Raw genomic sequence first — 68,632 nt, forward strand, 5'->3', positions numbered from 1 at the left:
GGATGAAGGGGAGATGCACAGAGGGAGAGGAAGAGGAGATCACGGGAAGACAGATTTGTATAAACCTCCTCTGTCCCTTCGGGAGGTGATGGCAACAGCCATGATCATGGCACTGGCCAGGACTGAGTGACCCAAGCCCTCAGCCCTTATTCACTTAACCCAGCGGCCCTGTGGTCTGGTCATTGTGACCCTTTCACAGAGGAGGAAACTGAGGCCCAGAGAGGTTCAGAAGCCTCCCTATGGTCACACTGCAACCTTGTGAGATGGGAGCTAGGCCCTCGAGGATGAGGACGCTGAGATTCAGAAAGGGGAGGCTCCTTCCCAGGGGCTCACAGCCTGAAAGGCAAAGCCAAGTCCATTCGGGTGCACCTGCCGTCTCCTGGCACCTGCCGTCTCCTGGGCCCATTAGGGCCACTTCTCCGCATCTCTGAGACAGGCTGGAGCTTGGTTCTCCTCCCCAGAGACGAACACGTTCTGGTGCCTAGTGTTTCCTCCCAGAGAGGTGGGTCTCAACCAGGATCCATGCTGCCCCTCCCAGGGGACCGTCTGGGTTGTCACGACATCTAGTGCGTGGAGTCCTGGGATGCTGCTTAACACCCTTCAACACACAGGGCCGCCGCCACCATAAAGAATCACCCAGCCCCAGATGTCAGCGATGCCAAGACTGAGAAAGCCTGTTCTAGAGGAATAGGATGGACCTACAAGCACATGTGTGTGTTACACATTTGCATGACGTACTTTGCTTCCTTTCACTCACAGAACACCACACCGTCTGTATCGTTAACCTCACTCTTTACCAGCTGCCTGTCAATGCATACAATGTATCAAACCAGTCCTTTGTTGAGCATTTAGGTAGTTTGTCCTCTGAGCACTGCAGACAATGCTACATTCAGCCGTTGGGCACGAATGAGAATACACCTGCAGGAGAAAATTCTGGATATGGACTTTCAAGGTTAAGGGTGAGGTACATAGTTTCCAGGGATGATGCCAACGTGACCTTCACAGAAAGGGAACCGATTTCACTCTTGTCGACAACTGCTGTCGCCAACCTGGTGTGTTTCTGGGTCCTTTGAACTTTGCCTATCCGGTGTATGAAAAAATAGTATCTGTGGCCATCAGAATCTTTATTTCACTTGTTAGGTATGAAATGAAGCATCTTCCACACTCCTGAGCCTTCTCTCATCATCTTCAGGGGGCTTCGGGCCTCGACTGCGAAACCCCAATAGTGTTAGGACAGCAGGGGTCCTGGCCGGAAAGAGACAGCCACCTCCAGTGGGATTCCTAAACGGACTTTGTGGTAAAGGTACCATTCACAGAGGTGTGAGCGGGGTTAGGGATACAGGGATGGTAAGGCTCCCAGGCACCAGGAACAAAAGGAAAAGATTCCGTCCAGATTCTGCTGTGTCCTTGAGGAACTAGGGAGAGAAACGGTGTCTTATTGAGAACCGGAGCCGCGGCCAAGGGGCCACCTGATAGGCCCCAACGTAGGGCAGCGGGCAAGGACCAGAGCATTCTCCAGCCACCCTTCAGTGTTCTGCCTGTGCCTCCCTTTGGCCAGACCCCCCTTGAGGTCAAAGGGCAAGTAAGTTTGCAGGGTATGAGAGTTCCAGGTGCTCCACATCCTTGCCAGCACTTGCTACTATCAATCCTTTTAGCCATTCTAGTGAGTGGTCTTGATTTCATTTCCCTGATGACTAATGGTGTTGGGTATTTTTTTTCAGGTGCTTATTAGAAATCCTCTTTCTGTGAAGTATTTGTCCAAGTCTTTTGCCCATTTAAAAATTGAGTCGTCTCTTTTGTTGTTGATTTGTGGGAGCTCTTTACATTGATATAGTCTGGCTATAAGTTCGTTATCAGATACACATATGGCAGATGTCTTCAGCTGTGTCTACAGCTTTGAGGAATTCCTTTACTTTTTTACTTCTCTGCTTTTACTTCTCCATGTCTGTTTCCTCATCTGTGAAACAGAGGTAAAGATAAGACACACCCACAGGGACATCGTAAGGCTTCAAGGAGAATGTAAAACTGTGCTTAGAAAGGTGCCTGCGTGTAGGAAGCGCTCATATTGTCATCAGGCCTGGGATGGGTCATTCCAGGAAGAGAGAACCCTGTCCTCAACCTAAGCCTCGTCATAGGGAAGCAATAAGTGACCTGTTGCCAGGATCCCCATGGATTTTGTACAGGGGTGTGTTGGTACAATGGCTCTCAGACAAAAAGTACTGATTTGTAGTGTTTGCCAGTTGCCACCGTGTAAATACTTCCATCATGTCCAATTTCAGGCTAACAGTGGTTTAACATCCATTTTAAAAATTCCTGAAAACTTAACCACCAGTTCTCACAAATCCGTGTGAACAAGCAGCGGCACACCACCAGCTCTTACGCCACCTGGCTGTGTTACCGTAGGTGGGTCCCTTTCCCTCTCTGGATCTTCGTTCTCTCCATCTATCCAAATAGGGCTAGCAACTCATCCAACCCATGCGTACAGTACATATTTTTTGAGTACCTACGAGGTGTCAGTCACTGGGCTAAGCTCTGGAGATAAGCCTTGAACAAAAGCAGACAAAAACAAACAAACAAAAGACCTGTCCTAGATGCTCAACATTGCTAATCACCAGAGAAATGAACATCAAAACCACCCTGAGCTATCACCTCACGCCTGTCAGGATGGCTGTCAGCAAAAAGCACAAATAACAAATGCTGGAGAGGATGTGGAGAAAAGAGAACTCTTCTCCACTGTTGGGGGGAATGTAAATGGGTGCAGCCACTATGGAAAACAGTATGGAGGTTCCTTAAAAAAATAAAATAGTACAACCATATGATCCAGCAATTCTACTCCTGGGCATATATGCAAAGAAAATGAAAAACACTAATTTGAAAAGACACATGCACCCCAGTGTTCATAGCAGCACTATTTACAATAGCCAAGACATGGTAGCAACCTAAGTGTCCATCAACAGATGAATGGATAAATATTCATATATGTATATATACGAATACTACTCAGCTGAAAGAAAACAGAATGAAATTTTGCCTTTTGCAACAACATGGATGAACCCGGAGGGTATTATGCTTAGTAAAATAAGTCAGACAGGCAAATACTGTATGTTATCACTTATATGTGGAATCTAAAAAATAAAACAAACGGATGAATATAACAAAACAGAAACAGACTGACAGATGTGGAGAACAAACTAGTGGTTACCAGTGGGGAGAGGGAAGGGGGGAGGGGCAAGATGGGGTGGAGGATTAAGAGGTACAAACTACTACGTATAAAAGAAATAAACTGGGGCTTCCCTGGTGGCACAGTGGTTGAGAGTCCGCCTACCGATGCAGGGGACGCGGGTTCGTGCCCTGGTCCGGGAGGATCCCACATGCCGCGGAGCGGCTGGGCCCGTGAGCCATGGCCGCTGAGCTTGCGCGTCCGGAGTCTGTGCTCTGCAACGGGAGAGGCCGCGGCAGTGAGAGGCCCGGGTACCGCAAAAAAAAAAAAAAAAAGAAATAAACTATAGGATTTTATTGTATAGCACAGGGAATATAACCAATATTTTATAACTTTAAATGGAGTATAATCTATAAAAATTTTGAATCACTATATTGTACACCTGAAACTCATATAATATTGCAAATCAACTATACCTCAATTAAACAAACAAACAAAAGCACAAAACCCTGCCTTAGCAAAGCTTACATTCTGGAAGCGGGAGATGGAGGGGAAGGGAAGCGACTGGAAACAAACAAGTGAGCACGTGAAATAAGGGAACGGTAAAGGCTATGGAGAAAACAAAACCGATGCCACAGAGAGCTGTTGCATTGGGAGTGGGGGTTACTTTGGATAGCATGATCAACAAAGGCTTATTTTTTAAGATTTTTTTTAATTCAATTTATTTATTTATTTTTGGCTGTGTCAGGTCTTAGTTGCGCCATGCCGTCTCTTCACTGTCATGCGTGGGCTTCTCTCTGGTTGTGGTGGTGGATTTTCTCTTCTCTGGTTGTGGCACGTGGGCTCCAGGGCATGTGTGCAGTGCAGTTGTGGCTCAAAGGCTCTCTAGTTGAGGTGCGTGAGCTCAGTAGCTGTGGCATGCGGGCTTGCCCCGAGGCATGTGGGATCTTAGTTCCCTGACCAGGGATCGAACCCACGTCCCCTGCATTGTAAGGCAGATTCTTTACCACTGGACCACCAGGGAAGTCCCAACAAAGGCTTCTGAAAGGTGAGACCTGAATGATAAGAGTCTTGTGCCAATCTGGTGAGAAGAGCATCCGGCAGAGGTAACAGCAAGTGCAAAGGCCCTGAGGTTGGAACAAGTTGGGCTTGTTCAAGGAGCCGAATGAAGGCCACAGCAGCTGGAGCTGAGTGAGTGAGGCAGTGCAGTAGCATCAGCTGGTCTATGAGTTCAGTGCTTGTGGATCTGAAGGTGGAGGCCTAAAGACCAGGGCATTGGCTGCTGCCTTCAGAGCAGTCATCCAGGGGAGACATGACAGCTCAGGGAAGGGTGGAGTGGGAAGAAGAGGACAGAGTAGAGATCTGTTTTGAAGGTGGAGGCCGAGCTAGCTTCTCTTGCAGACAGATTGGATTTGGGGGTTGGGGGGAGGAATAGAGGATGGATGTGCTGTTGCAGTTAAACAGCCCCTAGGGGGTGACTTCAAAAACTTCTGCCTCCAAGTGCCCCAGACATGGAGTAGGCTCAGGGATTGTTCTCTTGCCTCAGAGATGGGGGCACAGGGGACAGGGATGCCTCACCTGGTGGGCCAGGAGGGAGGACTATACCCGGTAAATGGATGCATAGTGGGACCAGGAGGAAGAGCTAACTTCAGGTTGTTAGGGCACTGGGCTGAGCTAGCACCCTCCCCAGAATCTCCATTATTCTTCTCAATAACCTTGAGAAATAGAGATGATTCCATCTTGCAGGGAAGACACTGAGATTCTGGGGAAAGAGGTGACTTGTCCAAGGTCTCGCCCGCAGCCAAGTGACTGAAAGAATGAGCAGTGGGGATTCTCCGTACCTGAACCCTGGATTACCATCTCCCAAGGTCAGGTCCCCCCCCCCCCCCCCCCCCGTCTCTCCCCATTCCCCTGTTATCCTGGGGATGAGGGTTGGGATGGATGGAAGAAGGAAATTTCACCCCAAAGTCAGTGTTATTCATGAAAGTAGATGGAGAAGCGGAACTATGTCCCACAGGAAGAGGGGGCTGGGAGTTCTGATTCCTGGGTCTGGGGGAGGTGGGGACTTGGGGAGCAGACTCCTGGGCCTGAGGGGGCTGGGGGCCGGACTCCTGGGGTTGGGGGGCCGGAATTTCTGGGTCTGAGGGAGGATGAGATTGGGACCTGAAGCAGGAGGGAGGTGGGCTCCAGGAAAAGTGTGCCAGACCCGGGGTTCTAGGGATCCGAGGTGGGAAGCCCTGTGGATCGAGGGGGCGGGAGGGGGTAGGGGCCGGGCCGCAGTAACAAAGGCCTCTCCCTCCAAAGAGCAACCCTCCTCGGCCCCGCCTCCCTGGCCCCCCGCCTCCCCTGATTGGTCGGCCTTCCTGCCCGTCAGCACCGCCCCCTCCCCGGGTCTGCAGCAGCTCCGGCCGCCTCGTCGCGCCCCCCCAGCCCCCTCCCCCCGCCCCCGCCGCCCCCCGGGCCGGTGCAGCCGCAGGCGGGGTCCCCCTCCCCCTCCCCCTCTCCCCCCAGGCCTCGCGCGCCCCGGACCGGCCCCCCCTTTCCCCTCCCCCTTCGCGCCGCTGCTGCCGCGATGCCCCCCCCTGCGCCCGGGGCCCGGCTCCGGCTTCTCGCCGCCGCCGCCCTGGCCGGCCTGGCCGTCATCAGTCGAGGTACCGCAGCGCCGGGGGCGGGGGGCTCGGCCGGGACTCCAGGGTCCCGGGCGGGGATTGGGGGCGGGGGAGGGCGCAACCCCGAGCAGGGAAGAGGAGGCCCCCGGACGCGGAGGTCTGGGCCCGGGGGCGGGGGCTGCATCCTCTGGCTGGGAAAGGGGTCCTCGGACGTCTGGATCCATGCCCGGGGGCGGGGGTCCGCGTCCTGGGGCCCGAGCCTGGGCCTAGGGGCGGAGGTCTGCTTCTCCGGGCCGGCGAGAGGGTCTCGGACACCTGGTCCCGGCCTGGGGGCGGGAGTCTGCGGCTCGGGATCGGGGAGGGAGATCAGAAGCTAAGTAAGGGTCCCCGGGCAGAATGTCTGAACTGAGTTGGTGGGGGTGGGAGGAGGGTAGGAAGGGGGATGCCCCGTCGGGGGTCTTCATCTCTGCGTGGAGAGGGTCCCGCAGGGGGTCCCTGCCTGAGGGCTGGGGTAGGCGTTTCTGCGGAAAGGTTGGGGGGATGGTGTCTTCCCAGGGTCAGTAAGAGGAGGGGGCAGGGGTGTCTATAGACCTCCGTCCCAGGGTCGGGAAAAGAAGGGGGTGGGGTCTGGTCTCCCAGCTGGGAAGCGGCTGAAATCCCCCAGCTGGGTGGTCTAGGTTGGGAGAAGGTATTAGTAGTTGGACGGTTGCCGTTCTGCGGGGGGCAATGGAGCTGGAGATCCAAGAAGTTGGGGTGCTGGGCTGGGGACTCAGATGTGAAAAGCTCTGGCTGAATATTTGGGTTCGGGGCAGGACGGAGCCTAAGAGACCGGCGGATTGAGGAGGGAGGGAAGGGAAGGGTTAACACGGGGTCAAAGGGTTAAACTCAGCCCTCCCAGTGCGGGAGGGGGACTGGGGCTGGTCTTTCGTAGAGCAGGAAGGGGAGAATGGAAAGTGGGGAGGGGGGTGCTGGGGAGTGAACTTGGCAGTCTCTGTTTAGAGGACATGTAGCTGGATCTCGTGTCTCCCCAGCGGGCTGGCAACCTGGGGATGGTCCAGGAGATGCCCCCTGAGGAGAGGAGGGGAGAGCAAGGGGGCAGGGGGCAGGGGGCAGGGGGCAGGGGGCAGGGGGCAGGGTTAATTCTGTGCTTCCAGAGCATTCCCCCGGCCCTGCCCCAAGCCAGGATCACAGAGTCAGGGACACACAATCGGGAACACCCTAGAACCCCCAACAGTCTCAGCGAGACAGCGACAGCGGCTCTCAGCCACCCGCCCACACACACCGAGCTCGCACAGCCACAGAGACACCCATCCCCCTGGTCTGACCCGGAGCCGCACCTGCAGACACCCAGGGTCACACAAACCCGGCCCTGCACACACAGGACACAGAATGCTGAGCCCGAGGGTCACTCCCTCCCTGGTGCAGACCGTCCGAGTGCCCCTCCCACTTGACCCGTCTGAATCCCTGCCTGTCTGTGTCTCTGTCTGTCACTTTAGGTCTCTCTCACGTCTCGGCCATTTCCGGAGGCTCCCTGGCTCTGGGTGACATTCCGTTTGTCTCTGTCTCTGGGTCCCCTTCTCTCCATCCCTGCTGGGCTCAGCACAATTTCACATGTGTCCCTCCCCGCCTCTGGAACTGCGTCTCCATGTCACAGCACGTGTGTCTCTCTGCCTCTTTCTGGCCCCTGAGATGTACCTTGGTCCTCATTCATTTCTGGGAGCTCACGTCTCATCTCGCCCACTCATTTTCCTCCTTGTCCTTTCACTGTCTCTGGCTGTCTCCCGTTAGCCCTCTCTCTGTCTCTCTTCCTTCACTCTCAAGTAACTTCCCATTTCCTTCTACTTCTACTCTTCAGAACCCTAGAAATCACTGCTGTTCACAGGTGCTGGGCTGGGATCTTAGTGGAGCCAGGAGGTGGTCTGTGACCTAGGTCAAGTCCAGTCCCATCTCTGAGCCTTTTGTCCCCCATCAGAGAACTGCGAGCAAGGGGGACAGGGCGGGGTGGGGGATGAGCTGAGACGGGATTAGGGAGGCAGAGAGAGAGCCCCCCTCACCCACCACCCTCTGACCGTTGGGGCTGAGCAAAAGCCCGTGGAAGATACACCAGACTGCATCTCCTCCTCTCTTTTATTCATTGGATGCTTTCCAGATTACGGGAGGAAAGCATCCACTACAAATCTGCATAAGAGCAAACCCCACTGTGTCCCGCTCCCCTACCCTCCCCAAACCCACTCTCGAGAGGGAGCCGGCGTCCCCAGCCTTCTCCCACCTACAGCGTCAGACACGCAGTTCAGCATCCGTAAGGGATTGGTTCGTTTGTTGATGTTTTTCCCCAGATAGAAACAAAATAAAGCCATTTCTCTGCAAAACTGGCTTTTTTTCCCCACTTAACTCTACCTCCCCAACATCTGTAGATATTATTCTATCGTTCCTTTTTTTTTTTCCCCCTAAATTCTTTATGCCAGCACACACACATACATCCACTTACAAAAGCAGATGCTGCAGGAGATGTGGGGTCAATTCTTCTGCCATATTACACGGAGTGGGGACAGGGTGAACCTGGGCGTGGGTGACCCCCCAGAACCCCCCGGTTTGTCTGGACTGGGGGCGCCGCCTCATCGGCTCATTTAACAGGTATTTACTGAGCACACAGTCGCTGTTCTAAGCGCTGGGAATCTATAAACACAGCAGTGAAGTCCCTGCCCTCGCAGAGCTTACATCCTAGTGGGATGGAGAGAGATCCACAAACTAAAAAAAAACCTCAGAAGTAAACAGCTAATTTCAGAATGTGACGATTCACGTAGAGAAAATAAGAGTGACTCGGCAGGGCTTCCCTGGTGGCGCAGTGGTTGAGAGTCCACCTGCCGATGCAAGGGACGCGGGTTCGTGCCCCCGTCCGGGAAGATCCCACATGCCGCGGAGCGGCTGTGCCCGTAAGCCATGGCCGCTGAGCCTGCGCGTCCGGAGCCTGTGCTCCGCAACGGGAGAGGCCACAGCACTGAGAGGCCTGCGTACCGAGAAAAAAAAAAAAAAAAGAATGACTCGGCAGACAAGTTGGCCTTGTGACCTCAGGTGGTGTCTGAGCAGCTGAGGGGAGTTCAGACTGAAAGGACGGGAGAAACCAGCCTTGGAAAGATCCCGAGGGAACGGCAGAGGCAAAGGCCCTGTGGTGAGAACCAGCGGAAAGGAACAGGCAGCATGTGGAAGGTTCCCGGGCTCTTGGCTCTGCAACCAGACTGCAGGCATGAGTGATAAGAAGGACTTGGGAGATCAGCAAAGAGGAAGAGGGCTCTGGGGGCTCCTCAGTGGCCGTTAGACCAGGCCCAGCCCCTTCTCACGGCTCTTCCCTGCCAAAGCCACACGGACCCGCACTCACGTGGCCCCCACCCCTCCCTCCAGCCGGGCTTCTGCCACCAGCTCCCCAGACGCCCGCCACAAGTTCACACACACTCCTGGGTCTCGGGTTCCCCATCTGTGAGTTCTGGGATGCTGGAATCTAAGCATCCCCTGCATTGGAGGGTCCCATTTCCACCTAAGTTCCTTTGAGGGGCGGCAGGTGGTTCTTATCTCCAACTCAAGGTCACTCAGCTTGTTAGAAATCCACTTCTCTTTTTTTTTTTTTTTTCCTGTTGTTTTTTTTTTTGTTGTTTGGCTGCGTTGGGTCTTTGTTGCTGCACGCAGGCTTTCTCTAGTTGCGGCGAGCGGGGGCTAATCTTCAACAAGCTTCTCTTGTTGCGGAGCACGGGCTCTAGGCATAGAGGCTTCAGCAGTTGCAGCCCGCGGGCTCAGTATTTGTGGCTCGAGGGCTCTAGAGTGCAGGCTCAGTAGTTGTGGCTCATGGGCTTTGTTGCTCCGCGACACGTGGGATCTTCCCGGACCAGGGCTCAAAGCCGTGTCCCCTGCATTGGCAGGCAGATTCTTAACCACTGCACCACCAGGGAAGTCCCAGAAATCCCCTTCTCTCAAGAGAAGGGAATTCACCCACTGCAACCTTCATCCCTTGGTTTATCAAACGGGTATGAGAGCCACTGGTCTGGACTGGCAGAGACCCGTGTGGTCCGTCCCATCACCACTGGATCTCCCGCCAGGCTGGCACCTGCCCCATAAGCATCCCATCACCCAACACACATAGAGCTGTTTGCAAGCACTTAACTAGCAGGCACTGTATTGAGCCCGTTGCTTGGGTGACCTCCTTTCATCCTCTCCCCCACAACCCAATGAGGGAGGCACGACGATCGTCCCCACTTACAGGTGGGGAAACTGAGTCTCAGGGAGGGGAAGTAACTTGTGCAACCCAGTGGCACAGCTGGAATTTCAACCCTGGCAGCCCGGCTCCCCGGTCCGTTCTTTTAGCAGCCTGGTCATGCTGGCGTGGTCGTGGCAGAGCAGATGCTGACAGCGCGTCTGTACATGCGTCGCCGACTCGGGTGGGTGCTGGGCATAGAGCAACCTACAGGCCAGACCTGCTCTGCCCCCCTCCCTCCACTCCCGGGGGACCGACACCGAACCGGGGGATAACAATAGATGTTTCTTTAAAAAGAAGGTGCTGTTAGGAACAGCTAGCATTTCTTGGGCCCTTTTTGCTTGCTAAGTGCTGAGCTAAACATTTTGCTTGCACGTTCTCATGGAATCCCTGACAAAAAACCCTCCGAGGGACGCACTACTGTTTTTCTCCTTTCTACAGGTGGGGAAACTGAGGCTCAGACTGGCCGGGGGTCACCCAGCCAAGAAACGGGGGGACAGACATTTGATCTATCAGCCCAGACTCCTTACGGCTTTCTTAGTGAGTCTCTAGAGACCATCCATCCCCTCTACAAACAGTTCCCTGCTCGGAGCTAAGCCCAGCTCTGGGGGACACAACCAAGATTCAGGCCCTCAGGGGACTCCCGGCCAGGTAGGGAAGACACCCCTGGACACTGTCCCAGCTGAGTCAGAGGGTACGCAGTAGAGAGAGTGGAGACTCTCTGCCTTGAACAGTCAGGGAGGTCCTTCTGGAGGAGGAGGCATTTGAGTTGAGGTTTTGAAGAATGTGTAAGAGTCCAAGAGGTGGCAAAGCATGTTGTAGGAATCCATTTACATTCACTCATTCAACAAATATTTCCCAAGGCTTTCCAGGCCAGGCCCTGTGCTGGAAGATGTTGGGGATACAGACCTGAGTCAGACCCAGGCTCTGCCCTCAAGAAACTTATAGCTGGGACTTCCCTGGCGGTCCAGGGGTTAGGACTCCGCACTTCCACTGCAGGGGGCACGTGTTCAATCCCTGGTCAGGGAACAAAGATCCCACATGCCACGTGGTATGCTCAAAAAAAAAAAAAAGAAACTTATAGTCTGCTGGGGGAGACAGATACAGTCACCACAGCTCTAAGGGAGGTAGTCCAGGCATTGTGGGAACACAGACTAGGGCTGGAGGGAGTAGGGAGTCAGAGTTTCCCAAGCAGAATTCCTGCAGAGGGGACCTCATGTGCACTAGCTTGTTTATTCTTATATTAAACACCTCTTGAGGCCTCCTGTGGACGAGGCCCTGAGCTGGGTGATGCTGGAGGTGGGGAGACCCAGGCCCTGCCCTAAGAGGCTCCCGTCTGGTGAGGAAAGCAGACCTGAAAACAGTGCAGGGTGACTGGGACTGAGACAGAGGGAGGGGCTGGGCGCAGTGACAGGGTGGTGGAATGGCTAACCTGACCCCCACCCCCACTTACCAAAGCCCAGAGAGGGGAAGGGACTTACCCAAGGTCACACAGCATGGAGGGTCCTCCTGAGCCTGGAGTCTGGGAACTGCATGAGACAGACATGCAGACCCACAACATCCAAAGTTATAGACACACAGACGAGGAATCGAAGAGGTAACTTCATCACTCATCTCCCAGGACTGCCCGCAGCCAGGGCCCAGCTGGGCATGCTGGGGAAACAGATGGTCTGAGCCAGGCCCTGCCCTGGAGAGGCAGCTGGGGGAGGCAGAGACCTCTGATCCACGGAGCCGTGGGAGCAGAGCGGGCGCTCGCATGGGCTCGGATGGGCCATCTCTCCTAGGAGAGGCCCCCATGTACTAGGTCCCTGGAGAAGGAGAAGCGTTTTGATGGGAAACAGTGGGAAGGAGGGAGAGGGGAGAAAAAGTGGGAAATGCAGAGCTGGGCTACACTAGGGGAGAGGAAGCAGGAGAGTGACGCCGGGGCCCCGGACTCCAGGAGGCCATGCCGAGTGTTGGAAAGATCCCTCTGGCAAGGAGTGTGCGTCTGTCTGTCTTTCTGTCTGCTGTACCTATGATCAAGATCCTGCCCACCTCTGTGAGGTCCACTCCCCACCCCAGGGCTTTAGCCTGAGCTCAGGAGCCCCGGGTTCTTCCCTGAAGTGGGGCACCTTAGACAGCTTCCTCTGCAACCCCCAGACTGGGGTTGTCCTCCTTGAACCCTGGACAGTGGCTGTCACAGGGCTGGGGGGAGGGGGACAGGTGGGGTGATTTCGCCCCCTGGGAGGTATCTGGCAATGTAATTTTGGTCGGGGCAGGGGAGCTACTGGCATCTAGGGGGTCGAGGCCAGGGGAGCTGCGGAACATCCTACACTGCACAGGACGGCCCCACAAGGAAGAATCACCCAGCCCCCAGTGTCAACGGTGCCGAGATGGAGACACCTTGGTCTAGGATGTGTGTGACCAGGGGTATGACAAACCCTGTGGGGGCGGCGGGTGTGCGGATAGGGCCGTGTGTGATCTGATCAGAGGTGACAGCGCGAGTGCATGCGCCCGATTCTTGGCCCAGGGCAGCCCCTTTGTATTTGAGAGGCTACAACTGTGTCGCTGTTTCACTGCACAGGCCGTATCCTCATGCACGACTTTCCAGGGTAGGGCGTGGGCATGAGCACAGCCCTCCGGCTGGTAGTGTCACTGTGACCAATTCAGCCAGTGTGTGTGTGTGTGTGTGTGTGTGTGTGTGTGTGTGTGTGTGTGAGAGAGAGAGAGAGACAGCCCTCCAGGTAGGGCTGTAACCGTGTGTAGACTTTGCACCTGTGTGTGAGGGCCCGCTGGTGCCAGTGTACCCGTGTGGGGCCGGTTGTGTATGGTGGGGCGGGTCAGGGTACCATGTCCCTCCGGTGGCTGAGAGGCGTGCTTCTGGGAGAGAGCTGTCTTTTCTAACTGACCTTCTGCTGGGTGTGTGTCCCGGGCTGCGTGCGTCAGCGTGAGTATCTAGGTCTCTGTCCCCCCTGAGCAGGACCCATTGCCATGCGTGGGACTGTCTCCTGGCCCCGGGGCTGGCTCTGCGCATCTTTCCTGGACCCTGGTGACTGTGTGTGTGTCTGTCTGTCCCCTGGCCGCCCCCTCCTTCCTAGGGTTCTACGTGGCAGCATCCTCTCTGCACAGCTCAGGACGGGCAAGTCCCTTCCCTCCCTCCAGGGCCCTTCAGATTACAGGAGCGACTCTGGCCCAGGCGAGCCCAGGGTGAGGGGCTGCAAACCCCCAGGGCCTGGTGAGCCCACTGCACTGGCTCTGGTCCAGCCCCGAGGGCCTCTGGGAGTCGTTGGCGGGGCACGGGCAATTAACTCATTAGATTAATTAGGTCCTCATCCTGGGGTGGGGGCCAGGGCAGCCCTGTGTAGACCCGTGCCGCCCTGGCGTCCAAGGTCATCCGGCCGCCTCCTTTCCCCTCCTGGTGCTGTCTCCATCCGCCGCCTCCGCGTGCCCAGCTCCCACTCCCTGGCCCCGGTCCAGCCGCTGGCCACGGTCCACAGAGAGATGAATGGCGGGAGTGGGGGGGTCGCTGCAGCGCGCAGGCGGGCGTGGGCATGCGCCCTCAAGAGCGTGCCCCACGGGGCACGGGCACACGGGGGAGTCTGTAGACGCGAGGCTCTCTGTAGCACGCCTCAGCGCGTCCTGGGCGTCTGTGCTAGACGTGTGCCGCGTGGATATTCCGTCCGCGTTTGTGTGCGTGTTTGCGTTTGCATGTCTGGATGTCTGTGCACTTATGTGGGTGTCGAGGGTCTCCCTGAAGCATGTCTTTCCACGTGTTTCTGAATTAATGTGTGTAACTGTGTGTATCTGTGTGCACGTGTCTGTTACATCTGTATATGTATCTGTGTATATGTGTATCTATGTACCCGTGAGTCTGTGAATATGTGCATGTGTGCCTGTGTACGCGGATATCTGTGTATGTATGTGTGTGTTCTTGAATCTGTGTGTATGTGTGTCGTACACTGTGAACATGTGTGTGTGTGCCTTGTGCCATGTCTGCATGTGTGTCTGTGTACATGTGTATCTGTGCTTGTATACGTACCTGTGTGCACATCTGTGCGTATCTCTTTGTATCTGCACATATGCAGTTCTGTAATTGTGAATCTGTGCATATGTCTGTGTGTGTGCACGTCTGTACACAGCATCTCTGAGTGTGTCTATGTATTGGTGTCTGTGTGTCTGTGTGCACATACATGTGTGTTTGTGTGCTGTGATTGTGTGCTGTCTCTGGAGGTGCATAGGTTTGTGTGTCCCAGTCTGTCTGGGTCAGTGTGGGCTTGTGGGAAGGTGTTGCGTGTGTCTGCTCTGAGTGTGTCTGCCATGTGTGTCTCTGAAAACAACAGTGAACGTGTATGCCGGGGGGTGTGGGAAGTGTCTGTATCTGCAGGGGTGTGTGTGTGTGTGTGCGCGTGTGTGTGTGTGTGTGTGTATACAGATGTGTACAGTCCCGCCGAGCTGAGCTGCCCTCCCTTCCACAGGGCTGCTGTCCCAGAGCCTGGAGTTCAGCTCCCCTGCGGACAACTACACAGTGTGCGAAGGTGACAACGCCACGCTAAGGTAGGGAGACCCGGAGGGTGCTGCCCCTTCACCTTCCTTGGGGGGAAATGGTCCTGATCTCCAGGCACAGCCCACACCTCCCCATCAAGAGAGAGGTCATTGGGGCCCAGCCTCTGGGCCCAGGCCCACCCCTGGGCCTCAATGTCCCCATCTGTCAAATGGGTGGAGGAATGGTGACCACCACCTGGGTTGCTGTGAGGATTCAAGAGTCTGTACACACGCCCTGAGCTTAGAGAGCCTGGCACACTCTGCCTGCTTGGTGGGAGCCAGGGTTACACACCCCAGCTCTCTGCCTCCCCAGTCTGGGTCTGTCCCCCTCTCTCTGGGTCTCTGTCCTTCTGTCTCTGGGGCCCTCTCCCCCAGTGCGTCTTTCCCCCCTCCTTTTGGGTCTCTGACACACAACGATCACTCAATAAGCATCAGCTGTCATTCTGTTGTGCACTTGGGCTCACAGCTCTCCCTCTCTGAGGCTCAGTTTGCCTACCTGTAAAGTGGGTGCAGTCACACCTGCCTCCAAGGACTGCAGTGGGAACTGGAGATGCAGTGGGCCTTCCTCCCCCCACCACCAAGCCCCCGTGACGGGGGACCCTGGAGGGCCGGGGGTGGGGTGTGAGAGAGAAGAAAACCACCCTGCCCTCGTCCTCCCCTCCAGCTGCTTCATCGACGAGCACGTGACCCGAGTGGCCTGGCTGAACCGCTCCAACATCCTGTACGCGGGCAACGACCGCTGGACCAGTGACCCGAGAGTGCGCCTGCTCACCAACACGCCCGAGGAGTTCTCCATCCTCATCACCCAGGTGGGGCTGGGCGACGAGGGCCTCTACACCTGCTCCTTCCAGACGCGCCGCCAGCCGTACACCACTCAGGTCTACCTCATCGTCCACGGTGAGCCCTCAGCTGCGGCCCTGGGTGGGGGTGGGCGGGATGGCCCGGGTGGCGGGCGCAGGGGACAGGGGACCCTCATGTCCTCGCCGATCCCTGGGGCACCGCCATGGGAAGGCAGACACACACCCTGCCCTCACGAATTCCAGCCAAGCAGAGGGAGGGAAAGTCACAGGCAACTTCTAGGGCAGGAGAGCTACAGGGCCGAGCGTGGACTCGGAGGAAGACTGCATTCATTCACTCAGCCCTGTTTCTGGAGCACCTGCTACCTGCAAGCATTGCTCCGCGGGCTGGGGACAGAGAAGGAGTCAGGCAGGCTGTCCCTGCCCCTTTGAAGGTGACTTTCAAAGGAGAGGCAGCTTCCCAGACATAACGTCTAAGCTGAGACCTTCAGGTGGGTGCAGGGCTGGTCCCGGAAAAAGAACAGCACGTGCGGGGGCTGGATGCGCAGAGTGGGAGAGGTGGGGATGGAGAAATCCACGGAGAGGGCAGGAGGCTGCCTCACATGGCATCAGAGGTGGTCTGGAGTGCAGGGAGCACTTGGAGAGACAGGACCACAGGGACAGCCCAGCGGGGCCGTGGACAAGCCCCGACTTGAAGCCAGATTCCTCCAGGTTCCAAGCTCACCGCCACCACCCAGGGGCTGAGGGACCCAGAGCGAGCCGGGCGGTCTCAGACTCCGCATCTGCAAAACAGGGATGACGCTGTCATGTATCGAGTCCAAAACATCGTCAGCTGGAAGGGGCACCTTTATTTTATGCCTGGCTAGAAATGGAAAAACAAAACAAAACAAAAAACCCCTCCCAGTGAAACACTGGCGTCCTACGCCATAAAGCCATCCTGATTGGAGAAATGGGCACACGGGTGGGTGGAGGTGGGAAACGCCCCTGGGTGTTAGAATTGATGAGTACGGCGACATCTGCCCCAGAAGGGAGCAGTGAGGCTTTAGTGGGTTAATTTTTGCCACACACTTAGAACACTGTAAACTTACACACAGGAAGCACCATACGAGCATTCGTTAAATAATTTTTTTAATAGTAATACTAATCAATAAAAACAGAGATGGGGAAGGAGGAATTCAGGCCAGAAGATAGAAAATAGAAACCAAGTTAGGAGGAAGGTGGAGAGAGACTGAGAAGGAGTGCGGAAGACAAGACCAGCAGCTGGGGAAGCAGCCAGACCCAGAGGGAATGGAACACACAGGATTGCTTCCAGAAAGAGGAATGTCAGCCGGACCCCTGGGTCTGAGGGGGGAGGGGCCGGGGACCTGGATCCTGGGTCTGAGGAGGAGGGGCTGGGGGTCTGGATCCTGGGTCTGAGGGGGGAGGGGCTGGGGGTCTGGACTCCTGGGTCTGAGGGAGGAGGGGCTGGGGGCCTGGATCCTGGGTCTGAGGGGGGAGGGGCTGGGGGTCTGGACTCCTGGGTCTGAGGGAGGAGGGGCCGGGGGCCTGGATCCTGGGGCTGAGGAGGAGGGGCTGGGGGTCTGGATCCTGGGTCTGAGCGGGGAGGGGCCGGGGGTCTGGATCCTGGGTCTGAGGGAGGAGGGGCTGGGGGCCTGGATCCTGGGTCTGAGGGAGGAGGGGCTGGGGGCCTGGATCCTGGGTCTGAGGGAGGAGGGGCTGGGGGCCCAGACCCCTGGGTCTGAGTGGGGAGGGGTTGGGGGCCTGGATCCTGGGTCTGAGGGGGGAGGAGTTGGGGGCCAGGATCCTGGTCTGAAGGAGGAGGGGCCAGGCCTGGATCCTGGGTCTTGGGAGCCCACATCTGGCCTCTCACTGACCTTCCCTCCGGCCTGCAGTCCCCGCCCGCATCGTGAATATCTCTTCGCCTGTGACCGTGAACGAGGGGAGCAACGTGAACCTGCTCTGCCTGGCCGTGGGGCGGCCGGAGCCCACGGTCACCTGGAGGCAGCTCCGAGGTGAGGACCCCACCCCTGGCCGAAAGCCCCTTTCCCCCACTCCGCAGTCTGGGCCCCTCAATTCCCCATATCCCTAGCTAGATATCCAGAATCTCCCATTACCCCCCTCCTTTGATTCCCCCGGAACCCTTGTGATGACTGGATTTCCCCCTCCTACCCTGGTCCTGCTATTTCACTGGAAGGCCCCAGAGCCTTAGAGCCTTCCCCACTTGCCATCCCAGGCCTGGGCTCTTTCCTCCAAATCACCTCCTAGATCCCAGCTTGCCCCACATCCCCGACCCCAGCAGCCTCAGTCTCTTTCCCCCTAGCTCACAGGATTCTCCTGGATTCAGACCCCTACCACTAGATGGCCAGAGCCAGGTTCCAGCCACGGCCCTGGCCCACGTTCCCGTCTCCCGCTCACATCACTACATCTCTGCCAGGTGCCTTAGGCCAGTGGTTCTCAGAGTGTGGTCCCCAGACTGGCAGCATTGGCGTCACCTGGAGACTCGACAGAAATGCACATTCTTTGGCCCACCCCAGAGTTAATGAGTCAGAACCACCCCTCCCCACATCACCACCACAATCTGTCTGAACAAGCCCTTCAGGTGATTCTAGTGCTAGGGCTAAGAACCATGGCTGCCCCAAAACAGAGAGCCAAGGGGCCTGAAAGGGACATTCCAGGTCCCAGACATCACCCACTCCCCTTCTACCTAGATCTCTACTACCATTTCCCAGACTCACGGGGTCTTTGGAGACCAGTTGTGCCGATCAGTAGATCCCTTGGGACCCCAGAACCCAGTAACTAGGTCTCAGGTCCTTGGATCCTCCCCTAGTGGTTTACCTGAGCCCCACATCCGGGGCTCGAGTCTCTAGATCCCCGGATGCTCTGAGTCCCAAAGGGTCTTCTGAGCCAGCGCTCTGTCACGAGACCCCAGATACCTGGATTGCTGACCCCAGTCACCAGATCCTGACTCCTTGGGCCCCAAGGGCTAGATCCCGGAACTCCGGATCCTCCCCACTGGGTCCTGTGAGCCGCACGATCTGAGTTATGGACTCCCAGATCACTGTATCCCCTGAACGCCCCCAATTCTAGGACCCTCCCCACTGGGTTCTAGTTACTAAGCCCCAGATTCTCATTCTGTGCCCCACCCCTAGCAGGAGATCCCAGGCCCGGCAAGCCCCTCCCCATTCCCACTGACCCGGGCACTCCAGGCCCTGCGCTGTCCGCCCCGCTGATGTGTGTCCGTGTTGTGCCCGTGTTGTCCCGTGTTAAGTGTTTGTGTCTGGCCCCGCCCCCTCCCCTCCCCTCCCACCACAGATGGCTTCACCTCGGAAGGTGAGATCCTTGAGATTTACGACATCCAGCGGGGCCAGGCCGGGGAATACGAGTGCGTGACTCACAACGGGGTTAACTCTGCACCTGACAGCCGCCGCGTGCTGGTCACAGTCAACTGTGAGCCCCCCTGGCACCGGGCACGAAAGCGGGGCGGGTCCTGGGTCCCTGGGGATGAAGGGTGTGAGGGAGGAGGAAGGGGGTGAGTCTGCGCGAGGAAGGAGTCTTTGTGGGGGGGGGGATGCTGGAGACCTGGACTCCTGGTAAGGAGAGAGGAGCGGGCTGGGGGTGGGACCCCTTCGTCCGCACCCGGCTAGGAGAATTCGCTGACCCTGGTCCCTCACCAGATCCTCCGACCATCACGGACGTGACCAGCGCCCGCACAGCTGTGGGCCGGGCCGCCCTCCTGCGCTGCGAAGCTATGGCCGTGCCCCCCGCGGATTTCCAGTGGTACAAGGATGACAGACTGTGAGGACGGCACCGGGGCCGGCCGTGGTGGTGATGGTGGTGGTGGTGGGGTCCTTGGTCCTTTGGACCGCGAGGAGGGGGGCAGAGGGAGCAGAGTACTGGCTCCTGAGAACTTGAGGGTCCGGCTTCTAGGTGTTGGGGTCCTCTGAGCCCCAGGGAAACTGTGGTGGCTTACTGGAAATTTGGGTCCCAGGATGATGAATGCTGGAGCCTGGCCTCCTCCAGCTCTTCAGGAAGAAGGTCTGGGGTGGGGGTCGATACTGAGGATCCGGCAGAGAAGTTTTAGGGTTAGGGGACCATTACATCTGGGGTCTAGCGGGGCCTGGGTGCCCCTAGTGGTCGGAGGTACACACTGAGAGAGTCCAGTGTCCCTGAGGGGCTAGGCTGCCTGGAGAGGGGCGTCGGTGGGAGTGGCCCGAGATCCATGGGGCGCTAGAACCCGAGGCTAGGGGTCGCTGGGGTAGGGAACAGAATGTAGGGTCTCCAGGGAATCGGGGAGCCTGACAGTCAGGGGGTTGGGCTTTCCGCCTGGAGAGGGCCCCGGGCCGGGGTCCTGCGGCCTGGTCCCTCACCCGGATCCCCGGCAGGCTGAGCAGTGGCACGGCCGAGGGCCTGAAGGTGCAGACGGAGCGCACCCGCTCGATGCTTCTCTTCGCCAACGTGAGCGCCCGGCATTACGGCAACTACACGTGTCGCGCAGCCAACCGGCTGGGAATGTCCAGCGCCTCCATGCGGCTCCTGCGTGCGTCCCTGAGCGGCAGGAGGGGCGGGGCCGGAGCGGCGTGGGTGGGGCCGGGGCTGAGTGGGCGGGGCCGGAGAGGTGGAGATGCCGGGCCGACCCCAGACTGTCCCCGAACTTAGGAAAGAGACGCACCCTCGACTGAGCAAGAAACCGATCCCTCCTACAGACACATTCATTGGGCGCCCACTAAGGGCCAGGCATTGGGTGCTCGGGACACAGCAATGCACAAAAGAGCCAAGGTCTAGGGACTTGCACAGCTTACAGTCTAGCAGTAGTGGAAACGCAATAAACAAGTAGACACATAAGTAAAATGAAAAGCCAACGAATACATACATAAATAAGCAGGAAAAAATTTGCATATCAATAAGGGCTACGAAGAAAATAAATAATAGAATTGGGGATGGTAGCATTGGATAAGCTCATCAGAGAAAGCTTCCTGGAGGGGGTAACATTTGAACTGAGACCTGAGTGGTCGGGAGAAGCCAGCCCGGCCAAGATCTGTGGGGAGAGCTTTGCAGGTGGAGAAGACAGTCATCAGCCAGATGCTTAGACTAAAACAGTCAGAGGACAGGCACACGGAGTGAAAGCCCAGAAAGGTCCCCAGGAGGCATCCTCAGACCACACCCTCAGAGCAGAGACAAGACGCTCGGGAGAGACACACAGGGGGTCTCCCCACTCTGGGCCTCCTCCCCTGACCCTCTCTCTTTCCCCAGGCCCAGGATCCCTGGAGAACTCGGCCCCAAGGCCCCCAGGGCCTCTGACCCTCCTCTCCGCCCTGGGCTGGCTGTGGTGGAGGATGTAGGAAGAACCCAGTGCCCTGGAGTCCCCCCGCGGGCGGTCTGAGGCCGAGAGCAAGAGGAGAAGGGGGAACAATTGCCGCGGGTCTCGAGGGGGCAGAGGAGCTCTAAGAGGAAAAGGAAGAGAAGGAGGAAAGATCTTTACAGAACCCATCACTGTGAGGGATAACGCAAAATTATGCATCTTTCCACAGCCATTCTCGCCACTGTTCACCTTTCCGATTGTGACCCATCCCCGGCCACCCCACACCCGTCTCTTAGCTCAGGCTGTCAACTGGATCGCGTGTGTGTAGTGGGTGTGAGCGTGAGCCTGCACGCGCGTGTGTGCGTGTGTGTATGAATGGGTGGGAAAGGGAGCTCAGCACTCTTCCCTCCTCGACACGCCGCACATCCACTGCCCCCAACCTTGCTGTCTCTCACCTCTGGCTAGAGGTAGGTATGGGGGCTTCGTGCCGGAAGCTGTGAGGAGAGGTTTTCCAGGCTCCCTGCTTTCCCGATATATGCATTCACACCACCCGCTCCCCACCCTGTCGAAAGGCTGTCTCCTGGGCAGGTTGGGAGTGGGCAGGGCCATCACGCTTGCCTGTCAAGCTGTCACTCAGCCTCTGTGAGCAGGTGCACGATCTCCATCTTGGCTCTGGGCCTCCCTGCTGTCAGCCGGCTGGCTGCCTGGAGCCGGAGGCCCCATCACTGGCTCAGCGGCCTGAGACCTTCCCACTTTTCCTGTCCCTCCCCACCCTGGACTTTCTGGCCCCTTCCTGGGCCAATCGGTGCTTCCATCCAAATGTCAGGCTGGTGCCTGTTGTCACCTGTGTGTCTCAGTGCTTTGCCCTACCCTGCCCCCACTCCCCTCGACCACCTGCAGCGCCAACCAGCTGCAGCCGGCCCACAGGTGTGGGCTTGCTGGGCTACTGCTCCCTGGCCTCTCCACCGGCTGAACCTCCTAAAGGCTGACCTGACCACCCTCACACACACTCAGACACACACACACACACACACACACACACACACACACACACACACCAGCGACTGTGACCAGCAATAGCCCCCCGGCTCCAGCTGTCCTGTAGCTGGTGACCAGCTGTAGTTCCCCCCAGGATGGACAACTGTTATCAGGAAGGGGCTCTGATTGTAGGAACACCCCGCCCTGGCACGCCACATCACACAAGGTGGGGGAGAGAGAGGCATCAGACATCCTGAGCCCAGACCAAGATGCCAAGTCACCAGCTCCAACTCCCGGGAGACCCTCTATAAACACCCACCCTGAACTACACCACCCAGAGCTTGGGACGGGGAGAGAGGGCAGAGCAGGGGCAGAGGGGCAAGGGGCAGTGACTGTACCTCAGACGGGGGCGTGGACCCCATCCCACATTGTCTTCCATTCCCAGGGTCCGGGGGACAGGGCGGGCAGGGGGAGGGGTGCAAGGGAGGGGGGGCGGGGGGCCCTGGGGGCCGTGTGTTCCAAGTCATGGGGAGTGTTGAGACCACCACACCAATAAACGCCTTTTTCCAAAGCCTCCGCCTGCAGGTGTCAGTGTCATTAAGGATATGGGTGAGTGGAGGGCAGAGTTGTGGTCATGGGTGGTGCCTCCCCAGCGTCACTTCTGCCCTCCCTTTTCTCTCTGGTAGATTTGCAATTGACCCATTTGCAGAGGTGGCACGATTGGCTTAAGCCACTCAGCATAGCCCGCTTCCCACTGTGACTGGTTCAGAGGTGGGCACGTGACCCAGCCAGCCCGCTGAGAGAGTGAACACCAGAGCTGTGTGGATTTCCTAAGAAGAGACGCTCTTCTGCTGCATCACGCGGCTCAATGGCGTGAAGTCTGGATCTGCAGGGTTCCTTTTCCCCACCGCATGGAGAGATCTTGGGTCTATGGGGATAGCCACGGTGGGGAAGACAACACGTGGAGCCTGAGAATGATAGAAACACTATGGAATGCAGAGTGGAAGGTCTAGAGAAACTGGGTCCATATGACATCACTGGAGCAAGTGGATCAAAACTTAACCTGATGCCCACATTCACTTACATAAGCAATAACGTCCCATGTATGTTTAAGCCAACTCATGTTAGGTTTTCTGTTTCTAGTGATTAAAAAGGAAATGAAAATTCTAGCTGATACAGATGTAGAGAGTCCAGGTATCCAGGACCCCAGCCACCACGTTTTTAAAAAGATCCAAGGACTGTATTTCCTAAAGGCCTCTTCCACCCCAATCTTTAACCAGAATCCTTTCCTTCCTTGAGACAGATGCTGGTTGCCTATACTTTAGCTGTTGCCACTTTCCTCTTTGCCCACCTCCCACGATACAGGCTGAGATATTTGGTTGCCCAGCCTCCCTTGCAGTGATGTGGCCAGTTTTTGCTCAATGAGACATAAGGGAAGTTTACTGTTAGGCTTCCAGGATATTTCTTCCCCCGCTCATGAGAGGAGAGGAACGCTGCTCCCTTCCTTTTGTCGTCAGATACAGTTGCGTGAAGATATGAGCTGTGGCAGCCATCTTGCTACGTGAGGCAATATGCTGACCCACTGAGGGTGGCAGAGCAGGACACAAAGTGCCCAGGTACTTGATGGGGTCACTAAGTTGCTGAGTCAGCCTGAAACCACCTACCTCCATCCCTTGCCATCATTTATTTTGTTACTTACAGCCAAAAGAATCTTCACTGATGCACTCCTTAAATTTCCAATGAGAAACCCAGGTGGAAAAGGAGGCCATCCTGCTGGGGATGGTAGCAGCAAGCCCAGTCCTTCACTGGCCCCAAATACTTGATCAGTCAACAAATATGGATGGCCTGCTGTGTACCAAACTCTGTGTTAAGTGCTGGGGATAATGACACGGTCTCCACCTTCGTGGAGCTCCCGGTTAAGAGGGGGTCGGAGGCTAAACAAATAGTTATGTGTTTAACTACGAGGAGCAGGTGGTTCAGGGCCTCTGGGACCTAAACCCATGACTGAGGCACGTTAGGGTCACGGGTTAGGGAAGGGTCCTCTAAGATGGTAACGGTTACCTTTACACTTGAAAAATGAATGACATAGGGCTTCCCTGGTGGCGCAGTGGTTGAGAGTCCGCCTGCCGATGCAGGGGACGCGGGTTCGTGCCCCGGTCCGGGAGGATCCCACATGCCGCGGAGCGGCTGGGCCCGTGAGCCATGGCCGCTGAGCCTGCGCGTCCGGAGCCTGTGCTCCGCAACGGGAGAGGCCACAGCAGTGAGAGGCCCGCGTACCGCAAAATAAATGAATGACATAGAGCAAAGAATGTTGCTCCAGGCGCAGTACACTCTGGGAGCAAAGGCCTGGAGGCAAACTTAAGTATGGTGGAGAGAAGCAGGGGTGAAACTTCTGGAAGGGAAGGTCAGAGAGGCTGACAGAGGCCAAACCACAAGACTTTGAAGGTCATGATGAGGAGTTTGGACAATATCTGAAGGGCAACGGGCAGCCATAGAAGGGCTTAAAGAGAAGAGGAACGCGATCTGATCTAAGATGGAGACCCCGGGAGCTGGATGGAGTGTGGCCTGAAGCAGGCAAACGTTGACATAGGAAGACCTTTCTAGAGAATGGAGGCAGGCCGCCCTCTCCAGCTCGGGGCAGCACAGCCCTGCCGGTCGGCCACAGGTCCTCGACTGCTTGGAGGTTGTGCAAGCCACACTGTTAGGTCAGCAGGAGTCTCTCCTAGCCCAGGAGTCCCATCTCCTTAGCTGCACAAATACAAGGCGAGTCTTCTGCGCTGAGAGAGGGAGACAGGAAGTCCCACCTTACGGGTCCAACCTTCAGTCACAACAGGACAGGAGGTCCCCTACTGCTGCTGGAGTGAAACAGGAAGTCCCGTCCCAAAAGTCCTGCACAGAGCAGGCCACTAGCCCTGGTCACACGTGCGTGGCTGTCCGAGCAATCTTGGGGTCCCCACGTGGAAAGTTGACTGTCCTCGGACCAGAGGCCTGGAAGAGAAGGAAGGGAAGGGGGACAACTTCAGGGGTTACCCTGGATGTGACATAACTCACCCTTTTCTAGAGCTAGCTCGCACCATTCCAAAATTAGCTGAGTTCCCTCCGTTTGCAAGGAGGAAAAAGTGTCTAGCCACCCTTGGGAGAGATAAGACATGCAACAACCCAAATTTTATGGGGAAGAAGACGTTCTATCCCACTTCGGAGAGAAAATGGAAGTTTTGCCAATTTTTATGGAAAAGAATGAAGGCGTTTTCCTTCATTTGGCGGGGTGGGGAATTGGAATTTTGCACTTCTTTTAATATATATAAAAATTGGATGGGAAGTCCTGTCCAACTTTTATATATTTAAAAAAAAAAATGACAGGGAAAATCTACCAATTTTGTAAACCAATAAGAAAAGCTGGAGGAAGAGAATTCAAACCATCTCCTCTGCCTGACTAAAACACAAAAAGTTCCACCCCATTCCGGGACACTGGGGCACCCACACTCACTGAGTGGGCTCTGGTTGGGCTAGGGTCCTTCAGAGAAACTTCGAGGGGCAGAGGCTGTGGGGTCTGCTCTGGGGTCACGCTCTGCATCCTATTTTCCGGTACGGTGAATACAGGGGTCAACCTGGGCGTACTCTTCTTTCTGTTAGGAGTCTTTCCTGGGAAAGGGAGGAGGAAGAGAAATAGAAGCAGTTGATTGGCTGCTCTGACACCCCCACGCAGTCAACGGCAAGGGAAACTGGGCTGAGAGGTGGAGCCTTACGCTGATTGGCTGATATGGAGGTAGGCAGGCAGGTTGGATGAGGTAACTGCTGCTGATTGGTTCAGATGCTGAACCAATGGGACTCTTTGTAGGGAACCTACCACTCAGTCACTCACTCACCTTGAAAGCGGCACAGATAGCAGATGCCCAGGATGAGAAGTGCTGCCAGGAGTCCCAGGCCCAGTAGGGAGCCCAGGACGATGCCAGCGATGGCCCCGGGGCCCAGGATGGGGCCTGGAAGAGACCAAGAGAAGGAGGATAAGGAGAGCGGGGGCCAAATCTGAACCTGTTTCCTGAGCCCCCTGCCTCAGCCCCCCGTCAGAACTCAGGAATCTGGGACCCCAGCACTCTCAATTCCTTTAACATTTCCTTAGTGAATGTGGTGTGCCTGGCATTCTGCCAGGTGGTGAAGCTCCGTTGGTGAGCAAACGAAGATACCTGCTATCGCGAGGGTTCATTTTAGGAGGAAATCAGAAACGAATGTGCAAATAAATAACATAATTTCAGATTGTGCTCAGAAGAAAAAATCAATGGGCTATGATAGAAAATATGGAAGGGGGAGGTGACATTTAGAAAAGTGGGTGAAGGAAGGTCCTTGAGGAACATTTGAGCAGAGACCTGGGGAGTAAGGAGCCGGGCATGCTAAACAGGGGGAAGGGTGTTCCAAGCAGGGGGAACGGAACATGCAAAGACTCAGAGGTAGGAAAGAGTTTTCTGTGTTCAATGAAAACTGTGGGTGGATGACACAGAATGAAGGTGGAAGAGGTAAAGGATGAAGTTAGAGGGATTAACAGGGGCCAGAGCCTAGGCACGAAAGGCTTTTCAGCAAGGCGGCAACAACGTGATCGGATTTGCATAACTTCGGCTTCTACCTGGAGAATGGATTGTAAGAGGGCAAGAGGGGGCATTTAGAGAGCAGGTAAATGGCTGCTGCAGTCCAGGCAAGAGAGGACGGTGGTGTCTGACCAGAGTGTAATGGAAAGAAGTGGACGGATTGGGAAAGCATTTCAGAAGGAAGCGATGGGACCCTGCTGGTATTTGGGATGTTGGAGGTGATGTCAGCACTTGGGTGGTGCCCTGTCCCAGGATGGGAAGACTGGAGAGTTGGTGGGGGGTGGGGGGGAGGGTGTAGTTTGGGAGAAAAAAACCTCAAGAGATCTATTTTGGACATGTAAAGTCTGAAATGCCAGCTGGACATCCAAAGTGAAGATGTCAAGTCTGGAGTTCAGAGGTCTGGGCTGGAGATCAGACATTTGAGAGTCATCTGAGTATTAATGATATATAAGGTGATGAGAGTGGACAGGCCACACTGGGGAGAAATATAGGTGGAGAAGAGGGCTGAGGGCTGACACATCCAATACTTAGAAGTTGGGGAGTGTTGCTGGTTGAATTGTGTCTCCCCAAAAAAGATACAGTGATATCCTAACCCTCAGTACCTGTGAATGTGACCTTCTTTGGAAATAGAGTCTTTGCAGATGTAATCAAGATAATATGCAGAGACTTCTTTTCCAAAGAAGGTCATGTTCACGGGTACTGAGGGTCAGGACGTCAGTATACAGTAGTTCCCCCTGCCCTTATCTTCAGGGGATACATTCCAAGACCCTCAGTGGATGCCTGAAACCACGGATAGTACAAAACCCTACGTATTCTATGCTTTTTCCAGCATCACTACTCTTGCGTTTTGGGGCCATTACTAAAATAAGGGTTACCTGAACGAAAGCACTGACATAGCGTGACAGTTGAGCTGATAACTGAGACAGTTTCAAACAGGCAGAATACTCCGGACAAAGGTGTGATTCACATCCCAGGTGGGATGGAGGGGGCCAGCGTGAGAGTCCATCATGCTGCCCAGGCACGCAATTTAAAACTTATGAATCGCCGATTTCTGAAATTTTCCATGTAATATTTTCAGACCACGGTTGACCCCTGGTAACTGAAACCTCAGAAATCAAAACCGAGGATAAAAGGGGACTACAGTGTCTCTGGGGGGAGACACAATTCAACCAATCAAGTCGAGATGAAATCATGAGGGTGGGCCCTAATCTGATATGACTTGTGTCCTTACAAGAAGACAGAGGCAGGGCTTCCCTGGTGGCGCAGTGGTTAAGAATCCGCCTGCCAATGCAGGGGACACGGGTTCAAGCCCTGGGCCAGGAAGATCCCACATGCCACGGAGCAGCTAAGCCCGCGCCCGCACGCCACAACTACCGAAGCCCACGCGCCTAGAGCCCGTGCTCCACAACAAGAGAAGCCACCGCAATGAGAAGCCCGTGCACCGCAATGAAGGCCCAATACAGCCAAAAATAAAAACAAATAAATAAATAAATTTATATTTTAAAAAAAGAAGACAGAGGCACACACAGGGAGGAGGAGGCTGTGGGAAGCTGAGGGCAGAGACTGGAGTGGTGCCAAGGATTGACCGTCACCATCAGAAGCTAGAAGGAGGCAAGCAAGAAGGCTACGCAGAGTCTCGGAGAAAGCACGGCCCTGCAGACACCCTGATTTCAGACTCCTGGCCTCCAGAGTTAGGAGAGATACACTTCTGTTGTTTCCAGCCACACACTTCATGGTACCTTATTACAGCAACCCCAGGAAACTAACACAGAGAAAGAAGGAAGATCCAACAAAACAGACTGACAGGAGGGAGCCCACGACAAGGGCTTCTCAGCCCAGGACGAAGCCCAGCGGCTCCAACTCACCGGCACGGTAGACCCGGCTGTCGGATGGGGTCCCTGGCTGGAGCCCCAGAGTGGGCAGGATACGAAAGACCCAGACCTGGGGCTTCTGAGGAAGGAGGGGCACCACAGCTGAGCGATCCCGAGGTCCGAGGGTGAGCAGGGAGGTCCAGTCCTTGGACATGGTGGCTCTGCTCAGGTCAGGGCTCTCCTGGGCCTGGATCTGGAAACTGCTAATCAGGGCCCCTCGCTCCACATCCCAAGTCAGCACTGCTGCATCCCGGGTTCTCTGCAGCCTCCATGAGGAGATAGAAGGTCCTGGGGAGGGGGCGGGGGTGGAATCAAGGTGGGGGTTGGATTCATGGGTCCTAGCAGGGAGAGGAAAGGGGGCCACGGGCCTGGACTCCTAGGTCCCAGGCGCAGAGGGTCTGGAGACCCCAACTCCTGGGTCTAAGAAAGGAAGGAACTGGGGGCCCAAACTCTTGGGTCTGAGGGTTTCATGGAAAAAGTGACTGGGGTCCAGGATTCCCTGACGGGTCAGGGATCTGGGGGTGGGAGTTCTAGGGTCTGGGGTCGGCGGAGGCCAGGGACCAAGATTTCTGTGTCTGAGGGAGGAGGGAACTGAGGGCCTGGGCTCCTTGGTCTGAGGGAGGAACAGGCTGGAATCCCAGTCTCCTGGGTTTGAGAGAAGAGAGGGCTGGAGGACCTGGGTTCCGGGAAAGGATGGGGCTCACCAGTGAGGGTGATCCTGTCGGTCCCAGCACCCAGCGCCCCACTGCACATCACAGAGTAATTTCCCAAGTCCCAGTTCAGGCTGAAGTTGCCTATCAGGAGCCTCTGCCCATCCTGGCTGAGCAGCAGGTGCCCGCGGCCTCTGGAGGCCAGGGGCCGCCCTTCCCGGGCCCAAGATGCTCGAGAAGGGGGGCCACAGCCAGAGGCCTGCAGCGCCACCTCCACCTTCCCTGACTGTGTCTCCTCGACCACCGGATGCAGCAGCACCTCTCGAGGGGCCTCTGTGGGTGGAACAAACCCAATCAAGAAAGAGAACAGGTCCTGTGCCCTTTGATGAATCTAATAGGGCACCTTAGCCAAAAGAGGAAGATCTGCCCTTTCACTCCCTCCCTCATTCATTCATCTGATTTCCTTAACAAGGACTTGGGAAGTACGTGAGACAGGCCAGGTCCTGGCCTGGGAAACTCATATTATTCTCAACCATGTATGGCTCTGAACACGTGGGAAAGTGTCAGTCCTCTCCGTCCAGGAAATAAATTTTGGCCCCGCCCCTGCTTTAGGTATAGGAAAACCTCCGACCTTCTGTAGGGTTAAAGATAGAGGAAATCTCTCTTCCTGTAGTTGGGAAGTCCCCTTTTCTCAAGTTCTAATGGAGCAAAGAAATAGCCCCTCCTCCTCGGGAAACAGGAAAGAAGCTCTCACCCGGGGTGACAGTGCAGGTGCGCGTGGTCATCAGGTGGCGAGCAAGGCAGGTGACGGGGACGCCGCTGAGCCGGGGGTGGGCGGGGACAGCCTCCAGGAGCACCGAGGACACCGGTTCCGCCTGGACGCCTTTGGGGAGACCCTGGAACTGCAGGGAGGCGGCAGGGACCCCGCCGGGCCACGAGCAGCGGAAGAGGAGGACGCGATCCCCAGGACCTCCTTCGACTGAGCACTGTGGGGACCCGGGGGGCAGATCTGTAGAGGGGAGGGAGAGCTCAAGGGGTCAGTCAGCTCTCTCCCAGCTCCCCTCGAGCCCCGCCTCTCGCGCGTTCACTGCACTCCTTCTTCACCTGGCCCTGCCCTGTAGGCACTGACCCTGCCCCGTTCTCTTGCAGACCCCGCTCCCTTTCCCCGGCAACTCCTGGGCTAAGTGGGCAGTCGCAGCCCCACTGACTGCCCCCCTTTCCGAAGGAAACTTCATCCTCCCACACTGATCCCTGTCCTTCCAAACGTAACCCCGACCTTTTCTCTAGCTCCACCCCTTCTACCAGGTTACTTTGGCCCCCCTCTTTTTTTTTTTTTTTTGCGGTACGCGGGCCTCTCACTGTTGTGGCCTCTCCCGTTGCGGAGCACAGGCTCCGGACGCGCAGGCTCAGCGGCCATGGCTCACGGGCCAGCCGCTCCGCGGCATGTGGGATCTTCCCGGACCAGGGCACGAACCCGTGTCCCCTGCATCGGCAGGCGGCCTCTCAACCACTGCGCCACCAGGGAAGCCCTGGCCCCCCCTCTTTGATTACTCCACGAGTAGCCTCTTCCTACTGAACCCTCCCCTTTTCTGGACATCCCTGCCATTCCTAGTGGGCCCTGCCCCCTTTCTAAGACGACTCTGCCCCTTTCTAGAATGATTCCACCCCTTTCTCTCGTGACCCTGCCCCCTTTCCCAGGTAACTTCTTTCTCTTGCTGATCCCACTTACTGGCCCAAGCAACTTAGTCCCTTTCCTTGACTACTCCTTCATCCCCAGGAAGCTCCGCCCTCTCGGTGCTGGCCCTGCCCCCTCTCCTGGCCATCCTTGCTCCTCCCCTTCTCTTGTGCATCCCCCCCCCCGTTCCTTCTACTGGGATCTCCGCCCCTCCCTGCCGGTCACGCCCCACCACGCTCTTTCCCCCCGCCCATCCCCCCCCCGGGTATCCCAGCCCCTTGCTGGTTCCGCCCCTTCTCCCGGGCATCTCCGCCTTTCCTGGCTGGCCCCGCCCCTCCATCCACCCCGCCGCTCTCACCCGCCACAAGGAGTCTGAGCAGCGAGCGGCGGCGGTGGCCGGTGCGCGGGTTCGCAGCGAGACAGGCATAGGCGCCGCCGTGGCCGGTCCGGACCGAGGGCAGAAGGAGGCGCGGGCCGGCGGGCACCGCGGCCTCGGCCGGGTCGGCCAGGCTCCATGTGATGTCGGCCGGTGGCCGCGAGGCGGCGGTGCAGCGCAGGGTCACGTTGCTGCCCACGGTGACAAAGAGGGCGGGGTCGGCGTCGCGGTCGGAGGAGACAGTGATGACCGGCAGATCCGGGCCGTCTAGGCGGAGGAAGGGGGTCGGAACCGCGAGAGTCGGGGTCAACTGGGACTCCTCCAGGATTTCCGGAGACTGGACCTCCAGCCCTCTCCTCCCCAGGGACTCCAGGAGCCTGAGCCCTCAGATCCCTGTCCCCGACCGGAGGCACCGCCGCACTCACAGAAAACACTGACGTTGGTCGCGGCCTCCGCGTGGCCGAAGGGGCTGTGGACGCGGCAGGTGTACCGGGCGTGGTCGCTGCGCGTAGGGCGCGCGATGAGCAGCTGGTCGCCCTCTACGCGGATCCGGGGTGGCTTCACTCCCGCAGGGTCCCCTGCCTCCAGGACGCGTCCGTCCCGGGTCCAGCTCAGCTCCCCGCGACCCGGCCTCCACCCCACACAGCGCAGCCGGAGCTCCGCCGCCCCCTCCTCGGTCTCCGGGGCCTCAGGCTTCACCGACACCTTGGACACGGGCTCTGGGAGAGGGGGAACGGACTCAGGACTCGGTTCTCAGCCCCCTCGTCCCTTAGGACCAGGGAGCCCCAGCTCCCTCCACCTCTTACACCCAGGACTTCGCCCCAGCCGAGGCCCCCTCTTAGCCCTCCTCTTAGCCCCAAGAGTCCTCTTCTTCTCACAGACCCATGAGTCTGAGTCCCCAGCTCTCCCCTCTCTGGGACTTGGGAGTCCGGGCTCCCAGGAGTTTTGGTCCCCAGGTCCAATTTCCCTCAAGCACCTGTCTTGACCCCCAGCTCCTCTTCTCCCTCCCTCCAGCCCAGAAGTCCTCTCTCCCCTGTCTAGGAACCCCTTCCTCTGGGGCAGGAAACACATCCTCAGAAGAGCAGTAATTTGCCCACAGCAGCCCCTGCAGCCAGCACTCTGGACCTCAGGGCCCACTTACCATATACACGCACAATGAACTCCCACATCTGCCGGGAGATCCCGGCCCGGATGACCTCAGCTGTGTAGACCCCAGCATCCTCTAGCTGGGCAGAGGAGAGTTCCAGACTCGCTTGGGTCTGGTTAAATCGTAGGCGGCCTTTGTACGTGGGGTCCAGGCTGATGAGAGGGGACCCTGGCCCCAGGGCCCCAGCTGCCAGCACCTTGGAACCTTGGCGCCAAACCACCAGAGGGGAAGGGGGACCAAGGCCAGGAACTGGAAGCAGAGGCAGCTGGATTGTGGTCCCCACCAGCACCGCAAGAGGGTCCCCCACTTGCGGGGATAAGCTTGAGGCAACTTTGGGATCCGCATCCTCAGGAGAGAATTTTGAAACTGGGGTCTCCACAGAGGTGTTCGTATTGGGGACTTGCCTGTTGGAAGCTGGGGTCTTAACAGAGGAGGAAGGCTCCGGGTTTGGGGCAGGAACTCGAGAACCCGAGGCATGAGGAACTACTTTGGAACCAGGTTTTCCAGAGAAGGGGTCCAGCTTCAGCTTTTTGCCCTCAGCAGAAACAGTGGACCGGAAGGACCCGGGCACGTCCTTCAAATTCAGCACCTCAGGAGACCGTTCAGAATGAGGGATATCAGCTTTTGAACCTGGAGACTGATCTGGAAATTTCCAGCTGGGGGGTTTGATGGAGGGAACTTTCAAACCCGGGCCCTGGGAAGATCTTTCTGAGTCCGAGGAGAGATTGGTTCTCTGAATTCCTGAAGAGGCTTTGAAGGCGAGGGCCCTTACTCCCGAGGCTGCAGAGGAAAAAGAAGGGAGAGAGTTGTTGGGCTGCAGAAAAGGGAAATGGTGGGCAAGGGGCTGGGTGGGGGGCTTACCCAGCAGCAGGAAGAGCAGCAGAGCCCGTGAGGTGCCCATGGTGCCAGCTGCACCCGCGAGGAAACCGGGGCAAGACCCAGGGCCTGCACCCATTCCTCCCGGGCTAGACGAGTCCAACAGGACGGATAGCTTCCTGGGCGGGGAAGGGAGCCAGATCCAGTGGGAGGTGCCAGGATCCCCCACCCAGATAATATGGCTGAGACACCCACCCCACCCCACTTGTCCTCATCAGCTAGTCCCGAGGCCCAGCGTAACCCCTGCACTCCCCACACCCTGGGGGCAGACGGTGAGACGGTGGAGTCCCAGCTGGAAACTTAGTAACAAATTTGTGGAGGGGGGTGGGGGGGTGAAGTCAGGAAGACTTCCTGGAGGAGGGTCAGGTGCCCTTTGAGAGAGCACCCCGCCCCCAGCCTCCTGGCGTCTGGTCCACTCTGTCCTGCCTACATCTTCAAATACCCGTGTCTGACCCTGCTCCCCCTCTGCTCTCCATGGTCCCCTGTTGCCCTCAGGGCCGAGTCTCAAAGGGTTATCTTCCACCCAGTTCTCTCTCCTGAGAGCCGGAACTGTGTCTCCTCAACCCCCAGGTCTTAACATGCCCCATGTCCCACTAAACGTAGAGTCTTCCCTCTAACCCCACCCTCCTGCATTCTCCATCTCCAGTGTGGCTCCGCCATCTAGAGGGATGCTGGGAGCCTTCCTCCCTTGTTCCTTCCCCTCACGGCTGTCAGTCTCTGGATCCCACCCCTCCTGCCCCCTGAATCTCTCTGCTCCATCCCTTTCTTTCTACCAGCCAGACCCCAGCACAGGCCTTGACTTCCTCTGTCCGCTTGCCTAGCCTCCTCCCTCCAGTCCGTGGCCCCCCAGATGGTCCTTGAGTCTTTCTACCCCGAGTGGCCCCCTCCCTCACAGCCCTCCTGTGGCTCCCCAGCACCTGGCCTTGGAAGACAACCAAGTTCCTCATCAGAACTTGCAGGCCCTGCGTGGCCCAGACCCACCCACTCCTTTCCCCCTCCAGCACTTCCTCTTTGAACACCCTGCCATTCTTAGGCCCTCTCTCCCCTCCCAGCCTTGGCCGGGACAGTTTCCTTTGCCTGAAAGCTCTGGCTCACTCCCCCACCCCCTCCAACCTGGCTTAACCACAACTTGTCCTTCAAGTCTCACCTTATCAAGAACCAAAATAATAATTACCCATTTGCTGTGGTCCAGGAACTGTGCGAAATTCTTCCCCTTCCCGGGCATTAGGCTGAACACTTCCAAATGCTCTGAGCTGGGTGTTTACAAACAAGGATACTAGGCTCAGAGACATCATGGGACCTGCTGGAGGTTGCACAGCCAGAGGGAAGAGCTTGGTGCACAATGGTCAGGCTGCTCACTCCTCCTGAACGCTTTCCCTACCACCCCATGCTAATAATGGTTAAAATACAGAGTAAGCATTTTCTGCATGTCGGATATGGTTGTGAAGATGCTACATTAATTACCCTTCAAAACCCCATGGGAGGACTTCCCTGGTGGTCCAGTGGTTGACTCCGCGCCCCCAGTGCAGGGGGCCCAGGTTCAATCCCTGGTCAGGGAACTAGATCCCGTGAGCCACAACTAAGACCTGGCGCAGCCAAATAAATAAATAGGTATTTTTTAAAAAAAACAAAAAAACTCATGGGGTAGGTTTTGTAGCTTTAAAATGGTTACAGGGTTTCCCTGGTGGCACAGTGGTTGAGAGTCCGCCTGCCGATGCAGGGGACACGGGTTCGTGCCCCGGTCCGGGAAGGTCCCACATGCCACGGAGTAGCTGGGCCCGTGAGCCATGGCCGCTGAGCACAGGCTCCGCTTAAAAAAAAAAAAAAAAAAAAGGTTACAAATTCAACCCTCCTCCTACTAAGAAATAGGGTCTATCTCCCCCTCCCTTGGATCTAGGTAGGCTCTGTGACTGTCAGACCAAGAGAGTACAGCACAAGTGGCCCTGTGCTAGTTTCTGCATCTAGGCCTTGAGAGACTGGCATACTCCACTTCCCACATTATAGAATATTCCCACTGGGACACAGCTGCCATGATGTGAGGAAGCTCAATCAACCCAGTGGAGAGGAATCATGGTCCCTGGCCAACAGCCAGCTCAAGTCAACATCCCCAGCCAGCTTGCCAGGCACATGACTGAGGCATCTTGGACACACCATTTGAGCCACCCAGACTGATGCTACGTGGAGGAGAGGCAAGCTGTCCTCGCCAAGCCCTGCCCAAATTTCAGATTTACAAGCAAAATGATTTTTGGTTTAAGCCACCAGGTTGTGGAGAGGTCTGTCATGCCGTGACACACAACCAGAAGATGGGTATTATCACTAACTCCACCTGATGGAGGAAGAAAGCCAAGCTCAGAGAATAGGAACCTGCCAAAGGTCCTCTCAGAGCCAGCGACTGGCCAGGCTGGGAGCTGAACCCAGGGCCTTGGGCTCTAGACCCCAGGCCCCCAACCACTACACCAAGCTCTTACTATTTCGATCGTCCACATGAGGAAACTGAAGATCAGAGACAGGAAGTAACTCACTCAAGATCTCACAGCTGCTAAGTGTGAGGGTGAGGGTCTAAAATCACTATGTCTAGCTCCAGGCCCCCGCTCTTCATCCTCACACTAGGTTTTGACTGTCTGTTGCTTGTCTGTCTCCCCAACCAGGACCAGACCTCCCGGCCTCATTCCCTGTTGCGTCCCAAGTCTCAACAAGGGCCTGGCACCATTGTCTGTGCCCCCTTCACCATGGAAGCTCCTCACAGGCAGGGGCCGGATGCGACTCCCCTGGCTCCCCAGCGTCACCCAGCACAGGACCTGGCACACAGGAGACTTAAGTAAATGTTTGTTGAATGAATCAAAGAATGGGTTTCTGGGGAATGAGTTAACAAAGACAGACGCCGCAAGAGTCATGGTTTTATTGCCGGGTTTCAGGGAAAGGGCTCAAATGCGCCCAGTCTCCTTCAGCTTGGCCACCAGGTCCTCTGTGGTCTCCACCTTGACACCGGCTGTGCGCTGGGGTGGGTCTTCCACGCTAATCACGGAGAGCTTGGAGGTCAGGTCCACGCCCAGGTCCCCAGCCTTGATCACTTCGATCTTCTTCTTCTTGGCTTTCTGCACATGGGAGGCTCACGGTTCACAGGGCTGCCCAAGCCCCTGCCCACACTCCTGCAGCCCCCTTCCATGGGTGCCACGTCTGCAGAACCACTCCCATTGGCTGAAGCCTTCTGGACCTGCCCACTGACCTCTTACAGGGCCACACCTGGTGTGGACAATTCCTGCTGCCTGGGATGCCCTGGGGAGCCCTCCTATCGCGGGAGCCCACCTTTAGTCAACCGCCGTGGGAAGTCCTTCGCTGGCTGGAACGGACTGGCAAAGTCATTCTTCTCGCAATAATAACTCAATAGACTTTTGGCCAAGATGACCAATTGTACTCTCCCTGTTGGCTGAGATGATGACTCATTGAACCCTCCCTATTGCCTAGGATGACACACGGAAACCTTCCTACCGGCTGAGATGACTCACTTGAACTCACCTACTGGCTGAGACGACTCAATGAACCCTCCTTGTTGGATGGAATGACATACTGAACGCCCCCTGTCAGTTGAGATGACACACGGAACTCTCCATTTTGGCTGAGATGACACACTGAACTCACCCTACTGGCTGAGATGACACATTAAACGCTATTGGCTGAGATGACACACTGAACCCTCCGTATTGCCTGAGATGATACATTGAACTCTTCCTATTGGCTGAGATGACCCAATGAACCCATTCTAGAGCCATGATGAACAGTGAACTCTTCCTGTTAGCCATGATGGCCTAAATGCTGCCTTCCTGTTGGTAATGATTACCGGGGGAACCTTCCCTGACAAAACCAAGATGACTTAATGGATCCCCCTTACTTGGCTAAGAGCACACAGTGAACGTTTCCCATTGGTTGGAATGACAGGGGAACCCTTCCTAGAGTCCAGTGAAGCCTTTCTATTGGCTGAGGTAACCAGCAAACCCTCCCTGTTCGCCAAAACAGCCACTGCCCCGCAACCTCGAACTCTCACTATTGGCAGAAATGATTCAGTGAACCCGCTCCGTTAGTGACCGGGTGACCCCTTCCTTTGGAGGAGACGTCTCTTGGGTCCTCTCTCCTCCCACCTGACCACCAGGGAGGCACTGGGCCTGCTGCACTCACCCGTCCCCAGGCCCCCAGTGGCCCACCTGCCAAGCACTCACCATGATGTTGGGTAACGTGGCGTAGCGGGGCTCGTTGAGCCGCAAGTCAGCGGTCACCACGGCAGGCAGCTTCAGGCGCAGGGTCTCCAGGCCCCCATCGACCTCCCGCTCCACTTTCACCTTGTCCCCTTCCAGCGTCACCTGGGAGGCAAATGTGCCCTGGGGAGGGACAGCGTTGGGGGAGCACAGGTGAGGTCAACCCAGTGCAGGCACAGAGCAGGCCACTGCTGAGTGCACAGCACACGGATGGGCCAATGAATGAGAACAGAAGTGGGAGTCCCGCAAGGTGACCTACAGACATCAAGCTTAAAAACAGGAGGAAGCCACAAGAAGGGAACTCAAAACTCCAGGGGAGGGTCTTTCCTGGGACCCAGGGTGTAGGTCCTAATGTCCTGAACCTGCCCGTTGGATCACCCTTCCTTAATGATAATGAACATGTATGGAGTTTGGGGCACTGTTCTAAGCGACTGTATTAAGTCATCAGATCCTCACAGGAACTCTTTGAGGTAAGTGCTATTATCCCCATTTTATAGATGAGGAAAACTGAGGCAGAGAGAGGCTCAAAAATGTGTCCAGCCTGGTTCCAGGCTCCATGTCATGGACTCACGTGCCCACCCTTCTGTCCCCAAGAGCTCCCTTTGAGGTCCCTCTGCTGAGCCAACAACAGAGCCTTCTGTGTACCTTGATCCTCGAAACATCCACTGGGGCCCCCTCAGCACCCACTCTCTGGCCCAAGGCTCCTCTGCCCTTCGGTCCTGAACCACCATTTCCTGACGTGACCTACACCCTCTCTGTCTAACCAACCTGTTCTCTCCGTTCACTTATTCACTGGACAAATCTTTCAGGTCTTAGTTGGAATGTCCCATGAGCCCGGCTCTGGGGATGCACCATGAACACAACCGACAAGGACCCGGCTTTGGGGGGCATTTATCCTGCAATGAAGACCACCGGTAATCAAGTAAATACACAGTGGCCACTGGCCACATGTGGCTTCTGAGCATGTGAAATGTGGTTAGTTCCATCGAGGGGGGATGGAATTTTTCATTTTATTTCATTAATTTACATTTTAAAACCAATAAGTAAGATCCATTATCATGATTGTGGTGATGGTTTCATGGGTGTGTAACACGTGTCAAAGCTTACCTAACTGTACACATTACACGTGTGCAGTTTATTGTACAGGTCAGTTTTATCTCAATAAAGCTGTTAAAAAAAAAGGATACTTGATGCAGTTATTGGAAAACGTTTAAGTCTGTTTGGAACAAGTTGGATTCGTGAATCCGCTTTTTCAACAATGAGTATTAGGAATCTAAGTATTTCTTATGGAAATTGAGCATGTGGATTGAGATGTGCTGTAAATATAAAATACAACACTGGTTTTCGACAACCTCGTACCAAAAGCCAAAAGAATGTAAAATAACTCAATTTTTTTTTTTCATGTTTTCTTTTTCGGCCACACCACACGGCTTGTGGGATCTTAGTTCCCCAACCAGGATTGAACCTGGGCCCTTGGTAGTGAAAGCAGAGTCTTAACCACTGGACCGCCAGGGAATTCCCAGCTCAATATTTTTTCTATTGATGACATGTTGAAATAATATTATCGATCTATTATGTGAAATAATATAGGATTAAAATGAATTTGGCCTTTTTAACTTTTTTAATGTAGCTGTGAAAAGCTTTAAATGACCCATGTCGCTTGCATTTCTATTGGACTGGAATGGGAAATGTGGGGTTGGGGAGGGGGCGTGAGTACTTTCATAGACAGTGGGCAAGGCAGGCCTCTCCGAAGAGGTGATATCTGAGGAGAGACCTGGTGGGGAGTGAAAAGCCCTGAGGAGATCTGAGAGAACCCTGTTCCAGACTGAGGGAACAGTCAGTGCAAAGGCCCTGAGGCAGGGATGAGTGGTGTGGTTGAGGAGCAGCAGGCTGGGGAAGCGGCATGTGAAGGCCCAGACGTGGCCTGGTGTCCTGGCTGTGCGCCCCTCCTTCCTGCCCACTGGAGTAGCCATCCTGCTTTACACCTGCCTCTCTCCAGAAGGGCAAGGACAGGGGTGGCTGTGTTCTGAGCCCCCAGGCCTGGCCTTCAGCAGATGCTCCCTACTCCGGCCTCACCTGTGGCCAGTCCAGAAATCCGGCTGTCATCTGCCCTGTCTGGTTACAATCATCATCGATGGCCTGAGTGGGGAAAGAGAGAAGACTGTACACTGATGGAGCTTCTCACGTTCCATTTGGGCCTTTCTCTAGAATGCAGGCTGGCAGATGTTTTCTCTAATGGGCCAGGTCTCTGTCACAATCACTCAGCTCTGCTGCTACAGTGCACGAGCAGCCATAGACAAGAAGTGTCTATGTAAACAAACGCAGTAGCATTTCAATAAAACTTTATTTATAAAATCAGTGGTGGCCATGGACCACAGTTTGCTGACTCCTGGTCTAGAATGATCCCATGCCCTCACTTGGGCCCCGAGATAGGCAGTCACTCGTCCAGGAGTACATGAAGGCACCTGGCATCCCAGATGCCAAATCTTTGCCCGCTGTCTAAATAATCCAGAGGCCTCCCTCTAGTCAAACCCTACGCCAGTCACACTAGGGAACTAGATGAATGGCACCTGGGCCAGTGAGAACGTTTTATCCCTGACCCCAGTGATTGGTTCAAGGATGGGCACATGACTCCAGCTGGACCAATGAAGTACCAGCTCTAGAAGCTTTGCTGGAGTCCTTGGGAAAGAGATGCTTATTTTCTCTTGGGTTTGTTAGGCTGGTGGGATGTGAGCCTGGAGATACACAGAGTGACGCCAAGACAGAGGAGAGGGTGTGGAGCACGTGGGACTGGATCCAGCTGCACCTGAAGCTTGTTACCTAACCTAATGAGCTTGCTGTTTGGCTTCACGATTCTGTCACCTACCTGCTTGCCCAGCAGGACCAGGTCCACCTTCTCCTTCTCTGCCAGCTTGGCCAGGACCCGGGCCACCTGCAGGGGACCCAGGCGATCCACCTCGGCAGCCGGCACCTCCACGTGGATGCCTCGGTCTGCACCCATGGCCAGAGCCGTGCGGATGGTCTCCTGCGGAGCGGAGAAGGGGCTTGACTTGGCTTCTAGCCCTAGGGGGACCCAGGAGCCCAGTCTCCAGCCCTCCTCCCTCAGACCCAGGAGTCCAGGCCCCAGTCCCTCCTCCCTTAGACCCAGGACTTGGGGTCACAGCCCCTCCCCAGCCCCCCGAGCACCTGGCACTGGGTAGGCCCGCAGCTGACGGCAATGACTTCCTTCACCAGCTTCTTCTCCTTGAGCCGTACGGCCTCCTCCACGGCGATCTCGCAGAAGGGGTTCATGGAGTGCTTCACGCCATCCGTGACCACACCCGTCCCGTCGGACTTCACCCGTATCTGCTCAGCCAGGAGGGGAGGTGGCAGGGTCAGGGGGAAGCGGGCGAGAAGGCGGGGGTCGGGAGGGGGCGGTGGCCGAGACACCAAGCCTCGCGCAGGCTGGACGGGGACCACAGGGACCTGGAAAGGGGCAGGGCCTTGTCCAGGGTCCCACAGCTCCAGGGACAGAGAGGGTTAGAATTCACAGACGGGTGGAGGTCACCTTCTCACTCAGACATTCGCTGAGCGCCAGGGACGTCTGCCATGCTCGTCCTACTCTGTGGCTGTTCCTCGGGCCTGAAAGAGTGTCTCTCAAATTTTTCTTTACCATAACCCACTGCGAGAGGTACATGTTACAATATCCCCAAGTGTATTATAAATGCACGACACACATTTATACATTAACGTAAATACCAAGGCAATGTAAGGTTCGGTGATCGATGCTAACCCTTCCGTTATACACCATACCCTGACATTTTCTGTTCTTTTTTTTTAAACTGCCAGCCTGCCACATGGTTTTCCTGACCGACACATGGTTAAGATCGAGTCTGAAAAACACTAGCATTGAAAACCTCTCTCTGCAAACAGGCTAAGGTCAAGGGCAAGCAAACCTCGTTGTTGCTTTCCTCCCACGGCGAGTCTTCACTGAACACTGGCCCTGCGCTGCATTCCTAGGCGCCGCCGTGTGCAAGGCAGACAGGTCTGCTGGCCCGGGAGCTCCCGGTCTGGCACAGCGGGGCATGGCAGGAACAACCAACTACTGCTTCTGTTAGTTTCCCAAGGCTGCCGTGACGAATGACCACAAACTTGCTGGCTTACCGTCTCACAGTTCTGGAGGCCAGAAGGCCAAAATAGGTTTTCCTGTGAAATCAAGGTGTCAGCAGGGCTGCGGCCCCTCGGGAGGCTCGAGGGGAGAATCTATTCCTCGGCTTCTTCAACTTGGAGGGGCTGCCAGCATTCCTTGGCTTGGGGTGGCATCACTTCACCCTCAGCTCTGTGCTCCATCTCCGTGCAGCCTTCTCTCTGTGTGTGTGTGTGTGTGTGAGATGAAACTCGACTCCTCTCTTATAAGGACTCTTGAGATGGCATTTAGGGCCCACCTGGGGAATCGAGGAGAACCTCCCCATCTCAAGATCCTTAACTCAGTCGGGACTTCCCTGGCGGTCCAGTGGTTAGGACTCCACGCTTCCACTGCCAGGGCCCTGGGTTTGGTCCCTGGTTGGGGAACTAAGATCCCACAACCCACACGGTGCGGCCAAAAAACACAAAATCCTTGACTCAATCACATCTGTAAAGACTCTATCTCCAAAGAAGGTAACAGTCACAGGTTCCACGGATGAGGAACTTCATAGCCCAGGGGGGCCACTGTTCCGCCCACAATCCTCTTGGTAGCAAACAGGGATGACAGCACTGGCCACTACAGGAGCAGCCTGCAGGAGCCCTGTTCTAAGCAATGATGTCCTAACTCATCAATCCCGGCAACAGCCCCGTGAAAGAGGAGCCGTCGCTGTCCCTGTGGGCAGACGAGGAAGCTGACGCTCCGAGTAGAAGCACCTGTCCCAAAGCCACACGGCCAGTCAGCAGTGCTCTGCGCCCCAAGCACTCGAGTCCCCTCTGTACCACCTGACAATTCCTGAACGGGGGTCCAGGAGCTGTGAGACAGCACGATCGGGGCCCGACCCAGTCTGATGTTGGAGGCTATCAGGGAAGGCTTCCCTGAGGCAGTGGCACTTGAGCTGAACCTGAAAGAGGAACTGGCATCGAGTAGGTGAAGTGTGAGGGAATGTGCTGGCCGTGTGGGAGGAGCATGTGCAAAAGCCCTGAGGTTTGAGGAGTCCCAGGAGGCTGGTGTGGCCAGGGGAACACAGTGTGCTGTCAGCGAAGCTGGCAGGGGCTGAACCGGGGTGACAGGCACAGTAACAGATCCTCAGAATGCCCATATCCTAATCCCTGGAACCTGTGACTGTCGCCTACATGGCAAAAGGGACTTTGCAAAAGTGATTTAAGTTTAGGAATTGAGAGAGGGAGATTATCCTGGATTATCCAGGTGGGCCCAAAGTAATCACAAGGGTCCTTACAAGTGGAAGAGGGAGGTGAGAGAGCGTCAGGGTCCAAGAGAGCAAACGCTAGACTGCTGATCGAAGACATAAGAAGGGGCCACAAGCCAAGGGACGCAGGTGGCCTCCAGAAGCTGGAGAAGGCCAGGAAACGGATTCTCTTCTTGAGCCTCCGGAAGCCATGCAGCTCTGCTGACACCTTGATCTTAGCCCAGTAGACTCATTTCAGACTTCTGACCTCCAGAACTGTAAGAGAATAAATCTGTGTTGCTGTGAGCCACTGAGTTTATGGTAACTAGTTACAGCAGCAATAGGACACGAATTCAACTGTGCAGGGCCCAGCAGGCCATGCCGGGGAGCTGGGTCTTGATCCAAAGAACAACAAGGAAAGGTAAAGAGGTGAGTGGATCCAACTTAAGTTTGTACAAGGTCGTTCTGTATCTCGGTGTAGAAAACTGGAAAAATGGCAAGAGCGGAAGTGGGGAGACAGCTGGGCAGCTGTTGGTCACCGAAATAAGAGATGACAGTGGCTCGGACAATCCAGCCACATGTGGAAGTGGATGGACTGGAGAGGTCTGTGGAGGTGAAACTGACAGGGTGCTGGGGGCAGGAGAGGGAAGAGTCTAGCAGGACTCTCGGGTTTCTGGTGGGTACATCAGTCCAGCGGGGGAGGATGCTGAACTAGGCTCTAGCCTGAGAGAGAGACTGTCAGAGAAGCCTGGCTTGGGAGCCTGCCTAATCTGGCTCAGGACTTCACCTCTTTCTTCTCCTTGGCCGGAGCAGACCTGGGCTGACAGCAGGGACTCTCTCTCTGCGACTATTTCCCTGCACCTGTTTCTCTGGGGCTGAAGGATGTGGTTGTTCCTCCCATCCACGGGACAGAACCGAGATGGGAATATGGGATTCAGGCAGGGGTCCCCCAGTCTGGCTGCACCTCAGGGACTGGTAACATTAAAAGGAGGAAGAGAACGAGGAGAAGGACAACTCCCACTTTCTATCACTGTTACTTCATTTTGAAAAAGTCACCTTAGCACCAACAGTAAGGCTCAAACCCCAGAACTTAATGAATGCACTTTACAGAAAAAGCCATGGAGCAAACACCATGCACTGAGTCCATGGTTTTTTTTTTTCACTAGAATCTGGGCTGGGCATGTCACCCAGGATTTCCCCAGAATTTCCCAGACACGCCCCTGGCTCCATCCCTCACCTCCTTCCCTGGTCATCTTCCTCAAACTGCATCCCTCCTAACTCTCCCCGCCCCCTTCCTTTGTTTCCTTCTGGAGCATGCCTGCCATATGACATATGCTGTACTGATTAGTTGTCTTCTCCCCAGCAGAACGTCAACTCCATGAGGACAGGGATTTATGGGTATTTTGGTCATGACCGTATCCCCAAGGTCTAGAGCGGTGCCTGGCATGTGGTGGATGCACTGGAAATATTTGTTGGATGAATGAATGAGAATTTGCTCACAAGAGTAATGCATTAAAACCTGCACCTGTCCGTTCATCAAACACTTACTAAACAGCATGGAAACTAACAGGCCAAAGCCCTGTCTTTCATGAAAAAAAATAAAATCCAAGATAGGAGTTTCCCCTTTATAAATAGGAAAGCAGCCCATCAGTGTAAGGCCTCACTGGGAAGCCAGGGGGCCCAAGAGAGGGCCTCAAGCCTGCTCCGGCCCTGGCAGGACTCTCAGCCCCAGACTCCTGACCCCCAAGGAGGAAGGGTTGCGAGCTCTCCAGCACCAGGGGCCCGTGCCAGCTCACCTTCTCCGGGGAAGACCTTTGAAGCCTGAGTTGATTTCAAGCTTCAAAAACACTGTTTAGTTAAATTACGTAAGTCGGGAAACCATGGTTGGCCTGAAAAATCAGTGATGATCCTTTTTTTTTTTTTTTTTTTAATAACGATGTTTTATAAATTGAGGGAGATGATTCAGTGAAGCTTCCAGGCTTTCTCTCTAAAGGTGTAACAAATTAACTCTCAACAGAAACAGCCAGAGGGGACCTCCCTGGTGGTCCGCTGGTTAAGACTCCGTGCTTCCAGGGCTGGGGGATGGAGGAGCATGGCTTCAACCCCTGGCTGGCTGCGTGCCACAGAGCGCTGCCAAAAGAAAAAACGAAAGAAGGAAAGAAAGAAACAGCCAGAAACAGGAGGCAGGCAACCTCCAAGGGCTTTACAGGTGTTCACTCATTTAACCGTCCGGACAGCCCAGTAGGTGGGTTACTGCCACCGCCATCCTCGTTTGCTAGATGGGTCAACTCAGGCACAGAGAGGCCAAGCAGGTGACCATGGAAGGCCTCATAGACAAGGTGACTTTTTTTTTTTTGCGGTACGTGGGCCTCTCACTGTTGTGGCCCCTCCCATTGCGGAGCACAGGCTCCGGACGCGCAGGCTCAGCAGCCATGGCTCACGGGCCCAGCCGCTCCTGTGGGATCCTCCCGGACCAGGGCACGAACCCGTGTCCCCTGCATCAGCAGGCGGACTCTCAACCACTGCGCCACCAGGGAAGCCCGACAAGGTGACTTCTGAGGAAAGTCTGGAAGGGAGTGAGGAAGCAATGCTGGGAACACAGAGTTGGGTCAGACCTTGCACACCACCACCAACCCCTCCCGAAAGGAGCGGCCAGTCTGGGGGCAGCGGGTGACAACTGGGCAAACAGAGGATCTCAATCCAGTGTGGGAAGGGCTGAGATGCAAGCCCAGGGGGCTGCAGGAGCACCCAAGGACACATCAGGGTAGCCTGAGGGGATGGGGGGGGCGGCGGCTTCCTGGACGTGGCGATGCCAGGTAATCCCTACACCCTATTACAATCAGTGGGATCAGAGTTAGGCAGGACAAAGGAGGGATGAGAAGCAGAGGGGGGAAGCGGGGAGCTGTAAGGGCACCCAGGCAGAAGGCACAGCAGGGGCAAAGGCCCAAGGCAAGCAGCAGCCGGGTTTGTCAGGAAAGTATGAGCAGCTGGGAGGCACAAAGGGGTGATGGAGGGCCAGGGGGCCAGGGCTGGACCACGAAGGGGCTCGAGCACGTGGCGGAGGGGCTGGGACTTTGTCCTCAGGGTGCTGGGAGTGGCGGCATGAGCGGAGGGGCCTTGGTCAGCCCTGGGGGCAGGAAGCCCCCCACACGCAGGCTGGGAGGGGATGGACTGGAGGGGAGAGACTGGGGAAACAGGAGGAGACAGCGGTGAGGGTTCAGGTAGAAGAAGATGAAGCCTGAACTGCTGCAGAAGAGGGAGCAGGGCAGAGAGATGGAGAGGGCAGGGGGGACGGGGCTGAGAAACGACAGGTTATGGGAGACGAGGGAAGGAGGGCTGGGGTGGCGTCTGGTTGGTGATTAAGGTAGTTAGCAGCGTTTGAATCACTTGTTTCAGACACATCCAGGGAGATGCCCTGGGGCACCGTGGGAGGGGCGGCCCTGCCAACACTGCGAAAAAGGACAGGAGCTCATGTCAGGAGGAGTTCACACTTCCCCATTTGGCACAAACACCAGAAGCACCCATGGGCCAGGTCCTGGGCGGCGCAATGCTGGGACCCAGAGCTGAGTTACATGTAAGCATGTCTGGCGGGGGAGACAGATATGACCCCACATCTCAGGCCAGGGCCCAGGGCTGCGGCTGAGGGAGGCAATGGGAGCCCAAAGGGACAGTCAGAATGGGAAGGAAACCAGAAGAATCGGGTCCCAGGACCCCAAGACGAGCCTGTCCCCCAAACAAGCAACCCCCCTGCCACACACTGCCAGAGCTGTCATTAGGCCAAGTGGCTGCTGAGTGAGAGCAGGACTTGGTTGCATTTTGACCTGACGGCGGCTACAGCTGCCTAGCCGGGTGATCCGGCAGCCAACAGCACCTCCACAGGCGTGTCCTCACCTGTCCAACAGGATTAACAATATCTAAACAGGGTAATTCCCTGGCGGTCCAGTGGTTAAGACTCTGCACTTTCACTGCCGTGGCCAGGATTCAATCTCTAGTTGGGGAACTAAGATCCCACAAGGCACGCAGCATGACCAAAAAAAATAAAATAAAAATCTAGACGGTATTGAAAGGACTGAATAGGTTCATCTCCATCAAGGACCCGGAATGCTGCCTAGTGCATCGTAAGGACCCACTAAAGGTGAGTTGTTAATGATGCTTAAGTTTTCATGCGAGGGTCAGGCCTCCAGGCCCCGTACTGGGCAATGCTGGGGACACAGAGGTGGACTCCTGGTCTGATGGGCATTGCGGGCTGGGGACATACATGGATGGACAGTCACTGCCTTCAGTCTGGTTTAGGCCAACTACTGAGACAAAGTGGCTTGAGGGACTGTCTCTGATTTATCTCTGTCTGGACCATCTTCTGTCTGGGGACAAGTCAGGCCCTCAGAGACCTTGCCCTCCACCCCTCTCATGGAGGTGGTAAGCTATACCACCAACTTGTCAGACTGGTTTTCATGTCTAGCAAACACACTTCTCCCTTCCCAGCGTCTCCTCACTTGCCCTGGGGCTGTGATAGCTTCTGGGTTCCCATAGGACCTCCATGACAGCACTTTTTCTGTGCTGAACAGTCAACTGAGTGTGCAATGCAGCCAAGTGGGTGAAAGCCTGGATTGTGTGCAAAGCACTAGCTGGGATGAGGAGTCAGAGGGACCTGGATAGGAATGCCGGCGGTGCCCCTTCCCAGCTGAGTGACCCCTCCGCGCTTCAGTTTCTGCGTGTGTCAAACAGGAACCACGGCTCCTCCAGCAGGTAAGAAAAAGAGAAGTAACTCGCCCTGCACAGAACTGGCGGAAGGGGAACGGGGTCATGACCCAGAAGGGCTGGGTTTGAATGAAGAGGGATCGGGCGTCAGAACCTCTCAGTTCTTGACCTTTGCCCTCAGGTGTGACTTTGACGTTTGAGGGAAGAGCTGCAGAGGATCAGAGGTACCAGAAGACCCTCATACAGTGTGCGCTCTTGACCCCGGAAGTATACGGCCGCGGGGCTCAGGGAGGAGGGAGAGGGGGGCCCGGTCACCTTCACGGCGAAGTCGATGACCCTCTTGACAGCCACAAGCGCGCGCAGCTCCGCCATCTTCCCTCCGCGGCGACCCGCCGGGTCAGTCCTCACGCTCGGCCTCACGGCCCGGACGCCCCGCCCCCTGTCCGTCTCTGCGCCGGCGCCCCGCGCCACCAGCCAGTCAACCGCTGCGGTGCCCGCCTCCCCGCCCCGACAGAGGACCAATCAGGAGGCCTGAGGGGAGGGCGGTGCGGCAAGTGGATGCGGGCCAATGGGGAGAGGATCCTGGGGAGGGAGGCGGAACCCGGAGGGGAAGGGAAAAACTGCTTTGTGAAGGGGGCGTGGCCGAGAACTAGGGGAAAGGTCTTGCGGGGGAGGGAAGCGTGGCCAGGGAGGAGTTTCAACGAGTAGTCCTAAGCTTCTCCCAGTGCCCTAGGATTAGCCCCCTCCCCTAGTTCCGCCCCTCTTACTCGCCTCTCCGAGTCGCGGTGCCTATGTGTCCGAGTCCCCCCATTCTCTCCGTGCCTGTGTTCCTCATCCCCTCTATGATCGTGCCTCTACGTTCCCCCATATCCGTCCTCCCCCGTCCCTGTCTCCACTTTTCCTCCATGTCTGTGTCCTTACATCCTCTCCACGAGCCCTTGTCCCCTCCTGACCCCACTACCCCCTGTCCCTGTTCCCATCAAAACTCTTGTCCTGTCCATGACCGAATCTCCGTTCCTGTGTCCCCCCATGTCTCCACGTTCCCTATAGGTTCGTGTCCTTACTTCCTCCCTGAGCCTCCAGGTACCCCCGTGTCCGCGTCCTCAGGTCCCCCAGAAAGGCACGTGGAGCCGCGGCAATGGAAGCAGTTCCTTTATTCTGCCCCAGGCAGCTGCGGTCATAAGCACACGGGGAATCCACTGATAGCATCCGTGCTCTGCATGATCATGTCCTCCAGCAGAAAGCAGAAGCCTGGCGGGAAGGGAACGGAGGGCGGGTGGAGGAGGGTGAGTCCTAGGGCGGATGGTCGGGAGGGCCCCGGGGACTGGGGTTTGGGGCTCCAAGGGCGTTTCTGTCGGGTCCACGGGAGCCCAGAGTGGAGTGTGTTCAGGAGTCCCTGGGAGGTCACTGTGGTGTTTCCTGGGAGGACAGCTGGGGAGTCTCTGCAGGGAGGGGGGGGGTCCTCGGGGCAGTCTCCTCTCCACCCTCTTCCGTTATCTAGGTTACCCGCGAGAACAGAGAAGGGTAAAGCCAGCCACCCCGAAAAACAGGACCAGGAGAAGAAGACGTCGTTTTTCCGTGCATTCTTCACTGTGTAACCTGTCATGGCGATCAGCTGCAGCAGGCCTGGGCCCCGCCCACCCGGCAGGTGAGGGTGGCCAGGGGGCTGCACCCAGCCTCACCCTGACCGCGCCCACCGCCTCAGACCACGCCCTTCTTGCCCGCCCTCCCGTCCCTGCTCTACCCCATCTCCCTGGCCCCGCCCCTGACCCCGCCTCTTTAGCTCCTCCCCCTCGGGGCCCCTACCTCCTCCAGCTACCAGGCCCACCCTATGCCATCTCACCGCAGAGGAAGAAGATGGCACTTGTGGTCCGGCCCCGCGAGTCGCCCTCCTGGCACAGAATCCGCAGCCCCATCACCAAGCCCACGATGCTGCAGCCCGCCGCCAGCACCATGCACGCCCCGGTCACCGCCAGCATGGCTGGGGAGAGCGGGCCGCATCAACCCCGCTGGCGCCGCTCCTGGCCACCACCCCCATCCGCCGGCTCCGAGCTGGGAGCAGAGTCAGGGTTTTGGATGGGGACTTGGAAGTTACATCGTGAGCGGCGGTTAATGTTGCAACAGGGAGGCAGGTCCCCGAGTTGGGGTTCCTGGTGGCCTGGTCACGGAGGGACAGCTGGATCTTAGGCTGAAGTGGAAGGGCTGGGGGCGGGGGCACCGCAGGATGTGCCCGGCTGTAGTGTCAGGAGAGGGGGCCAGCTGTGGTCAGTGCTGGGGGGCTGTCTGTCCAGTAGGGGGGGAGGGTCTGACAGCTGGGCGGCGGGGCCTCACTCTGGCAGGAGATGTTGGAGCAGGTGCCCCCGCTGCACTCCTGCCACAGGCCACTGTGGCCCCCAGAGTAGCGGATCCAGTAGTTGGTGGCCATGGACAGAATGGTGAGGATGTTGGCCAAGAAGCCCAGCAAGGTTCCCCCGCTTTGAAGGCTCCGCTTCACCCCCATGCCAGGGAGGCTGCTGCCGAGGACCACACATGCAGGATTGGCCAACGCTCCTCCCACCCCCAGGTCCCTGAGACCCCCTCCTGCATGTCCCTCCATATCCCAGATGGCTACCCCTGCACCCCTGCCTGGTGCCCCTACTTCTGGGACCACCCCCCTCAGGCCCCTCCCAGACCCAAGACCACCTGCCCCCTCAGGCATCACTGCTTAGGAACCTCTGCCTTCCAGAGACCTCCATCCCCCAGTAGACGTGACTTTGGCCTGTCCCTTGCCTTCCCCACCACACACCCACCTAAATGACTCACCCACAGCTCCCAGGGCTTCTCAGACAGAGCCCAGAGGGTGGGGGAAGGGAGACTGGGTCTCTGTGAGGCAGCAGGAGTTCCAGAACCCCCTTCTCTAGTGGCCATTTAAAGAGATAACCACCCACCCACCCATACACACACACACACACGCACACACACACACACACACACACACACACACAAGCAGCTCTTCTGGCAAACTGACAGCTCAGAGTCAGGTGGCAAGTCTGGGGGACCCTGAGGGCCATGACATGGTAGCCCGTGTCCTAGAAGCTGCTCTTCCCTTGACCCCATAAGCTCTCCTGGTCCCCAGCTCTCTGTGCCCTCCCAGGGCCCCATGCAGCCTCCTGCCCCTCCCTCCACTTCTCAAGGCCGGTTCTCCTGGAGAACTCCATTCTGCATCTTCTTGCCAGGTGAGCTCCAGTGACCACTGATGCTCTGAGGGCGTCCCACACTGCATCTCCAGCCCAGGTCCTCACCTGCTTCTGACCACCTCCCAGACCCTGACACCCAACCACATCCCCACTGATCTCAGCATCTTCCACCAAACCAGGGAGGACACCATCACCCCATCCAGCTAGTTGGACCACACCCCTGGGCACTATCCTCGCCCTCTTCCTGCCCCTCACCCTACAAAGCCCTTGGATCCCTGAGTCCGGTTCCTCCCACCCCCTGAAACTTTCTGGCTCCTTTCCTCCTTTCCCTCTCATGCCCTGGCCCCAGTGCACCCTTGTCCTGTCTCATGTCCCACCTGTTGGATTGCCAAGCTCTTCTCTCCCCTTCAAGCCTCCCCCATGGGCCCCAGAAGGAGCTTTCTGGCACCCAGGCCAGACGCTGTCCCTCCCCTGCTCACACCCTTAGCTCTCCATCACCCTCAAGAGACAGTCAACTGCTGGGCTAGAGGTGCTGCCTCCTACCCGCCTCTCCATCCTCATTTCCCCTCCCGCTCACCTTCTACAGTGGACCACAAAGCACTGTTCTCCATCCCCTGAGAACTCCCAGCCTCTCCACGCCTTCACCTTAGGGTCCCTCTGCCTGCATTACCTTCCCTCGGTATTTAGGTGTTCCCTAAACACCGTCTCCCCAGAAAGCTCACCTCCACACCACACCCCTCCTCCAGACACAGCCAGTCTTCCTGCCACACCCGCCCTGGGCTCTGCCTGCCCCCACCGGACTTGGAGCCCCTGGTGGGCGGGGCCTGATCTGACTCACCTCAGCGTCCCCAGTGGGAGGCCCAGCAGAAAGGATGCACTCAGAAAAAGCCAGCTGAAAGAGTGAATTTGTTCTTTTTCTTTCTTTCTTTTTTTTTGGCTGCACCCCGCGGCTTGCGGGTTCTTAGTTCCCTGATCAGGGATTGAACCCGTGTCCCCTGCAGTGGAAGCACGGATTCTTAACCTCTGGACCACCAGGGAAGTCCCAAGAGTGAATTTATTAATGAAATGAGGAAGGCGCGCTAAGGGTGACAAATCAGAAGGGGCAAAAGAAAAGAGCTAAAGGGAGAAAGACAAAGGGAAGAAAAGAGATAGAGGATGGAGAGACAAGGGCCCTGGGGCCAGGCCCGAGCCCACACTGGTTCCCACTCTGGTGGGAGCATCTCTAGGGCAGGGCAGGTAGCACGATTGACTCCTCTCTGGGTGCCCAGTGTCATCCGCCGTGGAGCTGCAGTGTCACTGGCTTCTGTTGTGGTAGCATTAACCTCAGAATAACCAGATCCCAGCAAATTTTTGTTGAATGAATGAAGACACAAAGGAAAGAGCTTGCAGATGCTGGGAGTCAGGGCAAGAAGGAGAGCCAGCTGTCTTCATGGTTCCTGATGACGCCTTCAGAGAATGGGGCGCCAAAGCCGTCCTGTGGTTCACATGGCCTCATAGCCAGGCCGGTGGGCCCTGTAGTGAGCTCCCAGACTCAGGCCACCTGGGTTGGCAGAGAGAAGTTAAACCCTGGCTCCTGCCCTGCTCCCTCAGAGCCCCCAGCTGGGCCCCTATCCACCCCTGGAACTCCCCAGGGCAGCAGTCACCTGCACAGAGAAAGAGGACAGTTGAAACCCAGCCCAGGTAGAAGGACCAGGAGAAGAAGGAGTCGATCTGGGGGTGTCCAGGCTGCTTCCACCGCTCGATAGTGTAGACCACCATGGCCACTAGCAGGGAGAGGGCTGGGGACGGAGACAAGAAGGATGGCTCAGCCCCTCCGCGAAAACTCACCAGGTCCCAGCGCCCCAAGCGCAGCCCGGAGTCCTTACCTGCGGCAAAGGCTATGAAGGTCGAAACAATGGGGCCGCGTCCAGGGGCAGACAGTGAAGGGATGCAGGACATGACCAGAAAGCTCACAGAGATCAGGCCCCACAGGACAGCCAGAACGCAGAAGCTCTGTGTCACGCGGATATAGCCTGCTCAGAGACGGGACCGCTAAGTGCCCGTCCCCTCAGGCCCTTCCCCACCCCAAGAGAGACCGCTCCCCCTTACCTTCTACTGAGCCCTGATCTCCCCTTGGCCAGAGGCCCGAGTGAGACGAGGAGCTGGGCCCCTCGGCCACAAACCAGAAATTCGTGCTCAGGGCCACCAAGAGAGACAACAGGCCCAGGGAGCTAGTGAACAGGGCCAGGGACCGGCAGGGCTCCATGGGGGCGAAGGCTGGATTTCTGGGTCCTGGGGGATGAAAAGCCTGGTGATCCAGATTCCTGGGTCTCTGAGAAAGGAGGAAGCTCTGCCCCCCGGACTCCTGGGAGAGTCAAGCAGTTGGGGCAGCTGGGGGACCTGTGGTCCTTCAGATCAGACTAGTTTGGTCTCACCCAGTTCGTGGTGGCTGACTCGTCACACATCCTCTCTTCCCGGCTTGCATCGGCACCCGCCCCCCACCCCTCGAGGTTCTCCTCACAGTATATGGTGGGGGGAGGGCCCTGGAGGTGTCACATTGTCAGTGGTTTGGGTGGGTAGAGTGTGTCTCTACAGACGTTTCCATACCTCCTGCCCTTGGAGCCCTCCACGCCAGAGGGGGCTTCCTGTAAGAGGTGAGAGAGAGGCTTGGGAGGCCCAGAGGTGGGGTGTGGTGAGTGAGGCCAGGGTGTGAGTTCAATGGGAGGGGGAGGTGTAGCCAGAGGGGACCGTTGGGGGATGCATCATTCTTTCCTGTGGGTTCTGCAACCTTCCGTTCTGGCAGACGGGGGCCCCAATTCTAGGGTCTCCATAAAAGGAGGGGAAAGGAGGCTAGGATGCTTGGGGCTGAAGGAGGAAGCTGCTAGGAAGCCTAGACTCCAGGTCCTGTGCGTGGGGACACAGACTCCCGGCTCCTTACTTAGAGCTTACGCCCAGGGCAGGTAAACAGCGATCGCAATTCTGAAAGTTTGTGGCGGGAAGACACGCCCACATCCTCATCTGATACATGAGTTCACACTTAGTGCTGTTTCGAGCAAGGCTTTCCGTCTGGTGTGCTTCATCAACAGGATCTGGGTTTCTGTGGTCGGGGAGTGGGAGTTGGGGGTCAAGGATGTCAGTGCAGGACTTTCTGGCCCTCCCCTCACAGCAGCATCAGGTCCTGGGCCCCACCTCAAATAGAAGGTGAAGGTACCACAGCCCAGGTAGAAGGCCCAGACAGACTTGACCTCTACGAAGCAGGAATGACCTGGGAGAGGACTTCTGTCCCGCAGATGAACTGAGCTAACAGTCCCAGGACAGCTGGCGAAGGGGAGAACCAGAGTGACCCAGGAGGCTCTGTCCTCTTCCTTGGTTGGAGACTCCAGTTTGCAGGCCCCCATCCTTCTCCCAGATGCTCACCAGTGGGGTGACTGGCCGCTCCTGAGGACAGGCTCCCAGAAGGGGATCCAGGTCCTGAGCAGCTGGGGTGCCACTCCCAAAACGGCTCCTGTGGTTAGCTGCCAGACCAGCTTCGGGAGACCTCAGCTGAGGGCGCGTGGTGATCACGCGCACAGAACCCACCTGAGATCTTTCTCTCTCTCTCTTTTCCTTTTTTTGGCCTCACTACATGGCTTGTGGGATCTTAGTTCCCCAGCCAGGGATTGATCCCGGGCCCTCGGCAGTGAAAGAGCGGAGTCCTAGCCACTGGACCGCCAGGGGATTCCCCCCATCTGTCATCTTGACCCCATCCCAAACCCAACACCATCCTGACCGCAGGCAGCTCCAATCCCATCCTTAGCCCCATCCCTACCCTCCAGCCCAGCCCCATTCTCATTCCTAACAACAAATTCAATCCCATCCTTTTATTTATTTATTTTATTTATTGGTGTGTGTGTGTGTGTGCCACACCGCATGGCATGCGGGATCTTAGTTCCCTGACCAGGGATTGAACCCCAGCCCCAGCAGTGAAAGCGCTGAGTCCTAACCACTGGACAGCCAGGGAATTCCCTCAGTCTCATCCTTAACCCCAGTTCCAATTCCAAACTCCAGCTCCAACCCCAAATTCAACCCATCCCAATCCCCAAACCTAGGGCCTTCCCTGGTGGCGCAGTGGTTGGGAGTCCACCTGCCGATGCAGGGGACACAGCTTCGTGCCCTGGTCCGGGAAGATCCCACATGCCGCGGAGCGGCTGGGCCCGTGAGCCATGGCCACTGAGCCTGCGCGTCCGGAGCCTGTGCCCCACAATGGAAATGGAAGAGGCCACAACAGTGAGAGGCCCGCGTACCGCAAAAAAAAAAAAAAAAAAAAAAAAGGACGTACTGTGTAGCACAGGGAACTCAATATTCTGTAATAACCTATATAGGAAAAGAATCTGAAAAAGAATGGATATATGTATATGTATAACTGAATCACTTAGCTGCACACCTGAAACTAACAGAACTTTGTAAATCAACTATACTCCAATCTAAAATTAAATGTGAAAAAGAAAAAATGGAAAAAAAATCCTTTAGATACTGTGTAGAGAATGGACTGCAGGGGCAGGGATTGGGTGGGGTGTGGGTAAGGGTTGAGGCAGAGCTGGTTAGAAGTCTGTGGCAATAAGCCAGGTGAGACATGATGGCGGCTGGGATCAGGGGGTAACCATGGTTGACCAAGAAGGGGTCCAATTCCGAATACATTTTTAAGGTAGAGCCAAAACGATGTGCTGATGAATCAGATGTGAGACGTAACAGAAGGAAGCTATGGAGGGTGATCCCAATGTTTCTGGCTTGAGCAGTTAGATAAAAATGGACCTGTCGGGCTTCCCTGGTGGCGCAGTGGTTGAGAATCTGCCTGCTAATGCAGGGGACACGGGTTCGAGCCCTGGTCTGGGAGGATCCCACATGCCGTGGAGCAACTAGGCCCGTGAGCCACAACTACTGAGCCCGCATGTCTGGAGCCTGTGCTCCACAACAAGAGAGGCCCACGCACTGCGATGAAGAGTGGCCCCCGCTCGCCACAACTAGAGAAAGCCCTCGCACAGAAACGAAGACCCAACACAGCAAAAATAAATAAAATAAATTAACTTTTTTTAAAAAAAAGAAAAAAGACCTTAAAAAAATTTAAAACAAAAATGGACTTGTCATTTACTAAGTTGGGGGAGACCATGGGAGGAGCAGATGCGGGGTGTGAGAGAGTTCAGGAGCTCAACTTCAGATATGTGAAAACTGAGATGCCCCTTCTTTTCAGGTGGGAATGTTGAGTAAGTAGTTGGAGATACGAGTCTGAAGTTATAACATCATTATTATTGCTAGAGTCAGCCGCTATAAATATGATTCCTGGAATAAGTCTCAGGAAATATTTCTACTTAAATAGGCCTCAATAAATTATAATTAGAGAAGAAGGCTTCCGTTGCTATTATTACTAGAGGAAGCCTCTATAAATATAGTATTTGGTTGTTTGAGGAGGTCCCAATAAATATTTCTAGGGAGTAAGCCTCTATTAATATAACAGTTCCTAGCCTAGGCTGTAATAAATATTCTTATTATTGGAATTAGCCTCCCTAAATAGTCTTATTATTTCATGATAAGCTTTAGTAAATCTCATGGCAGTTGGCACGAGTTTGTTGAATGAACTAATGAGTGAGTGAGTGAAGAGAAGATCAAAGTCACGAATGATGGATGAAGAGGCAGTGCAGGACGAGGTGCAGATCAGACTTCTGGTGTTTCTCCCTGGAAGGGTCCATCCGGGGAGGGGCCAGGAGGTTGGGAGAGCCAACTGGAGATGGCGCGAGCGGGCAAGGAGGTTGTTTTTCCACAGTTGTTCCTTTTTTTTTTTTTTTTTTGGCTGCGCCGGGCAACATGTGGGATCTGAGTTCCCAGGCTGAATTCGCTCAGTGGCGTTCTGGAGGGCTCCGAGGAGCTCTGGTTGTCTCAGCACAGAAAGAATTCAGTGAGAGGCAAAGTGATGAGATAAGAAGCGATTTATTAGATTATGAGAATAGGATGCTTGTGAGGCTTACAAGTGGGTGGGCGAGAGGGTGCCATGCCGAGAACTTAGTGGGCTCCTGTTTTATAATCAAAGGAGAAGTGGGGAGGGGGGGAAGACCACCTCCTTCCTCATTCTTGAGTAGACGTCATGCTTCCATCGTCAGCTCCGCCTCCAGGTTGGGCAGGGGAGTTTTTTTGTCCCTACACGGTCAAGCCAGGACTGTCATGGCACTAGGGAAAAATTATTTCAGGTCTCAGTACAATGAGGGTCTTTCACTTTGAAATATCACCTTTCCATAAATTATTGTCTTGTATGTGTGCAGAGAGAATGTCATGGGGGTTATTAACTTACTGAGCTCACTGGGCAGGATGTGGGTCTCACGCCACCATTGTTTTATTGTTTGGGGCATGGCTCATGCTTCTGTTGCATGGTTTTGTTGCTAAGCAAACCTGCTTGGTTTTGTGGTTAAGCAAACCTGCTTTCTTAAGTGATCATTAACTTATAGGGGTCTCCCATACTTTTTCTTTACTTACAATCCCCTAGTGTAAGTAAATCCTCTATTTAACTAATCCCCTATTTAATTACCTACTTTGTCCCTTTATTCTGTCCCTATCATGACCAGGGATAGAACCCATGCCCCCAGCATTGGGAGTGTGGAGTCTTAACCACTGGACCACTGGGGAAGTTCCACAGATCTTTTCATTTATCGTGTTATCCTACTGTGATATTATGTTTTATAATAAATATATATTGGGTCTTTGTCCCCACTTCTGGCATAGGGATCCTAAAACTCTTGGAATTTCCTAAGTTGTGAGAGCAAGGGGAACCCACCACATGATCAGAGGGTCAGAAATTGCAGTCCCACCCCTTGACCTCCTGGGAGGGGAGAGAAGTTGGAGCTTGAGTTCAACCACAAATGGCCAATGATTTAACCAATCGTAACTATGTAATGAAGTCTCAGAAAAACCCAGAAGGAGAGGATTCAGAGAGCTTCCGGGCTGGTGAACACGTGCTTTCTCGGGGGGAGTGACCTACTTGGAGAGAGCATGGACGCTCCACACCTCTTCTCACTTACCTTGACCTGTGAATCTCTTCCATCTGGCTGGTTTTTGTTTGGTTGGTTGGTTGGGTTTTTTTTGCGATACGCGGGCCTCTCACTGTTGCGGCCTCTCCCGTTGCGGAGCACAGGCTCCGGACGCGCAGGCTCAGCGGCCATGGCTCACGGGCCCAGCCGCTCCGCGGCATGTGGGATCTTCCCGGACCGGGGCACGAACCCGTGTCCCCTGCATCGGCAGGCGGACTCTCAGCCACTGCGCCACCAGGGAAGCCCCATCTGGTTGTTTTGAGTTATATCCTTTTATAAAAAACTGGTGATCTAGTAAGTAAAATGTTTCCCCGAGTTCTGTGAGCTGCTCTAGCAAATTAATGGAACCCAAGGAGGGGGTTGTTGGGACCTCTAGTCTATTGCTGGTTGCTCAGAAGCACAAGTGACAACCTGGGCTTGTGATTGGCATCTGAAGTGGGAGGCGCGGTCTTCTAGGGCTGTGTCTTTAACTTGTGTGATCTGACACTTTCTCTAGGTAGATCGTGTCAGAATTGAGTTATTCGCTTGGTGGTGTGGGGAAAAAACACACCCATCAGAATTGGACCTACACGTTGGTTTCCTAGCAGTTGAATCCAGGGACTTTCCTGACGGTCCAGTGGTTAGGACTCCGCACTTCTACTGCAGGGGGCCCAGGTTCGATCCCTAGTGGGAGAACTAAGATCCCACACATCGAGGGGTGCAGCCCAAAAAGAAAAAGGTGAATCTAGTAGGGTGGGGACTGTGCAATTTATCTCTGTGCCCATCTCTCCTACAGGAACTGAGCAGGCAGGCCTACTATAATGCCACCACCCCTGCCCCATTCACCACACTTCACCCCTCTTTCTCTCCACTCGAACGCCTGAGGGACCACACTTCAGTAGTTTCCGTCAGTTTTATTAAACTCCAAAAAGTCTCTCTAATGGATATTCCGTTTCTCTAACAACCCCCCTGGTGGCTGGGGCCTTGGGTCTCCTCAACTGCCTCCACCAGGCCCCAGGAACCAAGATTTCAGGCCTCTAGACCCACCGCCTCCTCTTCAGTGACCTGACTTTGACATCCAGATGAAGTCGGGGCACACATTTGGGTTCAGCGGGGAGTGGACAGGCGCCGACATTCATTCATCCGGTAGGCACACATGTAGAAAATTCCTGCGCGAGAAGAGATCCCGGTTGACCCCGCCCAGCCCCCCATCAGCCCTCCCAGCCCCTGCTCCCAGCCCAAGACACCGACACAGCATCCCCTTTCTCCCTGGTGTCCACAGGGCTTGGAGTCTGCCTTCTGGTTCAGTGCCGGGGGCGCCTGTGTGGGACCCGCCCCCATCATCTCACCCGGACACTGGCCTTTCCACCCCCAAACCCAGTACCTGCAAAGAAGGTCATGAGCAGGGCTACCCAGCCCAGGATGTAGGACCAGGAAAAGCGCCAATCCCCGAAGCGGCGACCGAGGAAGCTGACGGTGACTCCAGTGTAAATGGCCAAGGCCAGCAGGACGAAAAATGCTGGAGAGAGAGGTCGGGGGTGGGGGTGGGGGAATGGGGATGGGGGCGGGTTTGGAGATGGGGGTGGGAATGAATAAATTGAGAAGGGGATATGGGTACAGGTAGGGATAAGGGTGAGGATGGGGGTTGAGTTGAAAGTGGGAGTAAAAATGAATGAGGGGTAGGGTTAGGGTGGGAATGGTGTGGGGTTGTGTTGTGTCATAAAGAATCTGACTGGTCTTTGTCTCTGGTTCCTGGGAGGGAAACTCTAAATCCTTGGAATTTTCTGAGTACTAGGAGTGTCTTTGCTGTTCTTGGATCACACCTGAGTTTATGTTGATGATCAGAGATGACTCAGGGATAGGAGCTGGTCAGCAGAAAGACCAGCCGTGGGAGGGTTGGGGCTTTGAGCCGCTTGGGATCAGTCCAACCTCTGGGGAGGAAAGGGGAGCTGGAGATAGAGTTCAATCCCATGGCCACTGATTCATGCCCTTGTAATGAAACTCCAGTAGAAATGCTGGATGCTGGCGGTCACTGGAGCTCCCTGTTTGGTGAATGCACGGATGGGCTGACGAGCCCTAATTCTGCAGGGAGAGTGCATGGACACTCCATGTTCAGGACCCCTCTCCGGCTTCACGCCATGCATCTCTTTAGTTGGCCGGTCTTGAGTTGTACTCTTTATGATAAAACTGTGGGGTTTGATGCCAGCTCCGGTGGTTAGTGCCAGATTGAATGGCAGTACACAGAGCTGGTGTCAGAACTGACTGGCATTAGAAATAGTCCTGAAGTTGTCGTCGAAGGTGGAGGGGGGATTTGGGTGCGGGTGGAGTGGAGTGAGGAACAGTGGGGAATGGAAGTGGTGTTGGGGGTAGAGCTGGAGAGGGAGCTGGGAGGGGGCAGGTGTAGGGGGTGAGTCACTCACTGGAGGCGAAAAACACGATGCCCGCAGAGAAGGGCCGGGAGAAGCGGGTGAAAGTGGGCTGCTGAGCGAACGCCATGATGCCCATGATGATGCCAGAGGTGGCGCACAGGGAGGACAGGATCATGAAGGCCCGGGTGGCATTCCAGTATGCTGTGGGAGCACCCCACAGTCACTCCTGTGCCTTCCTTGCCCTCAGTGGTGAAGGCTGCTACCTCTGAGGGCAGGAATGCCTCACCCCTCTCTGTATTCCTGACCTAGCTCCTCCTTCACCTCTCTGAAAAACCCTTCCTCTTCACCTGGCAGACTCCTATTCATCCTCCAAAGCCCGGCTCCCAGATCCCCTCCTCTGGGAAGCATCCCTTCTCCCCTCAGGCACCATCCTCACTCCCTGCTCTGGGTTGAGACTCTCTTTGCCTGTTTCCCTCTCCAGCCTGATTGCTCCCTGAGGACAGGGACCTGGTCGACTCTACACCACAGACACCAGCAGAGGTTTGATTTGCACATGGGCCTGGAGAAATGCTTGTTCAATGAATGAATGAGTGAGCGAATGCCGATTTCCCATATCCTCCTGCTACTCACTCTCTATCCTCTCTCCCATGCTCCCTTTCCCTTCCTTCCTACCACTTACCCATATTTAGAAATGTCCCATTAATTTATTTCTAACTTGTTTATGATGTCTATCTCTCTCCGCTGAGTTCTCAGCTCTGCGAGGGCAAGGGCCTGGCTTTCTCACTCACTGCTGTGTCCCAGCACCTAGTGCCTGGCCCGTAATAGGTGTTCAAGAAACATGTTGAATGAATGGAGATGCCCTGGGAACACTCATCACGATCTCATCTCGCATTTGGCAACTCTCAAGTACGTGCCAGGCTCTCTTCCCATATATGATCCTATCTATTCTTTCCAAGAGCCCTATGGTCTAAGTAATATTTTCATGACCATTTTTCAAGTGAAGGAATGGAGGCTCAGAGAGGGGAAGCGATTTGCTCAAGGTCCCATAATTAGCAAAAGGACTGGAGTTGAAAGCCAAGCTCCACGCCCTCCGTCTTAACCGCTTTGTTATTCTGTCTCTCGGAGAACCCATGACAATTATCACCCCGGGCAGAACTGGGATCCTGCCACTGAAAAAGCCTTAGGTCTTTGCAAAATGCAGTCTTTTGTCTTGTGAAAGTCTAGGGGAGAACAATTCCTGGATACTTCTCCGCGGATGTCGTTACGGGCTGCTGGGTTGCGTTGTGTCTCCCCTTTCAAGTTCGTATGTTGAAGTTCTAACTGCTCCCCCCTCCCCCCACTGCCTCGGAATATGACCTTATTTGGAAATAGGGTCTTTGCAGATGTAAGTAGTTAAGATGAGGTCATACCAGAGTAGCGTGGATTTCTAATGCAATATGATTGGTGTCCTCATAAAATGGGGACATTTGGAGACAGGCACAGACAGGCACACACCCAGGGGAGCATCACGCAAAAATGAAGGCAGAGATGGGCTGGTGCACTTACAAGCCGAGGAAAACCAAAGATTGCCGGGCAGCCACCAGAAGCTAAGAGAGAGGCAGGGAACAGATTCTTCCTCACAGCCCTCGGAAGGAACCAACCTTGCAGAGACCTCGATTTTGGACGTCCAGCCTCCAGATCTGTGAGGCGATAGATTTCTGTTAAGCCACCCAGTTTGCGGTACTTTGTTACGGCAGCCTTAGAAAAGGAATACACGTGCCTCTGGGTATTTAAAAGTCTGGAGGACTTATGGGGGATGTTATAGCCTATTTCTTTCCCATGGTTGGGCTAATGCAGGGATGGAAAACACAGATGCCTCTGAGGCCTGGCTGCAGCTGTGAATAAAGGCAGGAGGCAGCAGGCTGCATGGGGAACACGTATGTGCCAGCGATCAATGATCAGCTTCATCTTTAGATAAAACCTTCCCTATTCGAATCACAGTGTGGTTTCTGTCTCCTGAGGGGACCCTGACTGGTGTACCCCATTTGAAGGGGGCATTTGCTTCTCATAACCAGCTGGCCATGGGCCTGGAAAAGACAGGCAAAGCTGGATTATTCAAGAAGAGCTGCAAGTCCAGATTTTAATGTAAAAATCTCCAGATTTTTAAAATACTGGTAATGACTTTGGAAACTTTAAAAATGCTATGCATACGCGTCCTGGGTTGGGTTTGGCCTCTGGGAAGCAAACCCAGGACTCCTGCTCTAATTTTGGTGATCGGATTACGTCAGCTATACGATGGATGAAAAAATTAAACCTGCTGTTTGGACAAATACCCAAGAATCAATCGGGGTGAGGTATGTCCCTGAGGCTCTCAGTCTTGTGGTCATGAAGATATCAAATGAAGCTGAAGACCTCCATCCAGCCTCCCTCTCTCCCATCCCCAGCAGAGGGAACTCAGAGTGTCTGGTGGTGTTCCCAGTCTGAAGCAGGAGGAATGGTAGAAGTGTGACAAAGGACACAGCCAGAAACGAAAAGGATGTACGAAGTCAGCCAGATGGGGCTCTGAGACTGGTAGCCCAGGGCAAACCTTTCCACTTCTCCCTGTCTCAGTTTATCCCTCCAGCAAATGGGTAGGTTTGGTAAGATGGGGTAGGTGAAATCTGCCACAAGCCTGTCATATCACAGGGCTCAGTGAGGGTTGGCTCCTCTTCCCAACCCCCTCCCCAGAAGAACTGACTTTTTGAGGTCAAGTATCGTGTCTTAATTCATAGACACAACGGAACAGCCCTCTTAGTGTTGTTGGGACACCGAAGGGAGTTAATCCAGGCAAAGCGCTTAGAATAGCATGTAGGACACAGTAACAATACATGCCAGTTATTGTTATTATTATTACTACACTATGATTGGATACAGATAATATAGAACATGTGATATACTATGTATTATTAATATATTATATAATGTATATTGTATAATATATATTATATAATATACTATACATCTCTATGCATCTCTCTTTCCATATATATGCATGTATACATTTGACCCTTGAACAGCACAGGTTTGAACTGTGCAGGTCCACTTACATGAGAATTTTTTTCAATAAATACATACAGCACTACACTATCCGTGGTTGGTTTAATCCCCAGATGCAGAACCACCGTGGATACGGAACCGCGGATACGGAGGGCCGACTACATGGCTTGAGCATCCGGAGGCTTTGGTATCCATGGCGGGTCCTGGAACCAATTCTCTGTGGCTACTGAGGGACTGAGGGAAGACTGTGCATATATACAAATATATATGTATATGGAAAGAGGCACGTAGAGGTACATAGTATATTATAATAATATGTATTATATAATATAGATTGCAGGAATCCTATACTGTAAGTACTATTTTTATCTCCATTTTTACAATATATACTGTAATATATACACGTATATATCTATATACACATATACATACACACACATATATACATATACACATATGTTACATGGCTTGCCTCACAGCAAGTATTAAAAAGTATCTCATCCAGTGTTAGCAAACTTAGGGTCCGTATTGCTTCTGTATCCTCCTGGTACCTAACATAGTTCTTGACACCTAGTAGATATTTAGAAAATGCTCTTCTGATAACCCCAGCCCCAACTGCTATACCTGACCTCTATTTCATGCCAGGAAATGTCACCTCTCTACTTAACCTCTAAATCGGTACATCCTGTAATTGTACTAGAAAAAAATACTGAAATCCCAGTTCTGCCCCTTCCACGCTGAATGACCTTGGGCCGGACGCTTTCCCTCCCTGAGCCACAAGGTTCTCCATCTGCAAAACAGGTGGCCTTTCCACTATAAGGTTCTGCCCTGCGTGAGGCTCTGACCCCAGGCACAGCCCAGACCCTGCCCCGGAGCCTCACCGATGCTCTCCGTCTGCAGGTAGCACTTGCTGCCCAGGCAATATCGCCACAGGCCCTGGTGGGCGAAGGCCCCCGACAGCCGGTACTGCATCCAGTGGTCTGTCGCCGTGGCCACCACCAGGAGGATGGTCCCCACCCAGGCGCAGAAGAGGCCGCCACCCATGAAGCTGTACATGGTGATCTGTGGGTAAAAGGAGAGATGGGGTCGGGAGCTGGATTCCCACGTCCTGGGGGAGAAGGGACCAGGGGTCTAGATTCCTAGTCTGAGGGACGAGAAGCTGGGGCCCTAGACTTCCAGATCCTAGGTGAGGAGGGAGCTGGGGGGCTGGGACATTAGGTCCCAATGAGAGGAAGGAACTGGTCACCTGGATCCCTGGGTCTGGGGGGGCAGAGGGAGCTCAGGATCTGGACTCCTGAGTCTGGGGGAGGAGAGGCTGAGAACCTAGACCCTTGGGTCCTGGGGGGAGAAAGGGGCTGGGGACCTAGACTTCCAGGTCCTAAGCCAGGAAGGGGCTGGCCACTGGGACACCAAGTCTTTGGGGGATGGAGGGGGCCGGGGCCCTGGACTCCCAGATTTGAGGTGAGGAGGGGGCTAGAGCTAGCACCCCACCAAGTCCCTGCGAGAGAAAGGAGGCCTGGCCGCCAGATTTAGGGGGAGGAGGGGCCCATGGCTCCCACACCTGGTCCCTACCTGAGGGGCAGAGCCTGCCCTGAACCCTCCGTCTGCCTCGGACCCTCTGCGCAGACTGAGCCCGGTCAGGTCGCTGGCCTCTCTGCTCCCAGGGTCTCCCAAATCCCTTAAGCCTCCGCATACAATGGCCCCATGGCCCAGCAGCTTCCAGCAGGCAGAAGTGCAGTGGTGGCAGACGCCCCAGATGGAATTCGCTGAAGCAGGAATCCAGGCCCTCCCTCCCCGCAGCCCCTGGTCCCACCAGCCTCTCTCTGTGACCCTCCCAGCCACCCTAGCACCCTTTCACAGGCCTCATTCCACGGCACCCTCGGGGTTAGCCCAAGCTGTGTAAGCACACAGACACAAGACATAGGGTCACTCAGCCATTTATTGTTCAACCCGGCCCCGCTCCCCCAAAGGCAGGAGATGGGGTGGGGCTGCAGGTATCTGAATATGTTGGGCCAATGGGGTTCTTTGCAGGTGGGGTCACAGGGCATGTCACGTTTGAGGCTGGGACAGGAAGGAGGTTGAGGGTGAGGCGGGGCTGGCTGGGGTTGAAGACAGGGCTGGAGTGCAGGAGAAATCAGGGATGAGGATTGGTTGGCCTTCAGGTGGATGGGAATGAGGATGGGTCAGGGCGGAGACGGAGAATGGAACGGGGGTGAACGGCTGTGGGATGTGGGATTCAGTGTGGCCGTGGGACGGGGCTGGCAGAGGCAGGTGGGAATGGCTTTGGGGTTAGGAATGGGCCTGGGCATGGCTGGAGGAGCCCTGGGCATTGCGAGTGAGGTGAGTGTTGTCGCTGTAGCTGGGAACAGTGTAAGGAATGGGAAGAGGCTTGGGTTTGGGCATGAGGTTCAGGGCTGTTTCCCTGGCTTGGGATCCTATGTCGGGTCTGCGTTTCACCAGGTGACTCGCAGGACCCCCTCCTGAGGCTGTGGTTTGAGAGGAAGAGGGATGGGAGCAGGATGTTTCTTGGGTATCTCCGGCAGGGCTGAGGTCACCCTGGGCTCCAGGAACACCCTCCTGGTGACCCTCAAGGGCCCCCTCCGGAGTCCAGGGTCCTCAGGGTCCTAATACTCGGCCTCCCAGTCATCAGCAGGCGGCGTCTCCAGGGGCGGCTCCGGACCCTGGGCGTCCTTCTTCCCATCCTGGGCGGGTGGTGCTGGTGATGGCAGCGTCATCGGCGGGGTCTTGGGGCCAGCCCCAGGGTTCCCCACCCAGCCACTCTCTGCCTGCTCAGCCCTCCCAAGTCCCCACTGCCGCTGGCCCTGACCCCGGCCTGGCCTGCGTCGGGCGTCCCTGCCCCCTCGTCCCCTGGGCGGCCTCTTGGCGGTGCCCGGCTGGGTGCAGCACGCCTGTGGGGCGCAGGGGCAGGAGGGCAAGGACTGCTGAAGCGTGTAGGCTCCCATCAGGGCGCTGTGCAGGAGGTAGGAGAGAGCATCCAGACGGATGGGGACAGTGACAGCGGCCAGGCTCTCAGGGAGCCCCAGGTGGGCTGGATCTGGGGTGCCCAGGAGAGAAGGGAACAGGGCTGGGAAAGGTGCAGGCGGCCACGCCTCAGGCCCTGGGAAAGGCAGGTTGTTCCTAGAATAACAAAAGGACAGGTCAGTGGGTCTCCCCATCTGCATACGCCTTCCCTACTGCAGCCTTTCTGCTTCCCGGCTTCTCCCAGGAGCCCATTTCTCCCCATCCTCAGGACTGAGCTCGCCTCTGACTTCCAGGCCCCTTTCTCGCTCTGTTTCTTCCCGTTTTCTTTACAGACAGACAGACAGACAGGTCTGCCAGAGCGTCAGCATCCCACAGAACGCGGCTCCCATTCCAGGCTGCCTCCCTCGCGTCGTGTTTGGGCAAATCATTTTCCCATTCCGAACCTTACGTTTTCATACCAAGAGATAGCTTCTGGTGGTATCAAAGGTTCTTATTAAAGGGCTGGGTCTGGGAAGTGTTCAATAAATGTGGACAATTATTATTTCTCCAGCCCTACGGCTGTGTCTGGCATCTTCCATTCTGGTTCCTTCTCGAAATTTCTCTGTTCCACAAATATGTTTCTAGCTCTCTCCCTATTTCTAAGCATCTCGCTCAACTCTCTCTGTCACCAAGACTGTCGAAGATTCTGTTTCTGTGTGATGATACCCAAGACTTTTTTTTTTTTTTTTCCTGATACTCTCTGGGTCTGTTCAACTCTCTGATTTTCTCTATCCTCCCTCTTTCTGGGTGTCTGTGCTCCCCGCGGGAAGTCTCGCGTCTCTCACCCCTCTGGCCCAGTCCCTTCCTTCTGTTCCATCTTCACCGGGGTCTTTCAAGTCTTTTCTAGGACCCTCGCCACGACTTCTCCACGGCCCAGGGAGCGGGGAAGCGTCTGGAAGAAGATGGGCGGGACTTTGTCAGAAAGGGGGCGTGGTTTGCGGGGCGTGCAGAGTCGCAGGAAAGCGTGCAGGGCTGAGTTCGCGGGGTTCCAGTGCGTCAACCCCACGTATCTCAGGTCGCAGACCCCGCCTTCCGGAGACCCAGGAGCCGGGCGCTCGAGCCAGCTCCTCCCTCAGATCCAGGATCCAGGCCCCGGCCCCTCCTCCCTCAGACCCAAGATCCAGGCCCCCGGCCCCTCCTCCCTCAGACCCAGGATCCAGGCCCCGGCCCCTCCTCCCTCAGACCCAGGATCCAGACCCCCGGCCCCTCCCCCTTCAGACGCAGGAGTCCAGGCCCCCAGCCCCTCCCCCCTCAGACCCAGGAGTCCAGGCCTCCAGCCCCTCCCCCCTCAGACCCAGGAGTCCAGGCCCCCAGCCCCTCCCCCCTCAGACGCAGGAGTCCCTACCCGCCTCCTCTCTCCACCTGTATTCCTGGGCCGTGTCCTTAGGGGACCCGATGGTGTTCTTTAGGACTAAAGGGACGTTTAGGGAAATCTGGACATTGGGTACTCCCGGGGCAGAGGGGTTAGTAGATGGACTGGAACCTTAGAGGCTGGATTCCACTCTAAGCTCTGGGCTAACATTACCTTCTAGGATCTCGTGAGGTTTAAAGGATGTATCACGTGTGCAAAGTAGTCCACACATGATCTGGACTACAGTAAGTCTCAACCAATGAGAGTTTCTTATTGTTATTGCGGGTGGTCGTGGTAGTATTTTACTGAGAAGCAACAGTCATATCTATTTATTTAAGAAATATTATTCAGTGCCTGCTATATGCTACGCTCCAGGTTGGGGGCTTGGGATTTAGCCCGGGACAAAATACATGCACGCTAATGAAACTTTACATGTTGGGAGAGAAACACACAAGACACAGTACAGTTCCTATATGCAGGAGGGCTGAAGGTGTAAAGACAGGACAAGTGATATAGAGGCACAGGGGGCAGAGGGTTATTTTATTTTTTTGGCCACGCCACCGGGCATGTGGGATCTTAGTTCCCCGACCAGGGATGGAACCTGCGTTCCCCTGCAGTGGAAGCTCAGAGTCTTAACCACTGGACTTCCAGGGAAGTCCCCCATGGGCTTATTTTAGATAAGATGGTTAGAGAAGGATACTGTGGGATGCAGCCAGCTGACCTGGGAGTTGATTATTCCCAGCGGAGGGACAAGCAGGTGCAAAGGTCCCTCAGGGTGAAACAAACATAGTGTTTGAGGGACTGGGAAGCAATAAGCTAGGAGGAGAGGGACAGGTCTATTTTTTAAATATATGTATATATTTAAAATTTTGGAATACCTTCATATTTACAGAAAAGTGACGAAGATAACTTTGTAACTCACCCCGATTCCCCTCTTGCTATCTTCTTACATTATCGTGGAACATTTGTCACAACTAAGAAACCAACATGACTCTTAAGACTCTTCACTAAACTCCAGACTTCATTTGGGTTTTGCCAGTTTTTACCCGAATGTCCTCTTTTTTCTGTTCCAGAATCCAAGGCAGGACCCCACTGAGTCATCACATCCCCTCAGTCGCCTCTGTTCTGCAGCAGTCTCTCAGTCTTTCCTTGTTTTTCACAACTTTGACAGCTTTGAGGACTACTGGTCAGTTTCTTCTTTTTAACAAACTAGAGGTCTATTTTAATGAATAATTCCAATTTATTTAGTCTTCATTTCACAGAGGTTCAAACTGTGCCTCAGAGAGGCTAAGTAAGTTACTCAAGGTCACGGAGCTCGTCAGTAGCACAACTGGGATTTGAACCCTGACTCCAGAGTCTGTGCTTAATGGAGACACGAGTAGGAGGCAGAGTGTATAGTACCTTCTAGGCTGACTTTGGAATTTTTTTTTTTTTTTAATTCTGGAACATTGAGATGACTTTGAACATTTGTAAGCAGAAGTGTGACATAATTTATGTTTTAAGAAGAGCACTGTGCCTGCAGTTTGGAGAGTGGATTGTGGTGGAACGCAAGAGTGGAAGCAGGACGCCTAGGGAGAATGCTGCCATCCTCCGGGCATGGGTGGTGACG

General features: G+C 55.5%; 7 protein-coding genes across 8 annotated transcripts; 1 reads left to right on the top strand and 6 right to left on the bottom strand.

Moving 5' to 3' along the window:
- Positions 1–5,732: 5,732 nt before the first annotated feature.
- IGLON5 (IgLON family member 5) lies at positions 5,733–20,669 on the top strand (the record flags this gene model as incomplete). Its single annotated transcript, XM_082863490.1, has 8 exons — positions 5,733–5,811; positions 14,467–14,545; positions 15,198–15,430; positions 17,223–17,342; positions 18,643–18,777; positions 19,005–19,125; positions 19,713–19,867; positions 20,581–20,669. 8 exons carry the CDS (start codon positions 5,733–5,735, stop codon positions 20,667–20,669), a joined length of 1,011 nt encoding a protein of 336 aa, XP_082719616.1.
- A 3,854-nt stretch (positions 20,670–24,523) lies between these two features.
- Positions 24,524–32,861, bottom strand: VSIG10L (V-set and immunoglobulin domain containing 10 like; the record flags this gene model as incomplete). Its single annotated transcript, XM_082862725.1, has 10 exons — positions 24,524–24,595; positions 25,095–25,249; positions 25,474–25,587; positions 28,053–28,346; positions 28,763–29,041; positions 29,463–29,717; positions 30,742–31,026; positions 31,185–31,478; positions 31,901–32,686; positions 32,768–32,861. 10 exons carry the CDS (start codon positions 32,859–32,861, stop codon positions 24,524–24,526), a joined length of 2,628 nt encoding a protein of 875 aa, XP_082718851.1.
- A 2,806-nt stretch (positions 32,862–35,667) lies between these two features.
- Positions 35,668–47,513, bottom strand: ETFB (electron transfer flavoprotein subunit beta). Of its 2 annotated transcripts, none has more exons than XM_082862815.1 (6): positions 47,397–47,513; positions 40,219–40,377; positions 39,899–40,057; positions 39,109–39,171; positions 36,997–37,137; positions 35,668–35,877 (listed from the first exon to the last, which is right to left on the bottom strand). In XM_082862815.1, the coding sequence occupies exons 1-6, from the start codon at positions 47,451–47,453 to the stop codon at positions 35,707–35,709; spliced, it is 750 nt and encodes a 249-aa protein (XP_082718941.1). In that variant the 5' UTR covers positions 47,454–47,513; the 3' UTR covers positions 35,668–35,706. The 2 variants fall into 2 exon arrangements, with proteins under 2 accessions (XP_082718941.1, XP_082718940.1); XM_082862814.1 differs by having other exon boundaries at positions 36,997–37,155.
- Positions 47,514–48,246: 733 nt separating this feature from the next.
- Positions 48,247–49,581, bottom strand: CLDND2 (claudin domain containing 2; the record flags this gene model as incomplete). The annotated part of the gene is made up of 4 exons (XM_082862144.1): positions 48,247–48,332; positions 48,588–48,707; positions 48,925–49,062; positions 49,413–49,581. 4 exons carry the CDS (start codon positions 49,579–49,581, stop codon positions 48,259–48,261), a joined length of 501 nt encoding a protein of 166 aa, XP_082718270.1. The 3' UTR covers positions 48,247–48,258.
- A 1,834-nt stretch (positions 49,582–51,415) lies between these two features.
- NKG7 (natural killer cell granule protein 7) lies at positions 51,416–52,502 on the bottom strand (the record flags this gene model as incomplete). Its single annotated transcript, XM_082862273.1, has 4 exons — positions 51,416–51,797; positions 51,901–52,035; positions 52,123–52,269; positions 52,346–52,502. The coding sequence occupies 4 exons, from the start codon at positions 52,500–52,502 to the stop codon at positions 51,739–51,741; spliced, it is 498 nt and encodes a 165-aa protein (XP_082718399.1). The 3' UTR covers positions 51,416–51,738.
- Positions 52,503–58,374: 5,872 nt separating this feature from the next.
- LIM2 (lens intrinsic membrane protein 2) lies at positions 58,375–63,707 on the bottom strand (the record flags this gene model as incomplete). The annotated part of the gene is made up of 4 exons (XM_082862577.1): positions 58,375–58,436; positions 58,652–58,786; positions 59,688–59,837; positions 63,533–63,707. The coding sequence occupies 4 exons, from the start codon at positions 63,705–63,707 to the stop codon at positions 58,375–58,377; spliced, it is 522 nt and encodes a 173-aa protein (XP_082718703.1).
- Positions 63,708–65,275: 1,568 nt separating this feature from the next.
- On the bottom strand, positions 65,276–66,489 carry LOC309976848 (piRNA-mediated silencing protein C19orf84; the record flags this gene model as incomplete). Its single annotated transcript, XM_082862651.1, has 2 exons — positions 65,276–65,789; positions 66,458–66,489. 2 exons carry the CDS (start codon positions 66,487–66,489, stop codon positions 65,276–65,278), a joined length of 546 nt encoding a protein of 181 aa, XP_082718777.1.
- Between the last annotated feature and the right edge of the window lie 2,143 nt (positions 66,490–68,632).

Source organism: Leucopleurus acutus, assembly GCF_964270905.1.
Source record: "Leucopleurus acutus genome assembly, chromosome: 20".
Lineage (NCBI taxonomy): Eukaryota > Metazoa > Chordata > Mammalia > Artiodactyla > Delphinidae > Leucopleurus > Leucopleurus acutus.

Coding starts and splice junctions, on each gene's coding strand:
- ETFB (XM_082862814.1), bottom strand. CDS start 47,453: ATGGCGGAGCTGCGCGCGCTTGTGGCTGTCAAGAGGGTCATCGACTTC. Junction 40,378..47,396: donor TCATCGACTTCGCCGTGAAG/GTGACCGGGCCC, acceptor CTGGCTGAGCAG/ATACGGGTGAAGTCCGACGG. Junction 37,156..39,108: donor GATTTCTGGACTGGCCACAG/GTGAGGCCGGAG, acceptor GTCCCTCCCCAG/GGCACATTTGCCTCCCAGGT.